This window comes from Phoxinus phoxinus, assembly GCF_949152265.1.
Source record: "Phoxinus phoxinus genome assembly, chromosome: 6".
Taxonomy (NCBI): Eukaryota; Metazoa; Chordata; class Actinopteri; order Cypriniformes; family Leuciscidae; genus Phoxinus; species Phoxinus phoxinus.
The window spans coordinates 22122775-22194863 of NC_136881.1; the positions used below are offsets into that span (position 1 = coordinate 22122775).

Consider the following 72089-nt stretch of genomic DNA (forward strand, 5'->3'; position numbering starts at 1 on the left):
TTCCGCCTATATACTCATTTTTTTTTAAGTAGCATTGTTTGGCTTCAATATTAAGTTTGTCAGTATACGTTTTTTGTTTGTCACGGTCCATACTCTTTCTCGGTGCCGGTGGAGATCGGCCGGCTACGCTATTACCTTATTCCAAACTGGCCTTTGCGTTACCTCTAAAATGGCCGCGCTACCCACAATGCACCGTTCCATAACATCTACGCCCAAGCTCTATAAAAAAACACGATCACCCGTTTCTAAATTTTTATTGTAATGTTAGCTGTCCCTCTAGTGGACAGAACGTGTAACAACAACCAAATGCTATAGTGGCATTGACGATCCATAAGCCTGTGTAATGTCGCAAATATTAATAATAGGATGAATTTGAGCATTTAATATTCGAATATTATTCAAATATTAAATAAAATAAGGAATGGAATTCGAATAGTATTATAGAGGAAGATTGACAGCCCTAGTGTAGGCGCAGGTCCACCATCTGATCTTGATACGGCCCGGATCCTGCTGACTACAGTAAATCTCGGAATAAACAGAAAGACTGACATCAGCATCTCATTATTCTTATGATGTATGGAGTACAGACCTGACTGCCCTGCCGGAACGTTCGCAGCTGGCTACACGATGGACGCGTGGGAGAGGTTGTGGGTTGTGTGTCTGGCGGCTCTTTCCGTGGAGGACATTGAAGATATCTATCTATTCGGAACCATGATAACAGGTCTTTTGCTGACTGGATTAGGCATTGCCCTGGTTTATCAAGAAATTAAGAAGACGGTGACAGCTGTCCAAAGCCCCACAATGCTGCCCGGCATGATTGAAGCAGTGGGCAGAGCGGTCAGCACTCAGGCTGGGACTATTAACCGCATTATGGATAACAACAGGGAGGTGACCCGAAATATGGATAACATCATGGAGAAGCTCACGGCTTTGCAAAAGCTGATGGACCAGAATGGACTAAGAGAGTAGTCGTGCAAAGGAATGCGGCTACTCGCCCCAAGACCAAATAATCCCAATCTTATCTGCTTTCGGCCCCCCTCAACCAGCACTGGCCTCGGCCAAGGCCGCTGTTGGAACAACAACTCCCCCGGAAGAGCACTGCAGTGAGCCGCTCTTGCTCCTTCCCCCATTTCTCACAGACACCTGCTGATTGTTGACTCTGTTTGGGACCTAATCAAGGTTGTCTCCATGGCAACTTGCTGTGTTAACGCTATAACATCCTGCGGACAGAGGCACCGAGATTTGGATGCCAGGCGGAGCGAATCTCCAGGCCTACACATACACAAACTCTTACATATATATACAGATATGCAATCACCCCCCCACCCCACATCCCTCGCCTTCGCCGCTTTGTACCCCCCAGCCTGGCGGGCGGGTCTGTGACCAGCGCCGAATATGGCTGCAGGACCGGATGGCTGCTTGCCTGTGCTGGGTGACCTCCATCCCCCACTCCCCTCCCCTGTTGCAAGTCTTGTGGATTCATGTCGTACTGATTATGTGCTAATGTTGCTGAGGTGTTTTTTTTTCCTGTTCCCAGACTGTACTCCTCACAGGAGCATAGTCTGGGAGTTGCCTTTTTTTTTTTCCTCACCTATCCTCATGTCATGCTGTATTATTTTCCTCAATCCTCTGTCTTCCTGTCTTGTCTACCCCATTGTCATATTGTATGTATGTTTTGTATGGACAGGTTGATGGCTAATTTCGCTGGTACTTGTGACTAAGTGACAATAAAGGCTACTACTACTACTACTACATCTAGTGGGTAAGAGAGAGTCATGAAATATCATGTTATATATCGAATTTTCCACAAGAGGTCGGCAAAGACACCCAATGTGAGATAATTTTAGATGTTTATGCAGATTTATTCATGTAATGAAAGTTATTTTGTAATTAAGTGAAAGAATGTGAAGAATGTACGTATTTATATTAAACTTATAGATAAAAATCAAATTTAGAGAAGAAGAGAGAATGGAAGTGATGGAAGGGGGGGGGGGGGGGATAAATTGAAGAGAACACATTGTCAATATGTACTTTAAAAGTAAAAATATCGAGGGAGAAACACAGCATTAGCAACTTAGAGTAATACATTTTATAGAAGTAATCCAACTTCCAACAGATATCCAAAACTTTATAAATATTTTTTTTTTTTTACTAATTTTTTTCGCTTTAATACCTATGCTCTGCACCTCTAGAATATGGAAATATTTTTTTTACTATATCACACCGCAAAAAAAAAAAGTGATAATCTTCCTCTGTAGGCTATTTTTGTCTTGTTTTCAAGTGCAAATGTCTAAAGATTCTTAAATCAAGATACATTTACTTGAGACAAAATTACATACAATATGAAGTCTTGTTTTCTGATAAATTTATTTAAATGAACTGAGTTTGTTCATAAAGATCTGCCTTTGGGCTAAAAATAAAAGTTAATTTAACTAAAATTTGTTCTTGGTCACTTCTCACTTAATTTTAATTTGAAATCACTTTTTTTTGGTTTCAAGACTTAATTTTACATTTGTATCTCAAGCAGGCTATAGGCTAAATATATCTATTTGTATTGTAAAATATCTATGTAAGATTTTCTGCTCTGATTTAAGACCCTTTTAATGCCTTAATTTGTGCAAAAAGGTAACTTTTTAAGACCCGCAGAAACCCTGTCACGTTTAGAGATCCAAAACACTACAATATATTTAAGAGCCTTTATGTTGAGCCGAGGTGGGGACTTTTAATATGGTGTCAGACTATACTAGTACATTGATCGATTTCTCCTCAAATCGAGCCAAGCACGGTTAATTGATGCAGAAAAATGGAGCTGCCGTGGCTGCTCATACCGTCTTTCATTCTTTTGCTGAATGGAGTTGAATTTTGCCTTTCTGATAACGGTGAGAACGTGCAGAATTTTGTTTTGATGCTGACAGTTATCTGTCTTTTGTGCGGTCGTTTTTTGAATTTGTGAATTTTCATACTGTATCGTTACTAAATTGCATTTCTGTAGCTGAGATATCTTAGCATTAGCGCCTCTGTAAGGTTAACGTTAGACCCAGCAAATATGTTTGTTTTCTGATATTCTCTTTTTGAAAATGCAGCATTTATTGTTATAGATTTCAACGGGCTCTGTCTGTAGGCTCAATATTTAATGAACAGAGTGTGTAACTTGTTATGAGCCAAGTTTTAAATCTCAAAACATTTCTTTCTTTCTTTCTTTCTTTCTTTCTTTCTTTCTTTCTTTCTTTCTTTCTTTCTTTCTTTCTTTCTTTCTTTCTTTCTTTCTTTCTTTCTTTCTTTCTTTCTTTCAGAAAAACGTTGGCAGTCATTCATCAGGTGGATCACAGAAGCCACAAATAATTACCAGCTATGCAGTCAGGAGAACTGCAGCTGTCATTTGAGGTAAGCAAATATAAAGAGTAGCCTATCTTAATAGAATACACATGCAGCTCTACATGTTTAAAGACTGTATAATGTATACTTTCCTCCATCACTCTTTTGATTGCAGTGTCATGAAAGATGACCTTAGGCCATTTAAAAATGGCATATCTGAGGGTCTCATGGCAGATACAGTCCAAAGAGGTGTTGGTACGCACTACCAGATAATAGGTAACAAGCTGTACAGAGAACAAAGTTGTATGTTTCCAGCAAGGTTGGTGAAGTGTAATTTGTTTTTAGTAAAATCTTGATCCTGTCATGTGCAAATAGGTGTTGAAGAATATTAGACAATCATCCTTTCTTTGCAGATGCGGCGGTGTTGAGCACTTCATCCTAAAAGTGATCGACAGGTTGCCTGATTTGGAGTTGGTGATTAATGTGCGTGACTATCCACAGGTTCCTGGATGGGTTCAGACAGTCTTGCCTGTACTTTCCTTCAGTAAGGTGTGTACCATGTACTCCAATAAAGTGCCTAAGAACAATCTACTTAAATTGATTTTATGGTATCAGTAGCTTGACTATATTAAGGCAATTTACATTACTTTCATTACTTGTGACTCCGCCTTTAGATTATTGACACTGATCCACTGGCACATCCCTGTTAAAACAGATGATTAATAACTGCATTAATATGCATACCCCTGAACTAATACTTAGTTGAAGCGCCCTTTGAATTTATTACAACAGTCTGGCATCAGTTGGTACATTCATTGACTTAGGAATATTGTCCCTCTCTTCTTTGGTCCAGATCTATTAAATTGCAAAGGCATCTCATGTGCACAGTTCTCTTCAGGTCCCCCATAAGATTCAGGTCTGGGTTTTGGCTGGGCCATTCCAAAACATGATTCTTTCTTTGCTGAAGCCATTATTTTGTTGAATTACAGTAGATGTGTGTTTTTGATCATTGTCATGCTGAAAGGTGAAAGTTATCTTAGCTTTCTAGCAGATGGCAAAAGGTTCCGTGCCAAAATCAACTGCTACTTGGAGCTAGGCTATTCGTAATTCCCTCCTCCTCTAAACCCCCAGTACCAGCTGAAGAAAAGCAGCCCCAAAGCATGATGCTGCCACCACCATGCTTCACTTTGGGTATGATGTTCTTTTGCTGATGTGCTGTGTTGTTTTTGTGACAAACCTACCTTTTACAATTCTGGACAAAAAGTTAAATCTTGGTCTCATCAGATCATAACACATTTTTTTCCACTTGGATTTGAGAGACTTTAAGAGATATGTTTAGCCGGCAATAGATATTTTTTAGTCAGAAAAGGCTTGCATCTTGCCACCCTGCTCCATAGCCCAGACAGATGGAGAATACGAGAGATAGTTCTCATCTGTAGGAAGCAACCGGTACTTGCCAGAAACAGCTGCAAGCCTGCAACTCTTTTAATATTGAAGTCACTTGACCGCTTCCCTTACCAGTTTTCTCTTTGCCTTTTAGAAGGATGCTCTGTTCTTGGTTGTTTCTGTTTTTGAATTTTTTAGTTGTGCCATAGTTTTATAGTTTATCTACTTGTTGATTACTATCTTCACTCTGTTCCATGGTATATCTAATGCCTTGAAAATACCATTCAGCAGTGAGAGCACATTGATGCTATGTAAGCTCTTTGTGGCCCATGGCTCTTGTAGTAGTATGCAACCAAGATGATGTCAGAAAAATATTACATGAACAGCTAAGATTTACTTGGAACAAATCAGTCATATCAGGTGAAGCCAGGTGTGTACTATTTTAATTTCTTTTTATTTTGAATTAGGTGCAAAAGTTCTGACGTAACTTATTTTTGTTTTATTTTTTTCATCAGAAAAAACAGCTGTTTTAACTGTGTGTGTCAATACTAAATCTATACAATAGGTGACAAATAACCAGCCTCAAAAGATAACTGAGTTGAAAGCAAATCTATTAAGAACACTGCATGAAACTGCTGTAACAGATGTGTTGCCTGCTTCATTTACAGCATTTATTAATCTTGGTTTAGATTAAAGAATAAACAAATGTTTTAATTAATGTTTGAGTTAATATTAGTTTAATGGATCAAGTAATGTTAACATGCTAAATATGCATTATTTATAAATATAATATTTTTAGGTCAGGTTACCTAATATTGACGAAGGTTGCTTTATTGTAAAGTTTTATTATAACATTCGTATGAATAATATTCACATTACTTTTACTAAATTAATTTTAATATCTTTATTCATTCAAGCAAATTCAGTTAAAAACGCAAGTGCAAATATTATGAGACCTAAACATCATTGGTTCTAGCGTGTGCAGAGGCAACACATTATTTTTAGCAAAGTTTATGACTTGTGCGTGAAGGTCTGTTCGTTCACTTTTTTCATCCCTTTTGTAGGCAAAGTAATGCTAAATTTATCTTATACTGCCCTCTTTATTAATTCTATTACACTTGGGGTGTGTAGAGCAGGATTGGGTAGGGGTGTCCAAACGTCTGCCTTGCCCACCCAATGAGAATTTAGGCACAAAATAATCTGTGTTAATCTGTTTTTTACAATCTGAAGGGGGCTGTAAAATGCCCAAACCAATCCAAAAAATAAATAAACGTTTGCAGTATTTTTCTTTTATTAGCTGAAAATAACACCGTGGTGCATCATGCACTCAAGAGACGGCTTCATGATTATGTATCTTCATATTTACTTGACTGATTGATATTTATCTTCATATTTAGAGACTGATTTTAAAATGTTATTTGGGAGTCTCTAAAATGGGTCAAACCATTGCAATTACCTGAACAGTTGAAATACACTAGAAAACATCACTTGAATGTGCATAGATAAAGCAAGAAAAATGTACCGGTAACTGTTGGCAAAAAAATGCATATGCATGGTTCAGTTGAAACACTACCCTGGCTTGGCTGTTAAACTGAATGTAAGAATGTGCTGTTTATGTGAAAGTGGCGAAGATAAAGATCTTTATCATTACTTCCTTCATAATAAAAAAAAATAAGAACGATACACAATATACAAATTAAATAAACAGTGCTTTATTTTTTCAGATACAGTAGGTGTATTTAGCAGTAGCATTGAAGAAAGTAATTAAATAAACAAATATTAAATTAAAATAATACGTAGACTTCATCATAAAAAATTATACATTGATTCTTATTGAAGCTACAATTAAAGTTCTACAATTAAAGTTCTCAGTCAGTGAGTGATTTTATCTTTGTTATTTTGAAGAATGTGGTTAACCATTTTACTGTGGGTAACAGTTTCTGGTCCCCAGTGTATAGTTTTGTCTCTATGGTGGAAGTCAATGGGGACCAGCAACTGTATGGTTACCCACATTCTTCAAAATATCTTATTCTGTGTTCAGCACAAGAAATAAATTAATACAGGTTTGGAACAACATTAGAGTGAGTAAATAATGACAGAATTTTCTTTTTTTTTGGCGAACTATTCCTTTAAGGACAAGCGGCAGCATGTTTACTATGGCTGTGTTTACACTTGGCATTAACATGTGACCTGTATCCGGATGTTGTCCACATACACATTGAAAAGACAAGTGTAAATGCGTTTCTGATCGGAATGTGATATCCGATCAGCGTGTCCTGGTTCAGAGGTAGTCGAGGACGCATTGTGATCGGATCTCAGTGTAATGTAAACGCCATCCATCCATCGTGTCTGCATTCACAGGTGGACATCATATAAATCCCCGCCCAGTCTCCCCACGCGGCTGTCAGAAAATAATGGCCAGTTTAGACAATAAATTAAACTTATTTGAACCTTACAATAAACGTCAATATTTAAAACAGTTTATTTAGACTTGCATGATACTGTGTGTGTCATTTTTCATTTTAATTGTGCAACATTATCTGAACGAAGCGATAGCCTGTACAATCACAGCTGTGATCAGTCATAAGATCATAATGAAGAGCGTGCGCTGCTTTGCCAGATGAATAATGGGAATACACTTTTTATTTTATGTTTTAAATGTTGATTATTTTTGTTTCAGTATTTTTAGTATCCTCCCATTTCTGTTAATATTGTCATTGCACGCTATAGCCAACCCCGATGATGTGACTTGTTTAACATGATCAACCCAGTTATTTTTGTATGATCGACTCTGGAAATATTCCTTCATTCAAAAAACGTAATTTGATCTAAGACTGGAGAGTACATAGGAAAGTAAATTGAGTGAGTGAAAGCAATTGGGACATTGCTTAATTTGTATCATCTTTACTCTTAGACTTGGTGTCGTGCTATAGACCTAATCTAAATAATTTCAGGAAACTGAAATCCGATCGGTTATCCAGGTACAGAGGCTTCTTAATATGAACAAATGTAAACGCACGGTGTCCTGATTGGCTAATGATCCGATCTGCTTGATCGGATCATGGTGTTCGCATGTTAATGCCAAGTGTAAACGTAGCCTATTAGGCTACTGTCGCTTTAATGCTGCGTTCACACGGAACGCGAATTGAGTGTCAAATTCGTTTCTATCGCGTCTAGTTGGACGCTTGAACATTTTGAATCCACTCGTGCGTATAAAGTATTGAACATTTGGAATCCAAAGCGGCTTGGACGCACGTATAAAGCAAACGTTTGAAGCGAAATAGACGCGTGTTTGAGGTGAAATTCGCTTCTTGTGGGAGGGGCAAGTGCTAGGCGGTTGTCTGTTTGCTAGATGGCTGATGTTGATTGAGCATTCATCGAGAGAGTCACCGCTCTGTATTTGCTCTGGAGATATATAGCTCCGTGTGACTGCCTACTGCCAATATCAGTCACTCATTTATGTTGAATGAGTGACTTTTTTTATTTTATTCTATGCCACAAGAACAAGAGGTATTACATTTTCACATTAACATTAGCTCCCAGGAAAAAAATAGTTTTACATATAATCCAGTGCTTTCAATGTTTTCATTGCTTTTTTTGTATTTAGTTTGTTCCTAAAGATGTACATAATGTAAAGACATTTATAAAATGTGGACAATTTGGTTTACCTTGAGCCCACTTCTTTTTATGTATATGGTATTTTCCAAATAAAACAAATAACTGTATAATTTGTTCTTTACATTCCCAATTGTCAGTCTGACTCCGGGCGGGCCTTCACCCGTTTATCACTTCACCACAGCAGCAAGCAGGCTCCTGATTGGTTAATGCGGCGTGATCAGACACGAAAGTTCAGATTTTTCAACTCGGGCGTCAGACGCGAATTCGCTTCAAACGAGTGAATGCACCAGAAGCACCAAATAAAATCACTCGCGCAAGACGAACGGGGCGATATTGCGTCCATCGCACTGCGCTAAATGCGTCTATCGCGCCGCACCAGATGGGCATAAAAGCGTCTTTAGATTGACTTAACATGGAAATCACTCGCTCCAGATGCTCAATTCGCGTTCGGTGTGAACGTAGCACACGACACATCATATATACGCGCATATAACACACGCAACAAATTTTCTCTCATATGTTTGCTTTCACTTTAGACATAACCAACTCTGTTAATGTAAACCTTCGGGTGTACAAACTCAGAAAAGCGCACGTTAGAAAAGGGCATCAGCACGCAAATGAAATGTTTAACCGCCAAGGCAAAATGTTAACTATCAAATATATCCTCGTGCAAGTCGCATACTTTCATATTCAGATAGCCCCTCGTCACAGGTCATTCTTGACATTCGCTTTCGAGGGTCATGCTTATCAATACACCGTTCGGTCTGTCATTGGCGCCCCATACATTCACGGAATGTATGGACGCAGCGCTTTCTACCCTGAGACATCAGGGAGTGCGCTTTCTAAATTATCTTTTTTACGATTGGCTCGTGCTAGCACAGTCGAGAACCAAGCTTCTAGCGTTCAGGGATTTGATTCTCGGCCATTTACAATGCCTGGGTCTCACAATCAATATTGCCAAGAGCAAACTGATCCCCAGTCAGAGCGTTGTCTTTCTGGGCACAGTTTTGGACTCTGTGACGATGACAGCGCGGCGCTCCGTGCGGACGCTGGTAGCCTCGTTCAGAGCGTGCACCCCTCAGGAAATTTCAGAAACTTCTTAGTCTCATGGCAGCAGCATCAGCAGTACTCCGTATGGGACTACTGCACATGCGCCCGCTGCAGCACTGGCTGAAACGCCGTGTGCCAAACCATGCATGGCAGTCAGGCAGCCTGTGCATCATGGTGAATCACGGTTGTTTAAGAACACTGATTCCCTGGCGGGCTCAGAACTGGTACATCGAGGGTGTGACAATGGCAGTGGTTTCCAGGAGGAAAGTGGTGTTCACAGACGCCTCCAACCTAGGTTGGGGAACGCTGCACGAGGGCAAGCCTGCCTCTGGCCTCTGGTCGAGCACGGAGCAGAGCTTACATATCAACTGTCTATAGATGAAAGCAGTTGGTTTAACCCTGAAAACTTTTCTGGCAAACCTACAGGGTTACCACGTCTTAGTCCGCACAGACAACATGGCGGTGGTGGCCTACATAAACCGCCAGGGGGGCATCAGGTCAGGCAGCCTGTATGCCATGGCGAGAGACCTCCTCGTATGGGCACAGACCAATCTGAGCTCTCTGAGGGCAACGTATATTCCGGGCATTCAGAATATGGGTGCGGATATGCTCTCACGGGGCAACGCGAGTGGCGAGTGGTCCCTGGACCCACAGACGGTCAGTCTGATATGGAGTGTGTTCGGAGAGGCTGAAGTCGACCTTTTTGCCTCAGGAAACAACACTCATTGCACGGTGGTCTTCTCGAAAAGCAGTGAGGCGTTGGCCCACCCCTGGCCCAACCGCCCTCTTTATGCTTTTCCCAAAGTGTTCGATTATTCCACAAGTCATCAAACGGGTCAGGGAGAGCGGGTGCCCAGTCCTTCTGGTGGCCCCTCTCTGGAAATCCAGACCGTGGTATCCGGAGCTGGTTCAGCTGTCAGACTCAGTCCTGTGGCCTGTTCCAATGTGGAGAAACCTCCTCTCTCAGGCGAACAGGACAATATGGCATCCCCGACCCGACTTATGGGCCCTCCATGTATGGCCCCTAAACGGGTACCCAGGGACCTTCCTGAGAAGGTCTTAAGCACTATCTCCTCGGCGCCTGTATGCTTTAAAATGGTCGGGTTTTTCCAGCTGGTGCTTAAAGTCGTTTTGACCCAGAGTCATGTGAGGTACCTGTGGTGCTCTCCTTCCTACAGGAGCTGTTGGACGCGGGCAGTTTCCCGTCCACGCTCAAAGTGTATGTGGCACGCCATTGCAGCGCATCACGCTCTGGTAGCTGGCCAGTCACTAGGAAGAAATGAACTGGTGGTTCGGTTTCTGAAACACGCTAGGAGGATTAACCCCTCCAGACCTCCTTCGGTGCCTCCCTGGGACCTATCCACGGTCCTGGCGGCTCTAAGGGGTCTGCCATTTGAACCGCTCCAATCGGTTGAACTTAAACCTCTCTCACTAAAGACTGCTCTCCTGTTGGCATTGGCATCTATCAAGCGAGTGGGGGATCTGCAGGCGCTCTCCATGAGCCCCTCCTGTTTGGAGTTTGGAATAGGTGACTCCAAAGTCACCCTCAAGCCCAGGCATGGTTATGTACCCAAAGTGCTCTCAACGCCGTTCAGAGCTCAGGTTATTACATTATTGGCCCTTCTGCTGAGGATGGGGAGGTCAATCTTCTCTGTCCTGTCAGAGCACTGAGAATCTATTTGGAGCGTTCTGCGTCTTTCAGACACTCAGAACAGCTTTTTGTCTGCTTTGGCGGCCGATCCAAAGGGGGATCAGGTTACTAAGCAAAGACTGTATAGATGGATAGTGGATGCCATTTCTATGGCTTATACCTCAGTGGGTCAGGTCTGCCCCATAGGTATTAAGGCCCATTTGACCAGAGGCATGGCTTCGTCATGGGCTTGGTTGTCGGGTTTTCCCATTCAAGATATTTGTGATGCGGCCGGCTGGTCCTCGCCTTCCACATTTATAAAGTGCCTTCTCTTCAGGCAAAGGTGTTTTCGGTATAACTAAGGCCTGATGGTGTCTGGTCTTGTCTAATACTACTGTGCACAATCACATTCACACACACACACAGACACACACGCATATATATAAAACCCGCTCTGGCTGGTTATAAATCCCCATACTATATCCCGACGGTGTCAAGGTTTTTGGGTATATTACGTCAGTAGTATTACTGACATATATATATTATTCTAGACCCTACGGTGTCTGGTCGGATATATATATATATATATATATATATATATATATATATTTATTTACATATATGTGACCGATCACGGAAAGTAGGGACACAAGTCGGTTCTGGGGCATTTTGAGTTATTCACAGATTCTGAAAGTGTAGTCCCCAAGTTTTCCAACAATGTGTAAGACATGGAAATCTGATAATATTTGGAGAAGTTGTGGCCATTTGAATGTAGGCACTCAAAAAAGTTCAAAGTGGAGAAAACAGCCTCTAAAGATTGTGCAGTTCTCACCTCTCTCTGCTGCTGGGAGTGACAATAGGGCTCATTTACATCTCATTTAGATAAGCCACACCCGCTGTAAAGCTGTAAAGCACAGGGGGGAGCAAAAAGGTCAGGAAAATGTGCCATCAAAGAAAAAGAAAAAGTTTGCAAACAGGTAATATTTAAATAAATGTCTCTTAGCATCTACCGATAAAACTGTATAGGCAACTCTATTGATATCAGATAGAGCCGACTAGAGTGCTGCATAATAAATAGCCATGCTGTAGGGCTGGGCGATATGGACCAAAAGTCATATCCCGATATATTTATATCCCGATATTTTTTAAGTAAGAGCAAATGTTCAAAGTCAAAGCCAAATATGGACTTCACTGTATAAATTATACATTGATTCTTATTAAAGTTATTATTAAAGTTCTCAGTCAAGAGCAGTGTGTGATGTCCTCTGTATTTTGTTGTTTTATTAACATTAAATGGATAGTTCTCCCCAAATTTTTAATTGTCATCATTTACTCTCTCAAGTTGTTTTAAACCTGAATAAGTTTTTTTTCTTCTGTTTAAGTTATTTGGAAGAATGTGGGTAACCAAACAGTTGATGTACCCCAGTGACTTCTATATGTATTTCCTATGGAAGTCAATGAGGACCAGCAACTGTCTGGTTACCCACATTCTTCAAAATATCTTATTTTGTGTTTAGCACAAGAAATAAATTAATACAGGTTTGGAACAACATTAGAGTGAGTGAAGAATGACAAAATGTTTATTTTTGGGTGAACAATCCCTTTAACCCTCTGAGGTCGGCAAACGCGCGGGCGCGTTTTGCTCGTTTTGCTCTTTTTTTTTTTTTTTTACATAGCAGCCAAAATAGACCTAAAATACTCCGTCAGTTTTGGTCATACAGACTTAAGAATTAAATGTCACTTTTTTATGTGTCCACTTACAATCGAAATAAAACATTGTGCTTTTGTAAAATAAAGAAAATATACAGGGTGTGCTTTCTGCCTCTCCGTCTCCGTGAACTTTTTTTCTGAAGCACGTCTCTAAACTTAAACAAAACTCAGCGAATACTATTCACTCAGACATGAGCTATATATCTCTATAATCATTTAAGTGTGTAGTTTTAAATTATCTAATTCAAAACTAAAACAAATATTCTCTGTTTATGTAATCTATATAAAGAGAGAGAGAGATCAGCCGTTCTCATTATCGTTCTGGCACCTCATTACTCTGCTAATGTGACACGCCCATGGAGAGCGCGCGCTATTCAAACGCAGATTATCTGAAGCAACACTTGCAAACCAGTCAACGCCCACAACAGCTGGATAACACACTCGCTGTGAGGAATAATAATATCGTGATAATCCTGGAAATTTTTCCTCAAACGTGCTGGAGTAGCCTAACAACGGATCCTGCAGATCAGTAAGTGCTTTGTTCTAATCGCGATATGAAATGGTGTCTGTAAACCGCAAAAGACTCTTTAAATTTGAATCGCGTTTCTGTGTTTGAATGAATGAACGGCACATGCGTTTGTTTACTACAGCTCGCGCGTGTCTGTGTTTGAATGAATTTAGCTTTTAGCAAACTATCTATATTGCCAACTGAGATGAGTAAAAATCGACTGAATACGTTGAAATAAAATGTCTTTGTATAAGCAACATATTAAACTGCAAATTAACATTTATGCCCAAGGCTAATATATATTAGCCTATAAAAGACGATATGTTACAGACGAAATATGAAAGACAACATTTCGTTTTGGATAGATTATAAAGTTTTTACTGCCACATCAAAACCTAATTTACAAGGTGCAAACAAAATCTTAAAAGATCAATATAAGCCTTCTCTTTAAATTATTTTTGTGTTTTATTAGTGACAAATTGGGGGAGAGGATAGCCTACACCCAAAACTTTCTGAAAATACGAATGAGAATTAACTGCACAATTACTAGAAATGTTTACCTTGGATATTATACAATTTGCAACCATACACAGTTTGTGGAAAAATACACTTTTTTCAAGATGTTTCCAACTCTGAACCAATTCTGTAGTTGTATGTATGTATGTATGTATGTATGTGTGTATGTATGTATGTGTGTGTGTATATATATATATATATGCGTGTATGTATGTATGTATATATATATGTGTGTGTGTGTGTGTGTGTATATTAGGGGTGTGCAAAGCAGCCACTATTTGTGTCTGTATTTGTTGAGGGGGGGAAAGTATTTGTATTTGTATTCGAGTAAAATTCAAAATAGGCGTAAAAATCGTAATCGTAAAAAAAGAAATTTGCGTTACACTTCTAATTTACGTTATGTGTAAGTATTCTTTAATTATATCCATTATAATAATTATGGATATGCAATATTGGTTGATGTTTTTCCATAAATCCAGCAATGAAACAAGGAATGCCATTGAAAATAAAATAACATAACAGCCATTACCTCATGCATGGTTAAACCAACAACTAATAAAATACCATTGTGAACATTATGAAGCCTACTGTAGCCTACATCTTGCTGTCTGCAACATACAGAGTAACTTACGTACCATATAACTCCCACACGTGCATACAATTCGACAAAACTACACAAGCATTTTTAACCTTTTTAACCGAACGGTAACGTCACTCTGTCAACAGCCTATTGTCTAAATTACCGCGCTAAGCAGCTACGTAAACAGCTGACGTTACGTAAACAGAGCGAACATGAGAGCACCGACTGCAGACGTCAATAATACCGCGTAATGGAATAATCTCCCGATCGCTTCTCGAAAGTTATAAACTGCCTCAGGAACCCAGTTAAGGTACAAACATCTATTCAACAAAAGTAGTGATGGAGTTAAGTGTTTTTTCGCTGAGCCGAGCCCTCTCTGTTGCTGTGTGGAGCAGCCTGTGTCCGTCACTCACTCACTCATCCGGGCATGCACTGCGGTCTCATGAGGAAACGCCGCTTTTTGAAATAAAGTTTTTTTTGTTCCCGAATACAAATATTTTTAAAGTATTTGTTCGAAATAAGTATTTGTAAAAAACACGTTATTTGTGCCTTTCCGAATACCGTATTCGGGTTCGGCTCCACCCCTAGTGTATATGTGTGTGTGTGTTGTCTTTGCATTCTTTCTTGTGGCTCAGTGACACCTATGAAATGCTCATTAGTATGCAGCATTAGCAGGACTTGGTCTTCTCAGGTGTGAATGAGGACATTATTCATGACCTTGTTGGATCATTCATGCCCACCTGCATATTGCCTTTCCAAACAAAAAGTGTCTTACAAAATTTAAATCAATCTATTGTTTAATGTGAACGATTAGCCCGGATGATTTTCAGATCATTTTGAAGTAAAAACTCTAGCCGACAACTTCCATTAGTCAAAAGTATTGTGGGAATATGTGAAGTTGGTCGTTTGTGGTCTTATATCAGAACATTTAAGTTTGAGTTTTTTGAATAACCACGCATAAATAATATTCTCTCAAAAATGCAAACATGTACATACATGTTGCTCACATATTATGATAGCCATGTTCGTGCTTAATAGAGTGTAATTACACCTTTGCCATTAATATGTTTATAAGCTACTGAAAAAAATACAAATATCAGGGCATGTCAAAACATCTCAAGGACCCCAAAAACACCTTAGACCCCAGAGGGTTATGTAATTTTTTTGTGAAGAATCAACAACAAGTGGGACACAATCATGGAGTGGAACGAAATTTATTGGATATTTAAAACTTTTTTAACAAATAAAAAAACGAAATTATTCGGCCCCCTTAAGTTAATACTTTGTAGTGCCACCTTTTGCTGCGATTACAGCTGTAAGTGGCTTGGGGTATGTCTCTATCAGTTTTGCACATCGAGAGACTGACATTTTTCCCCATTCCTCCTTGCAAAACAGCTCGAGGTCAGTGAGGTTGGATGGAGAGCGTTTTTGAACAGCAGTTTTCAGTTCTTTCCACAGATTCTCGATTGGATTCAGGTCTGGACTTTGACTTGGCCATTCTAACACCTGGATATGTTTATTTGTGAACCATTCCATTGTAGATTTTGCTTTATGTTTTGGATCATTGTCTTGTTGGAAGACACATATCCGTCCCAGTCTCAGGTCTTTTGCAGACTCCTTCAGGTTTTCTTCCTGAATGGTCCTGTAATTGGCTCCATCCATCTTCCCATAAATTTTAACCATCTTCCTTGTCCCTGCTGAAGAAAAGCAGGCCCAAACCATGATGCTGCCACCACCATGTTTGACAGTGGGGATGGTGTGTTCAGGGTGATAACCTGTGTTGCTTTTACGCCAAACATTACGTTTTGCATTGTTGTCAAAAAGTTCCATTTTGGTTTCATCTGACCAGAGCACCTTCTTCCACATGTTTGGTGTGTCTCCCAGGTGGCTTGTGGCAAACTTTAAACGACACTTTTTATGGATATCTTTAAGAAATGGCTTTCTTCTTGCCACTCTTCCATAAAGGCCAAATTTATGCAGTAAACGACTGATTGTTGTCCTATGGACAGAGTCTCCCACCTCAGCTGTAAATCTCTGCAGTTCATCCAGAGTGATCATGGGCCTCTTGGCTGCATCTCTGATCAGTCTTCTCCTTGTATGAGCTGAAAGTTTAGAGGGACGGCCGGGTCTTAGTAGATTTGCAGTGGTCTGATACTCCTTCCATTTCAATATTATCGCTTGCACAGTGCTCCTTGGGATGTTTAAAGCTTGGGAAATCTTTCTGTATCCAAATCCAGCTTTAAACTTCTCCACAACAGTATCTCGGACCTGCCTGGTGTGTTCCTTGTTCTTCATGATGCTCTCTGTGCTTTAAACGGACCTCTGAGACTATCACAGAGCAGGTGCATTTATACGGAGACTTGATTACACACAAGTGGATTCTATTTATCATCATTAGTCATTTTGGTCAACATTGGATCATTCAGAGATCCTCACTGAACTTCTGGAAAGAGTTTGCTGCACTGAAAGTAAAGAGGCTGAATAATTTTGCATGCCCAATTTTTCATTTTTTTATTTGTTAAAAAAGTTTGAAATATCCAATAAATTTCGTTCCACTTCATGATTGTGTCCCACTTGTTGTTGATTCTTCACAAAAAATTACAGTTTTATATCTTTATGTTTGAAGCCTGAAATGTGGCAAAAGGTCAAAGTTCAAGGGGGCCGAATACTTTCGCAAGGCACTGTATGCATATGACAAGCAGATTTCTCTCAATTTTCTCAGTTTGCTTTCCGTTTAGACATAACCAACTTTCTTTATGTAAACCTTGAGTGTATTTGACAGTTTTAGCTCAAAAAGACTCGAAAGATAACTTAGTCCAGTATCCAGGCGCTGTTAGACAGGCTTTAGTGCATGTGTGCGTCGGGTGTTTGCGCTCAGATAAGCGCATGTTAGAATCGAGCATCAGCAGCGAATGACGTTTAACCGGCAAGGCTTTAAAGCACATGCAAATAATGAACTTTTGAGAACTGCAGTGTCCTGTTCCTCTGTGTAAACATTTAATGTGAGTATTTGTCGCGTTGTACACTGGGCTGTTGAGACGCAGACTGCTTCAAAAGCACTCAGCTGCTTGCTTGTAGCAAGGATCACAGTGCAAATTTGAACTATATCAATATATGCGATATGGTCTAATTCCATATCCCATTAAAAAATATATAAATATTTTTTTTATATCGATATATCGCCCAGCCCTACCACGCTGTTCCCTTGGAGGGTGGGGGCAATCACAAAAGAAACAAAAGCCGGCTTATCCAGTATGGAAATACACACAGACAATGACACGCCCCTACAGCGAGCTAGAATCTCTGAAAAACAAGCCGATTTCAACCTCCAATTGTACGCTTTTAAATATACCAATACTGCCATCTCAAACATGGAGAGGCTTCTTCGTGATCTCAACTAACAGTTTCTGCAAAAAAGCGTAAATCACAAATTTTGAAAAAAAAAAGCTTTTCTCATTTTGCTCGAAAGTTGTGCTGCCGACTTGTGTCCCTACTTTCTGTGATTGGTCACATATTGGGTTTTTCTGGCTTGTTCTGTGTGCTCAGGGGTCCTGAGTCATGGTGGCAACCAGTTATCTATGGTGCAGCGTTTTACAGGGCGTCCCCACTGCGTATAGCTACGCAATACGAAGTGACCGTTCGAAAGGGAACTACTCGGTTACTATCGTAACCTCAGTTTCCTGAGATAGGGAACGAGTATTGCGTAGCTGGCCGCACCATGATAACCTGGAGAGTTGTCGCTTCAGTCGTTAAACCTGCTATAATGGCGAATTTGCGGGGCTATTATAGGCTAAGGCCACGCCCCGTCAGGGTCTCTGACATGACGTGGGGCTCGCTCATTTGTCACACATCAGAGGCGCCCACGCCATTGGATGTGCAGTTGCGGCAGCACAGCCTATGAGCAGGTCAGATGCTCAATGTGCTAGCTGTGCAGCTGCAAATGCGTTTTACATATAAGCTTCTGTAAATCGAGGAAAGGGAGTTCCCCCCACTACATATAGCTACGCAATACTCGCTTCCTATCTCAGGGTACTGAGGTTACGATAGTAACTGAGTAGTTTTCTGTCAGTGTCGGCTGCAAAGATGAAGTTGACGATGCTGACTCGCGATCTTCGCAGTAGTGAACGCGCCAGAGAGAAATGCACATTTCTTACAGATTAGGCTACATAAGCAGAGAGCAGTCTGTTATCTTTCGTTTTGAAGTGTTCTGTTTAAAAGTAGACATTTCAATATAGATATATTTTTCAGGTCTGTCAAGTCATTTTCATGTATATAGCGCTTTTAACAATGTAGATTGTTTCAAAGCGGCTTTACAGTGATAAACTGATAATTTAAGGTAACAGATTGTTTTGGCTTAATAGCGGTTCTTGAATAAAGATATTTTCCAGCTAAAGTTAGTTTTGATTGATTCACTTCCGTCGCAACAATTATTAGTTATTAAATTAGAGCTGATGGCGCTCACGTGCGGATTAAGAATTAATTCTGTAGTTATGTGCATTTGAATATATGTGATTTGAAAGATTTGAAATTCCCTACAAACCAAGCCTTAAACTACTTGTCTGGCCTTAAAATTTTGATACAGAATTGTATCACTTCGGGGTGGATACGCGAAACCAAAATTGTCCCGACACCGCTTTATCTGTAGAGTGGTAAAGGGATCCTTCACTGGGGAGAGACTAGTTGGCACGTCAGGACTGCGTTGTCCTCGGGTCCAGGCGAGGTCCTTCGTCAGATCTGGATCCGGCAGGCTGCGGGAAAACCTTGGGATAAACAAAGACACTAAAATTAGTGTAGATGATGTAACAAGTACATCAGGATTTATGGAAGGTGTTCCCAGTTCTGGCAGACCTAATCTATGCAGCCTAAAATTGAATTATAGAAGTCTTATCATGTATTATGTGAATGCTAGGTCAAAGAGATGTGTCTTTAATCTAGCTTTGAACTGACAGAGTGTGTCTGCTTCCCGGACAACAGTAGGAAGACTGTTCCAAAGTATTGGTGCTAAATAGGAAAAGGATCTACCACCAGCAGTCGATTTTGATATTCTAGGTATTATTAACTGGCCGGAATTTTGAGATTGCAATAGACGTGAAGGACTATAATGCGTTAAGAGCTCGCTCAAGTACTGCGGAGCTGAACCATTTATTGCTTTGTAAGTAATCAGCAATATTTTAAATTGTATACGATGTTTAATAGGGAGCCAATGCAGTGTTGACAGAACGGGGCTAATATGGTCGTACTTCCTGGTTCTGGTAAGAACTCGAGCTGCTACGTTTTGAACTAGCTGTAGTTTGTTTATTAAGCGTGCAGGGCAACCACCCAGTAGAGCATTACAATAATCTAGCCTTGAGGTCATGAACACATTAACTAATTGTTCTGCATTTGTCAATGAGAGCATATGGCGTAATTTATATATATATTTTTAAGATGGAAAAATGCGGTTTTACAGATACTAGACACGTGACTTTTAAATGAATGATTGGTTTCAAAGAGTACACCCAGGTCCCTAACTCACTACGAAGACTTAACAGAGCAGCCATCAAGTGTTAGACAGTATTTTAGGTTATTACGTGTGGAAGTTTTTTGTCCAACAATTAAAATCTCTGTTTTTTCAGAATTTAGTAGTAGGAAATTACTAGTCATCCAATTTTTTATATCAGCTATGCATTCCGTTAATTTTCATATGATAAAGCCAGATGCAAAATTCTTTTTTCATTTTGATTACACACAAGATGAAAAAAGATGTTCAGAGGGATTTCAGGATATATGCTTTCATTTCCTAGGAAATCAAATATACTGTCCATAGCCTTAAAAAAAGCGATTTTCGCCATATTTTTTTACATTAAAATGTCACATAAATCAGGCCAGGAATGATTTATTAACAAATCCCTCTGAACATATCTTCAGAATACAGCTAAGTGTATAACTGGAAAGTGTGGTGTACATAGGTGTTTCATAGGCTGATATGTTTATACTGGAGAATGACAAACTCATTTTGAGAAAAAGGCATTTAAAGATTTGTAATGTAAAAATTCATACTTTTTTAGTGGAAACAACTATTTACAGACACAATATCTCATCAAATAATTAGCAACAACAATGGAAATGCGCCATAGGTGAGCCGTACCGAACCGAGCCGTACCGTACCATGCAGTGGAAAAGCGCCAAAGCGTGCCGTGCTGTACCGAACCGTACCGTACCATAGAGTGGAAAAGCGCCATTAATGTCAGAGCACGTCACGTGATGCATCTGAATCAATCACGTTGTCAGAAATTGACATCAGCCAATGAGATTTTGCTTTTAGAGTTAAATGCCCATTGTACTTTCACGATTGGTTGCTGATAAAAAGGAAATGACCATATTTGTATCCGACAGCATTGTACAGCAGAGAGAGAGCTTTCCAACGGTGTGTGTGATTAAAGGGAGCAGACAGAGATTGCGGAGCAGTGTGTTGATTTAGAACGCCAACTTTTGTTGAATTTCGGAGAAATCTACAGACTCAAATAGACAAAGTGTAGTAAAATGTGTAAATACACTAAATGTGTATTTTGGACTTTTTTTCACCACACGTCTGAAAGACATGTTATTGAAGACAAATAGCCCAAAATCTCAAAATTGACCAGTAAAAACAAACAAACAAACAATGTTTTTGCCTGCCCTGTCTTGCCTTAACGAGTTTTCAAAATTCTTCCTCTCCTATAGCAATAAATTAATCTAATTTTTTTTCAGGGAGACTACAATGAACAACCATGCTAGTGCAATTCCACTAATGCCAACATAATGTTCGAGTCTATTTAAAAGGATGTTGTGGTCAATGGTGTCAAATGCAGCACTAAGATCAAGTAATACTAATAGAGAGATACAACCACGATCGGATGATACGAGCAAATCATTTGTGACTCTAACGAGAGCTGTCTCGGTACTATGGTACGGTCTAAATCCGGACTGAAAATCCTCGCAGATATCATTTCTTTCAAGAAAAGAACACAGTTGTGAGGATACTGCTTTTTCTAATATCTTTGACAAAAATGGCAGATTAGAGATCAGCCTGTAATTGACTAGTTTTGAAGGATCAAGTTGCTGTTTTTTAACAAGCGGTTTAATCATAGCTAGCTTAAAGGTTTTTGGTACGTATCCTAGAGACAAAGATGAATTAATGATATTAAGAAGAGGATCTATGACATCTGGAAGCATCTCTTTCAGCAGCTTAGTCGGTATAGGGTCTAACATACACGTTGTCGATTTAGATGATTTGACGAGTTTGCAAAATTCTTCCTCCTATAGCAACGAATGAATCAAATTTTCCCTCAGGGAGACTACAATGCACTTCCTGATGCGATACTGTATTAGACGGTTGCATAGTTATAATTTTGTCCCTAATATTATCAATCTTATATAGTTATAATTTTGTCCCTAATATTATCAATCTTATAAGTGAAGTAGTTCATAAAGTCATTACTGCTGTGTTGCCTGGAAACTTCTGGGTTTGAAGCTTTCTTTTTCGTTAGTTTAGCCACTGTTTCAAATAAATAACTAGGATTATGTTTATTTTCTTCTAATAGGGTTGAAAAATAAGCAGATCTATCAGATTTTAAAGCCTCTCTGTATACAATCGAGCTCTCCTTCCATGAAACGCAAAATACCTCTAGTTTTGTTTTCTTCCAGTTGCACTCCATTTTTCTGGCTGCTCTCTTAAGAGCCTGAGTGTGCCTGAGTCATTCTCTTCCAATGCTATTCTCATTCTCTTTAGAGCCTGAGTCATTCTCTTCCAATGCTATTGAAGTTAGAAACGTGTATTCAAATATATTATTTAACTTTAGAGACGGCTCCTAAATGTGCGAATGTCCAATGTCAAACCAACTTTATAACCAGTATGTCACTGGGAAACGTGTAAAACTTTGCGTGTTAAATTCATATTCTGAGTCTGCTTGCCTGTAGCCATATAGTACAGCCTGCTCAATAAGGTGTGAGTTTGGTCTTTTATATCACTGTATTAGTCCATTAAATTAAGCGTTTTATATGTCCAGCAAGCCTGAATTATTGAGGGAAACCCGCGCAGCACATCATCACGATATAAAGTTAAGGCAACTAAACAACCAAGAGAAATATATGTCTACCTCAAATGTAACATTAGTTCTGTACATCAGCATCGGGGGAATAACATTATGAGACAGATGCATGTAGGCTACACAGGGACCGTGAAGACACTGAATTAAACGTAAAAACAGCCCTCATAATAATCACAAAAAACACTTATATTTCTATAAATCAGTTTTTATGAATGAATGGCTTGCTCTAACTGTTGCTCTGGTCTTCGTCAACAACACTTGTTGTTGAGCAGGTTGATTAACAGCAGATGGAGATTATGCTCGGTAATCTACTGCTTTTGTAGATTGGATGTCAATGTTGAATTTACTGTCGACTTTGAACCACTGAATTTGTGGAAGCGAATTTGTAAAGCGAAATAAAGTGGACCGAAATTTTTAATATTATAGGTTGTATTACAGTTTGAATATTTTGGAAGTGAAATATGAAAGGTGAAAATGGATTATTGAATTTTAATGAATGAAAATGTTTTTTTTAAATGTTTTGAATTGAAATATTCACAGCTTAAATATAAACCATGTTGAATTTCAGCCCATAAAATACGCACAATGGAAACATGTCAATTTCACAAAAACTCTCGTTTATCGCAAAAAAAGTGTTTTTTCAGGCAATTCGAAAAAGGAATATTTTGCAAAACTGCAATGGATAGAGTTTTTGCACATTTACAGTCACCTGACTTAAAGGAGAACTCCGGTCAATTTTAACATTGAGCTCATTTTTTTGTAAATTTGGAGTGCTATCAATACAGAGAACAACGACAAAAATCGGTGTTGCCTACACAGTGTTATCCTCTTTTTAAAATTTGCACCCTGTTGACTTCAATGGGGCACGTTTTAAATCTGCTTTTAGCCTCTTAACATCCTTGATGTGTCATTACAAGTGCACAGCCAATGTGAGTGATTCCTTCAGAGTGAACACGGTGAATCTGACTGCATTAGATGTGAAAGATATGAATAAAAATTATGTTATTTCAGCCATGCAGCGCAAATACCTGTATTTACATCCTGTTTTCGGTCGAAGTCCAAAGTAGTCGATTGTCGAGTTCACGCGCATAGGTTTAGTTACCTATGATCACGCGTGTGAACTCGACAATCGACTACTTTGGACTTTGGCACTTGTAATGACACATCAAGGATGATAAGAGAAATACAAGCAGGTTTAAAACGTGCCCCATTGAAGTCAACAGGGTGCAAATTTTAAAAAGAGGATAACACGGTGTAGGCAACACCGATTTTTGTCGTTGTTCTCTGTATTGATAGCACTCCAAATTTACAAAAAAAATGAGCTCAATGTTAAAATTGACCGGAGTTCTCCTTTAAAAGACGCGGTGTGTTTGGGGTCCGTGTACGCAAATAATAATTATCATCATTATTATAACATTTATTAGGCGACATATTTAGAAGACTCTTTTATCCAAAAAAGGAACAAAGCAATTCGTCAAATGTCATTCATAATACGGGTTAGACAATAATAATACAGGGCTAAGATTATCACAAATAAACACAAGATCTTGACGCATATCCAAGGGTTTGTGGGGAGTGTGGAGCGTGCACTGCATGGCACGGAGGCAGGCGCGCGAACACTTAAAATACTCTAGAATTTCTGGTCATACAGAAAATAATACATTATTCGCGACTACTTTTATTTATTTATTTATTTAACTCACAATAACAAGAAAACGTTGTGCTTTTGTAAAATAAAATAAAACAATCAGGCACGCTTTCATGATCTCCGTGAATTTGAGCGTGTGAGAACTGAAACAAAATATATCCTATGTAGGCTAAAGCTTGAAATGTCCACTTTAAAACGAACAAATTCGAATCGAAAGCTAATACCTTCTGATTATGTAATCCGTATGAAAGCTGCATTTCCCTCTAAAGGCGCATCCGCTTAACAGCGGAGATGGAGATATGTTTTTAGCTGACACTGATTTAGAAAACAATAGTTTATTAATAAACAATTAAAATACCTCGTTATTTTTTCAGACACATTTATTATCATTAGCCTATAACTCACCTATAAATCACCTTTCTGTTGGCTGTGGTTCCAGAGACATATATGTCTCTTCTCATACAGCACTGCGGGGAAAATATAATTTCCAGGTTCTAATTTTGTCTTAGAAAAATTGTAAAATCAACAACAAAAAAATCCATATTAATTTGTGAATATTTTAAATGTTTACTAAAGGGGCGAAAAGTCCTAAACAAAAATGTGTCTATTTATTTTTTTGCGCAGCATTTGGTGTAGCCTACAGTTCAAATAAAAATTTTGGTGTTCAACTTTGCGTTTTAAAAATACAACAGCCGGTTTCGTTTTGCAATTACGGGTTAAAAATATTGTTGTTCTCTCTGTTTTGTCATTTAGTAAACTTTATAGATTTCAACCATATTATTCTTTCTTGAGTCTCTTTAACAAGAACTTAGATTAATGTATGAATTGAATAGTGATTGTGTGACCTATGATGAGGGAACAACCAGTGATACCCTTGGTAGTACCATCAAATGATAGCCTATAGCGATGTCATCAGGAGACACATACACCGGTAGGCAGTGGCCCACCTTACCGGGTGACCACGTCGTGGTCCACCAGAATTTATAGTTTACCCACCTCTTTTTTTACCACTACACCTCTGCTAGTGACCGACAACATAGAAACGAAGAGACAGCTAGCTGCCCTGCTGGAGTTTCTATTGCAACTTGTAACAAAGAATTTCCCATTGTTGCTCAATAAAGTAATTCTGAGTCTAATTCTGATATTTAAACAGACCGTGTTTCTAATGCTAAAGGTTTTTTCAGTTTAGTTTTTTATCTTTTTTTTGTTAATCTTATACATCCATGCACCACTTTTATTATGCAATAAGAAGCTACTTTTTTATGTCTTCATCTTAATACATGGTTTTATTTTAAAAAAGGAGCTTTACACACAACCTTATCAGAGCTAATGATAATGACCTGTATTGTTGTACATTTATGTAGTCTTGATTTGGGTGTGTACAATGGTTTTACATTTAAAAGGGTTGTAAATCTAGTTCAAGTAAAATTTAGCACGCCATAGTCATCTTTTTATCAGGTAATCACAACAACAAAAATGTGGCTAGTAAAAATGCTGTGTGGCTAGTAACTTTGGAAAACCACTAGAGCAAAAAAAGTTAATGTCAAGCCCTGGAAAGAGAGATTCAAAACCGAAAGATATACGAGGCTTACAGACGCAAACCAACTTAGCAGCTCAGCAACTCAGCAGTATCAGCAGGTTAGACAGGAGCAATCAATCCAACCCTTCTTCATCCGGTGGGTAGTATTACATTTGGTTTGCGCAGTGTAATTCTTAGAATTACAAAAAAATATTTTGCCACCTAAAAGTTAAAGATGTTTTTTTTGTCACATACACGCATGTGTAGCCTATTTCCCTCATATTAAATATAAAACGCATGTGTAGACTGGTGTTTTTCAAATTTCTGGACTTCTTTATTAAAGGGCACCTATTATGACATTTAAAATGTTCCTAATGTTGTTTAGGGAGTCCCCAACAACAGTTTTACATGCATGCAATGACAAAAAACACTTTTGTTGTCGTATAATATGCATTTATTTTTACCTGATTTGCTCACCGACTCCCAAATGATTCGTTCAACGACTCATTTTTCAAACCCCTCCTTTGCGCGACGCTAATCTGCGTTGATTGGTCAGATGACCCAGCAGTGTTTACATAGATAATACTTATTGTTTAACACGGAGTACAATGCTGCTTTTATCAATTAAATTGTGTTATAATAATTATTATAGTCCACTGCTTTGTAGTTTGTAGTAAAAAACTAAAAATAAGATAAAGAATTTAATGTTATGTTAGCGAGCATAGCCCAGAGTTCATATTGTAAAAGCACAATCAGTCTTTGTTTGCGTTAGCCCGATGCATAAACATAACGTTTTTACAAAAAAAAAAAATATGTAGTTACGTTACTACGAGGTATTACTCTATTCTTTAAGACAACTCCGAAAACAACGACAAACACTTCACATAGGCTATCTCAATACAATTGTCATTGAAGACCTAGAAGCTAAACGGTGCTTACACAACAAACAAAATAATTATTAAGCATGCTACATAAAATATAAAAGCAAAAAATTATTAATAACACTTACAGGTTGTGATACGGAGGAGGAAGCTGATGCAAATACACTTGGAACTGAACCTTCCTTCAATATCAGCCGGCTCGCGAATCCAAGTTTGATTGCATTTAAGTTGGTAAAGCAATCGTCTTGAAAATGGCGCGAGCAAAGCACAAGGCTCGGTATACTTCTGTGGTATAGTTGTATATATGAATTGTAGCCACTTAGTCTTCAAATGCTCCTCCTTGGGCAGATGAAAAAAGTTTGCTTTTGAGTCGCACTTCAGAACACAGCGTCTCGTCGCCATGATATTTTCCCTGGCCTTGCAGCGCAATAAGTGGGCGTATCTTATTCAAATAACTTGACAAGTTGACGTCATCTAGTCAGAGAAAAAGCTTCGGTCTTCTAACGATTCATAAAAATGACTCAGAGTCGACTCTTACTTTTGAAAGACAATAACTTTATATACGGTGCACTTTCATAATTCAAACTTTGCAGGATGTTTTCGTTCACTTAGATCTATGTTACACACTACATGAAAGGTAAATTTCAAAATTCCATAATAGGTGCCCTTTAAAGGGGTGGTTGATTGCGATTTCACTTTTTTCATTTTAAATAGTGTGTAATGTTGCTGTTGGTGCATGAACAGTATCTGCTAAGTGTGCTGAAAGTTCAACGTAAGCAGAGATATCGTCTTTTAAAAATCAGGAAGTTTAATGCCTACAAAAACGACTCAAATGGGACTGCAACGAGATACTTCCCGGGTTTTATACGTAACTAACCCATACATTTACATCAACCCTCCCTCCGGAATATGCAAAAAAACGGGGCATGGCCATATTTCTGCTGCTTTGTCGAAGAGGAAGAGTTATAGTGGAGAGCTGTAGCCATGCCGTCTAAAGTGTGTTATTTTCACCCAGCTGTCAGGTCTTCTGTGTTCGGGCTTCCTGTAGTTCGTCAACAATGGCTAAAATTTCTGTTTGATTATGTTCCTGAAAATTACAATCGTAATTTAGCTCTCGTGCTGCGCATTTTACGGAAGACAGCTTCCAGAATCTCCACGAATTCAATGCTGGATTAAACAAGAAACTGTTACTAAACCATGAAGCAGTTCCATCTTTAAAACCAGAGGCAGCAGTTGTTGGGCCACAACCTGTAAGTAAGACTTAATAATTTTAAATTCATTTGCATGTATAATTTCAGACATCAAGGACGTAAACAAATGCCAGTGCTGGCGTTAGTAGCCACTTAGTTACCGGTATGCTATTTCGTGTGTATAAGACAAACGCGTACAAACATTTTGGACCTGAATTTGTAATTATGTACTAATTTTGTAAATGTATTTTCCATGTATACTTTATGACGTAATTTTTCGATTTGATCAAGAACGTAAACCAATGCCAACGCTATTTAGTTTATAGTAGCCACTAGCCAGTTAGTTCGATGCTATTTTGTGTGTATAAGACGCGTGTATAAAGTAAAATAATATGTAATCGCAACAGCAAACTTCAGCTGCGGTATTACTCAGTCATTTATTCAGTTATATTAAATGTTTAATCAAGAGAAAACCGTATCTCAAAAGCTAACAAGCAGCAGTGGCATTTTCAAGTAACAGCGTATCGAAATTATTATATAATAGAATAGAATAATAATTTTAAAACAAAATACCATTCAGAAACGTTTTGTAACAGCCGTGTTTGGGGAGGTTCTGCTTGACTCTCTTCATTGCCGCTTTCTGGGTCTGATTCTGGCTCAAACTGACACAGCAGTATTGACACCATTATTTACATTTGACCGGAGCACATGCAACTTTCGCCCGTGAAGGTAATGTGCGTGATGGGCCAATTACAACACACAACGGCCCAACTAACCAATCTGAGCCCATTGCCTGTTTCTGAGGGAGTGGTTTCATAGAATCAGGAAGTCAACCGGTCGTTCAAATGACAGAGGAGAAAGCGGCTTACAATAAAGGTGAAATTTATGAAAAATAAGCCAAAAACAAACAAACAGAAGACATGTTATATTGCACCCCATAAACACAATCATGCAAAGAAAAAAAGCAGTAAACCACCCCTTTAAGGGAGTATGGATATATAAACAGATGTTTCCATATATTGGTATTAAATGCATTTTCTGTGAATTTATATTGCACATTTTGTACTGCAAATGTCACGTCCATAACGCTGGAATTGCCCAATTTTAAAGAATGTATCCCCAACTAGTTGTGGTGTAGGTCTACGTATTTTATAATGTTAACTTCAAATAATACTAATAGTAATTTAAAGATGTGGTAGCATTGGATCTGGACGGGAAGGAGTTGGAAGAGGTGTGTTGCGATTCTGCCTTCTCACACTGTCAACGCGACACAGGTTCGTGGATCTGAGTGTCGCGATTTCGGTTTCATGTCGCATATCGTTACAGCCCTAATTTTTACTAAGGAAAATTACAAAAATGGTAACACACAGTGACTTGGATAAGTAACTTTAATCTTAAAAAGTGGGGAAACACCTTTTCTGTGTGAATACTGAAGCCCTATGAAAACTTGCAGATGAGAATTTGCCTCCTAAAGGCGTATAATCGCACAAAATAGAGGCGGGCTCCTATACTACTCCTGTACTATAAGGTGGCGCTGAACGCCATTCCCTTCGTTCTCCTTCAGACAGATACACTGTCTTCAAAAAGCCATCTACAGCTCGCCGTTGAGGTATGCTTACCAGAGGACGGTGCCTGCATTGCCGCTCCCCTGTAGTGTTCCAGTGAGTATGAGATTTTTCTTTCGGATGACATTCGGACTACTGTTTTCTGCTTGGGCGTCGCCCTCTCAGAAACATTGCTGCATGAGTCCGTCTGCTCTCGCTCAGTGGTGGACCTTAACTCTCTGGGGTCTGAGGGGTTTTTGGGGCCCTTGAGATGTTTTGACATGCCCTGACATTTGTGCTTATTTCAGCTACTTACAACATCCCTTTGGCCAACTCATAATTATGCTGTATTCAGCACAAACTCTGCTACGATAATATGTGAGCAAAATGGAAGTTACATGTTTGCATTTTATAGAAAAAAAATATTATGCGTGGTTAGTAAGTTTTGGGAAAAAAAATGTCACTGCAATGAGCCCATATAACTCATACTGAATAGTTTGGCACAAGACTTTTGAGTTACCATTCTTGTTGGCTAGAATGTTTACTACAAAATAATGTGAAAATCATTCTGACCACTCTTTCACAAACAACAATATAATGATTTAAACTTTGTAAGTCAGTTCTTGTGCCAGCACTGCTGTATGCGTAGGAGTGTTGATGGCCATGAATATGAATGAGGGGAGACAATAGACACTCCCCCATCAATGGCTAATGCCTCATCAAGGTGCTGTGAGGCAAAGAGGAGAATCTGAGAATGAGGAGATTCAAAGGTTTTGTTTTTCAATCTGTTTTTATTTTAATTCCTCTATGTGGAGGAACTAAATGTTGTGCCTCACAAGACCACAGTGCTACCGTACATATATAAACATATAGTACCATTAAAACGTTTGGACACATTACCATTTTTAATATTTTTGGAAAAAGGCTGCATTTATTTGATAAAAAATACAGAAACAACAGTAATATTGTGAAATATTATTACAATTGAAAATAATGATTTTCTTATTTTAATATACTTTAAAATATAATTAATTTCTTTGATCAAAGCTGAATTTTCAGCATCCTTACTCCAGTCTTCAGTGTCACATGATCCTTCAGAAATTATTCTAATATCATGATTTGATAATCCAGTATTATCAATGTTGCCGTTGTGCTGCTTAATATTTTTTTAGAACCTGTGATACATTTTTTTCCAGGATTCACTGATTAAAAAGAACAGCATTTATTCAAAATAGGAATCTTTCCTAAAAATATAACTTAACACATCCTTTCAAAAAAAGAAAGAAAGGTATTGTATACTGTTACAAAAGATTTTAAATAAATGCTGTTCTTTAATATTTTTTTATTCATCAAAGAATCCTGAAAAAACTATCACAGGTTATAAAAAATACTAAGCAACAACTGTTTCCAACACTGATTTAAAAAAAAAAATCATCATATGAGAATGATTTTTGAAGGATCATGTGACACTGAAGTAATGATGAATCACATAAATTAATAACATTTTAAACTATACAGTTAGGCTATTTTAAATTGTAATACTATTTCGCAATATTACTGTTTTTTTCTGTATTTTCTTATCAAATAAACGCAGAGTTGATGAGCATAAGAGACTTCTTCTAAAAACATAAAAAAATGTTTGCAAACTTTTGACGGATACCTATATAAAATTCTACATATACCCATATAACCTATATAGACATATATAACTGTATAAGCTGATATAACCTGATTTGCCGCCAGTAGTCCCTGATGGAGCTGACCTTCACCATGGCCATGTAAAACAGCAGCCCAATATAGCGGTACATCTCACTGATGCTGACATCTGTCCATTTATATTTGCAGCCCTTTGCAGTTGCCTTGGCAGCCTGAGCATTGGTGTTGTGGCACAGAGTTGACACAGCACTTTCTGAAAAAAAATAGTTTGAAAAGACTCATGGGCGGATGTGAGTCAACAGAGCTCAGTTGCGGTCCAGTTTCCCGTGCGGGCAGGAATCGCGCAGTCTGTGGAACCATGTCAACATCAGTCTTGGTTTTCCATGACAGGGTGGACTTGGACCTGTTGCTTGCCTGCTTGTTTGCCTTGGCTCTCTTCGGGACAGATGCTTGGACATGTTCATTGTCACATCTGTTGATAACACAAAGAAACTATTATTATCATTATCAATCACTAATGGCCATGGATTAAAAAAAAGACAACAGTTTTTGTAATTTCACACAAGAATAGGTAGGCCCTACTTATATATTATGACGACGTAAACATAATTACATTTCATCAGTAAAATATTACGTCTGTGCACTTACTATCATTCTCGATTGTACTGAGAACTGAACGACACCTGCGTGCCCCTCTGCTGTGCTGGAGAAGGAGAGCGTGATGCAGACACATTCCTAAAAAAATAAAAACAACTGTTAGCATACATTATCCAAAGATGGGCAATTAATGGGTATGGACGCACAATACATGTATATAGCTGTTGATGGGCCATAGGACCGATAAATATCTATTTATGGGCCATAGATCGCGTCACCGCGAGCTGTTGATGGCCATATAGACCGCACGCATTTAGAGCATTTCAAACATTTACACCTGTATTCACAATCATCTGTGCATGAGGCAATATTTTAGCAAGATAAGTGTCATAGGCTAACCAAAACCCAACATTTATATATACAAATATAATGTCTACTGTCTAGTATTTAGACAGTATCACATTTTACCGGAGGCTGAAATATATTTGCACTAAATCTTATTTACACCTAAGCAGATATTCGCAAATAAGCTACTTTACGCAAAAGTCCGTATTTTTTGCATGATAATCAGTGTCATAAGCTAATCAAAATGGAAATATAAAATGAAAAATGATAAAAAAAGAAGAAATATAATACAAATATGTTTAGAGAGTAATATCACATTGAAACAGTTTACACGACCATATACACGAATGTTAGGGATATTGTAAGGCAATCTTTCCTGTAAGATGTCAGAAGCTAACCAAAACTAAGCAAAATATAGTCTGAAAATTCATATGAGTTCTATATAATCAGAAAAAGAATTATATAACACTAAACAACTTACTCGAACTTGCATCCTCGGCGGGATCAATTCGCTCTTGAAAATGCAGCTGTTCGTCGTCTGATTTGCAATCGTCTTTCTCTGAGGAAAAGGTGAATTCTTCCTCGCTGTCCAGAATCATCTGAAGGGCGACTTTAAGAAGAGTGCCATCCTCAAAACGCGATGAACTATCAGTGAATCTGACGAGAAACTGCAGAACTCGCATCATGTTTATTTTTCTTTATTTGGCGAAAGACACAACACTTTGTTTTTATTGTGAGTATACACAAAAAAAATAGAAACTTAACTGGATCGAATGATGTAAAACACTTAAATGTAAGATCAAAACCAACAGAGTATTTTGAATCTCTTTTACACTGATAAGAAAAAAAGTGAGCAGATCACACACCGACGTGATTGCAGACCCCAGAGGGTTAAGGACTAAGGACTCCGGTGGTGAGTTCATGCCAACTAAGTGCCTGCGTTCCTCTCACCCAACCAAACAACAAATTGCTCCAGCTCCTCACTCATTCACACACAAGCACCGGCTGTGCCGCTGTTTTTCAAATAGGTACAGTGCTATGCATAAGTTTAGACACCCATGCTAAAGTTGACTAAAAAGAGGAATAAAAAATCATCTTTTGGAAATTGAACTTAATGCCTTAATTTAAAAAAATAGGAAAAATCCAACCTTTAAGGACACCAATTTTCTTTGTGAATGAATAATGTATCGTAAATAAATAAATGTTCTTCCTTAAAATACAGGGTGCATAAGTTTGGACACCCCTATGTTAAATTCCCATAGAGGCAGGCAGATTTTTATTTTTAAAGGCCAGTTACTTCATGGATCCAGGATACTCTGCATCCTGATAAAGTTCCCTTGGCCTCTGGAATTAAAATATCCCCACATCATCACACACCCTTCACCATACCTGGAGATTGGTATGGTTTTATTTTAGTTAGCCTAACAGCTGGTTTGATTTGCATTGAGAGATGATCTTATGGAAAGTACTCCATGCCAATCTCCAGGTATGGTGAAGGGTGTGTGATGATGTGGGGATATTTTAATTCCAAAGGCCAAGGGAACTTTATCAGGATGCAGAGTATCCTGGATCCATGAAGTAACTGGCCTTTAAAAATACAAATCTGCCTGCCTCTATGGGAATTTAACATAGGGGTGTCCAAACTTATGCACCCTGTATTTTAAGGAAGAACATTTATTTATTTACGATACATTATTCATTCACAAAGAAAATTGGTGTCCTTAAAGGTTGGATTTTTCCTATTTTTTTAAATTAAGGCATTAAGTTCAATTTCCAAAAGATGATTTTTTATTCCTCTTTTTAGTCAACTTTAGCATGGGTGTCTAAACTTATGCATAGCACTGTATGTAGTTTTGCTTACACTAGCCACTGTATACACTGGCGCTGCCACCGGTCATATAACAGGGCTCCGGACTAACTTTTTTTACTAGGAGCGCTGTAAAGATGACAAGTATGTAAAGATGAGCGCCCCCTGACTGAAAATTGTAGGAGCAATTTCTGCACAAGCAGAACATTTAGGGGCACACCTTTAATCAGCTTGCAATGCAATTATTCAAATTTCCCCCAAAATAACTAATACTGACAAATTATTTAATAATAAATAGTCTTAACGTACAGATATTACAATGTGCAGTTTTATTTTAAGTTCACATGGCTCCAGACTAACATTTGAGGGCAGCAGCACCGGAGTCACTGAGTTCTACAAAAAATATCTGGTAGCACTGGGGCTGACAATAAAGCACTAGGCTTAATTTAGGGTGTAGATGAAATTAACTTGAATTATTATCATTCATAATGTCTTAATATTCATTAAAAAGCTAAACGAGTGAAAAAAAATTGATATTAGGGAGTGAAAATAGCCAATAAGCATCCTACTGTTTACAATGGTAATTAAAAAAAATTTTTTTATTTTTTAATAAGCGTTTAAATAAGAGTTTTCCTACATCTTAATTTTTTTTTTTTAGGGCAATCTTTAAAGGATAAACAAAAAATGTGTTGGTCATCACATTAAAGATAACATTTATATATGATATTATAGTTTTGAAGTGCTGGAAAAAGATGTTTAGTACTTAAGTAAGCATTTGACTATTTCTGTCACAATACCATAGTTATGGTTTGTGTTATTACATTAGCCTAAATCCATGGTGAATGTTGCTGATTTGTGGACTGAAACCCTTCTATAAGTGTTTCTCCTGGTTTCCACGTATATTTCTCACTGGATCTCGCTGCGATGATCTTATTAATTCTGAGGCGAATTCAATGGATTTCTTCACTGGATCTTCAGAGTCTGGATCTCCTAGTAACAGTGTCGCGTGATCGAGATCGGCCCACGACTGGCAAGTTCAGGGCGCTTGCCCTGTTTATGATTTGTCCGAACTAATAAATGGTCCGTGAAGCATAAATGTGTAGCGCATTTTCGTTCCACTTTCATTTTGTATGTATTCGCTGCTCGGCAATGTTGTGGTCGCGCCAGCGCGACTTAAATAATTATTACCGGTAGTCTGGAGTAATTGACTAATAAAATAGTCTGGAGCCCTATATAATGATGTTTTCAGCGCTCTTCCTCTGTGCGACTTGTCTAGCCCTGCCTCAACGCCTTGCATAGAGCCTGAGCTAGCTATGAAGAGAACTCGTGGCTGAAACGCCATCTGTCCCCGACACAAGGAAAGTGCCTAGCATTGTAGATCTGTCGACAAAAAGTCTAACCGCTCTCTTTTTCCCATCACGGTTTTCCTGCCTATTGCAGGCGTTGAGATCATTGTTGTTTTTGTGCTATGAAAGTTCCGCTGTGTGGTGTGACAAAGCTAAAAGACAGAATACAGAAGGTGCTTTATCAGAACTCTTTTCTCTTCTGCGATAAGCCCCTGTGGCAAGTATCATATAAAAAGCATAAAGTGCTGCAGTCTTTTTCAGAATATAGGGAGGCGTGACATGATCTGTTGGGGATCTGCTGGGATGAGCTGCTCTCTTTTGTGAAAAAAACAGAGCCACTTGCACTTTGGCCGAAGGACTATTTATCTCTGCGCATCTGGAGAATGCCTGCTTCTATATTCAGATCATCATGAGTGTTTCTGATGTTGCTTTATGGGCACAGTGTCCCACTTCACAGTAACTTTAATGGACAAACTCTTTGTACATTTAATGTTTGAACGCGGCTCTCTCCCCTCTAAAATTAATAGTTCACGTGTTAAATGATCTGGATGATTGACTGATCATGGTTCATTCAGAGAGTGTTTAACCAGCACATACTTGTGCTTCTCTCAACCACCCAGAATCCCCTGCTTAGGGAGTTGAGCTGGGTTTTATTTCCATGCCACCTTTCACAGTGGCTCTCCCAGTCTGTTATGTACACTCCCACTGAGTTCGAGCCGAGAAGCCTTGAAGAGTTCTCAGGAAATACTCTGGCAGATCACACATTTGTCACAATTGACTGTTTTGCATCAGTTTGGGTAACACAATGTTGCATAGCTGTGAACTTTGAAGTAACAAAATGACCAAAATCATGATATTGAACCACTTGAAATATAATATATACCAATGTTTTTCAAGTACCTGTATGCTGGATTACCCTACTGACGTGTATTAGTATAGTTATACTTTTGTTCACTGTTTAGACGCCAGACTACCAGGACATCATGTACCCTGCATGGACATTCTGGGAGGGAGGTCCTGCTGTATGGCCCATCTACCCCACCGGACTAGGCCGATGGGACCTCATGAGGGATGACCTGAAAAAGTTGGTAACAAATTAGAAAATTTAAAGTCTCGTTTCTTTTTAAAGTCTGATCTCATGCCAACATCTCAGTATACTATACAAATCCAGATTTAAGAATGCTTGAGAGTATACAAAATGTAGTAATTTTAAGGTCATTAGATGTATTCTAATTTTTAGTTTACACTCTTCAGATCAGCTGCACAATGGCCCTGGAAGAAGAAAAGCCCAAAAGGATTCTTTAGAGGCTCTAGGTCTGTTGTGTCTCCAGCATACAGTTCAATGCAGAGTTGTTTTCAACAAAGCTGATCAGTTTTTTCCTATGTTTGAAGGACCAGTTCAGAGAGGGACCCTCTGATCCTTCTCTCAAGAGAAGCCCCTGACCTTGTGGATGCAGAGTACACCAAGAACCAGGCCTGGAAGTCAGAGAAGGTTTGTTTTCTCTTTTAATATACAAGGCAGGTAGAAATAATCTAGATTATGTAGAATTACGTTAAATTTCTGATGAAATTAAAGTAGCAAGAGACCTTGTGACCTATTTATCGGTTGTTGGTTGGATTTTGAGATGTGGACATTTTTACTCCAAAGTGGAGGCAGATGAATGTGAATTTGCTGGGACTGGTTTAAGAGAACAAAATAATTAGGCAAGGCAAGTTTATTTATATAGCACATTTCATACACAATGGTAATTCAAAGTGCTTTACATAGAAGAAATTAAAATAATCAAAATAAATAAGAATAATTAAAACAGTTTAGAATAAAAAATAAAATAAAATACAGTGCAAACAGTCGGACGCACAGTGGCACAGTGCTCATTCAGTAAATGCAAAGCTAAACAGATGTGTTTTGAGTCTGGATTTGAATGTGACAACTGTAGGAGCACACCTGATCTCTTCTGGAAGCTGGTTCCAGCTGCGGCTGGCATAATAGCTAAAAGCGGACTCCCCTTGCTTTGAGTGAACCCTTGGTATTTCTAGTTGATGTGATCCTAATGATCTGAGTGATCTGTTGGGTTTATATTCAGTGAGCATATCTGCAATGTATTGAGGACCTAGGCCATTAAATTATTTATATACCAGTAATAATACTTTAAAATCAATCCTGAATGTGACTGGGAGCCAGTGTAAAGACCTGAGGACTGGTGTGATGTGTTCATATTTTCTGGTTCTGCTCAGAATCCTGGCAGCAGCATTCTGTACGAGCTGCAATTGTCTTATGGTCTTTTTGGGAAGGCCAGTGAGGAGTCCATTACAGTAATCCACCCTGCTGGTGATGAAAGCATGCACAAGTTTTTCTAAGTCCTGACTGGAAACAAAGCATCTAATTCTTGCAATATTTTTCAGATGATAGTATGCTGATTTAGTTATTGATTTGACATGACTACTGAAGCTAAGGTCTGACTCTAGAGACACACCAAGATTCCTGACTTGATTTTTAGTTGTTTGACCTCTAGAGTGAAGGTATGCGTTCACCTTGAGAACTTCATCTTTGTTTCCAAACGCAATGACTTCAGTTTTGTCTTTGTTTAACTGAAGAAAGTTTTGGCACATCCAACTGTTTACTTCATCAATGCATTGGAACAGGGAGTCAATGGGGCTGTAATCGTTTGGCGATAGGGCTAAGTAGATCTGTGTGTCGTCTGCATAGCTGTGGTAAGCAATTTGGTTCTTTCTCATTATTTGGCTCATTGGGAGCATGTACAGGTTGAATAGGAGTGGCGCAAGAATTGAGCCTTGAGGGACTCCGCATGTCATGGATGTCCACTCAGACTTATGGTCTCCTATACTCACATAATAACCTCTCGCTTCTAAGTATGACCTGAACCATTTTAGGACTATCCCAGAAAGCCCCACCCAGTTTTCCAGCCTGTCAGGAAGTATGTTGTGATCGACAGTGTCAAAAGCAGCACTGAGGTCGAGTAGTACCAGCACTGATAATTTGCCTGTATCAGTGTTTAAGCGAATATCGTTAATTATCTTTATGAGCGCTGTTTCTGTGCTGTGATGCGATCGGAAACCAGATTGAAAATTGTCAAAGTATCCGTTTGAGCTTAAGAATTTGTTCAGCTGATTGAAAACAACTTTTTCAATGATCTTGCCAATGAAAGGAAGATTTTTTCAGGAGGGGTTTGACAACTGCAGTTTTCAGGGAGTTTGGAAAACTCCCAGAGAGAAGTGAGGCATTTACCACTTCTAGGAGATCTGCTTCTAAGCTGTTTAACACACTTTTGAAGAAAGATGTGGGAAGAGCGTCAAGGGCGCAGGTTGATGTTTTAAGGTGCTGTACGGTTTCTTCCAAAATTTTGCCATCAATTTCTTTGAAATCAGACATAGTAACTACTTTCTCAGGTTGTGGTCTGATCTGTCTGACCCCAGTGCAACTCAGGGATGTGCTGATCACCTTTCTGATATTATTGATTTTCTCAGAGAAGAAAGAAGCAAACTCACTGCACTTGCTGTCTGAGAGCATTTCACTGGGAATCTGGCTCGGGGGGGTTGTTAATCTCTCAACAGTAGCAAAAAGAGTGCGTGTGTTGTTTAAATTGCTGTTAATAATATTTGAGAAGAAAGTCTGTCTAGCTTTGCCTAATTCCATATTGAAAGCATGGATGGTGTCTTTGTAGATGTTATAATGGACTACAAGTTTTGTCTTCCGCCACATGCGCTCTGCTTTTCTGCATTGTCTTTTCCTATTTTGCACTGCTGTTGAGTTTCTCCAGGGTGCTTTTTGTCTACCACTCTTCCTGACCTTCACAGGAGCAATATCATCAATTACACTTTCGACTTTTGAGTTAAAAGAATCAAGGAGAAAATCAACAGAGTCAGCAGAAATGCTTGGTGTTGAAGATATAGCCTTCATAAATAGTACACTAGTGTTCTCATTTAAGCATCTCTTCTTGACAGACACAGATCTAGCTTCAATGGCAGGAGAGATCAATATATCAAAGAAAATACAGAAATGATCAGACAGTGCTACATCCTTAATAACAATCGATGAAATGTTTAGACCCTTACTGATAAGTAAATCTAGAGTGTGTCCACGACATAGACTGTAAAAAAATATGGACGTAGTGTCCGTGACGTCACCCGTAGGTTTCTGAAGAGCATTTTTGAAGCCTAAAGTGGGCGGAGCCGGCCGTCGCCATCTTGGCCTCGCGTCACCGCTCGTCACTCCCGGATAACAGAATATGGGCAAAGAGGCGGAGCTGAGGAGCCTGGCTATCTGAAACCACGCCCACCTAGCGCGACGTTATGGAGTTAGCAGGCTTGGGGGCTAATGCTATATGCTACTCACAGTACCAAGTCTGCGACTGCACAGGGGCTCGCGCTAAAGTGACACTGACAGTTGATGATTAAAATCTGAATGGCAATTAAAAGGTCCTGTTTTTTGCCCTTCGAAATATTGTAATAGTTAAAAAGACATAGCTACAAGTGAGACTGTGTATCGCGATTCTGTGCAGCTAAGTTATTCTGCTTGTTGAAAATGTATTATGCAGTAACTTTACAATATTAGGCTACTCTGAGAGTGTGTGTGACCGTGATTATGTGCATACATGTCAGTCACTCTTTATTAAGTTACAGTCTCTGGTCCGTCAGCGCGGCATCGCTCGTCAAGTTCGTAGAGAGCTTTATTATTCAGTCCATTTTAAATTCTGATTTTGGCCGCATCTCAATTCTCAAATGGGTCAAAACATAGATATATACTATGAAGTTCAAGTAAATGCGCTAGAAATACGCGCTCATTCAAGGATGTGCATTTATTGCATGGACGGAGAGACACCGACACCTGCAGGATCTCATCTGACGGCACATAAGCATGTTATAATCTGTCCCAGAGCAACGGCACCGCAGAACGAGTGTAGCCTTTATATCTATAGACGTTTTTAAATCTGAAAACTCCAAAAAGCAACGAAATTGTCAGACATCACATCCATTAGTGCATGTTCACAGAGGAGAACGACTGGAATACAGCGCTGGCTGTTCTCTCGAACGACACTCGACGAAAAACGGCGGAATCCAAAGCCGTGGGCGAGGTAATGGGTGTATTAAATTATATTAAATAATCCCGAATAAAAGCACAAACACGGCAGAGATGGCAAGTTCAGCGGCTGGAATTTGCTGAAGTGAAGTGACTGCTAACCGGCTAGCATTTACATCAGCGGGAATCCGCCTGTCACTCAAAAGTGGACACACCCTTAATTTTGCAGAACTTTAAATATTAATCAACTACACGGGCGAGTTATAAAAAAATGCACCCCCCTCACAGTTGTTATGAAGGGCAAAGTTAGCTTTATAGACCAAAGCCACAGAGAGAACCAGGCTGTAAACATGTTTTGTTCTGCTGTAAACTTGGGCATTTTAACATGGGGGAGATACAGATTTGACTCCCTTCTGCAGCCAGCCTCAAGCGGCCAGTCGATGAATTGCCGTTTAATTCACTTCCGTGTTGGTTTCAAGAGAGAGACAGGGAGGTTGCCGCTTGGTCCACGATTGTGTGTCGGTCCATGTACATGCTGAGTCAGATCAAAAGTTTTTAAAACAGTTTTGATTTCTTTTGCCATATTGTTTTCTGCATTATCTATGTGAATGTTGAAATCTCCGGCAATAGCAAAACAGTCAAACTCTGAGGAAATGGTTGATAACAGTTCTGTAAAGTCCTCAGCAAAGGCTGAAGAGTATTTTGGAGGCCTATAAACAATGATAAGTAAAATGCGTGGAGCACCTTTTAACACAATACCCAGATATTCGAAAGACGGGTAATTACCAAATGATATTTGCTTACATTGATAGACATCTTTAAAAAGAGCAGCTACTCCCCCACCTCTCCTACCCGCTCTGCAGACACTCATAAAAGTAAAGTTAGGAGGGGATGTTTCATTGAGGACAGTTGCACTGCAGTTTTCTTCTAGCCAAGTTTCATTTAGGATAGGGATGCTCCGATCCACCTTTTTTGTTTCCGATACCGATTCCGATACCTGCAATTCAATATCGGCCGATACCGAGTACCGATCCGATACCAGGGCATTTTTTTTTTTTTTATCAAGTAGAATTTCTATAACTATGTGTGTTGAACTGATAACCACTCTTTTGTGTGTTAAACACAATCTACTCAATACAGACAACTTCATTATACAAAGAAAAACAACAAATCAAAAAAAAATATGACCATAATCTATGACAAAAAATGCTATTATAAACTAGAATAGTGGATAATTAAGCAGTAAAATTTAGTCTAGGAAAATCACAAGTGCTCAATAATTGTATTAAATCTGAACATGAAAAAACATTTAGCGGGGAACAAATATGAGAATAAGTGTAACACTAAATCTGGTAAAACGTTACACAATGCTCTTTGTATTGTTGTAAAATACATTCATGAAAAACAAGATAACAAAAATCAAAAAGATTAATTATTTTATAGCCTACTATAAAATTGAGACATGTTTTAAATGTATAGCACAGCGGTTTAATGAGGCAGCAACATGATATGAAAAGCGGCACACAGCGCTTATGCGCATCCCGAGCGCAGAATGATGCGCTTGAAGCAACACGAGTCACAGCGCGCAGCGCGTCGAGTCCACATTGAAGATTTCAAAGCACGAAGGAAAGACATATTGATGCGTAGAGTATTATACAGTATCTATCTAATCAATAGTTTATTTATTATTTTCTTTTAACAGTTTTAAATGTCATTTACTGTGCGCGTGAAAAACAGTTAGCTGCTATAGTGCTCTGACTCCAGTGTTGTGAGAGACAGACACCCGGTAGAAAGTAGTTAAGGTACAGCAATAAAGTCCAGCAAGATAAAGTTGTTTAATGCAAAACCATAGACCTTTATCTACAGATCAAGTATAATTATAGTAACATTGAATCATCTTGGAGAAAGTTTTTCATCGTGTTGACTGTCGTAACCGAACGCGACGCGCTGTTTGATGCTGAATGGAGAATGACTGACAGCCGCAGCGGAGGGAAAAGTGTACGTGATCTTGAATTTAATGACTTAAATATTAATTTATATCTCACATTATACTATATAATGGCTTCAGAACACTTATAGTGCACGACAACTTTATGGTGCTTTATAATGTTTTTGTGCCTTTTGTGGGGCTTAACAATAGCACAGAATAGTATACGCACAATATCGGATTTGGATCGGCCTGGTCTGACCGATACCCGATCCAGCAAAAATGTCAGTATCGGAGCCGATACCGATACTGAATATCGGATCGGTGCATCCCTAATTTAGGAACATAAAATCCAGGTTGTATGTGGTTAAGTCATTGACTAGAAGTGATTTATTTTTAAGTGAGCAGATGTTTAAGAGTGCTAACTTAACAGTCTTACTTTTTGTCCCCACAGCAGTCTTAGTTTGCCGTGTAATAGGCACCAGATTAGATGGGTGTGCTGTACGGCTTTTGAAGGCCTTAGACTTTCTATCATGTAATCGAACAGCAATAGAGAAAGATGCAGGCACACTGGGTTCCCGCTTGTTCTGTAAACATTTGAGAAAGTTACTGTTATCATAGCGGGGACCCGACACATATCACTGAGAGCTGGTATCAGTTGTTTTCAGTTCACCTCGAGCAGAAGGAGGAGGGTGTGAGACCTGTCGTTGTGGCAGAGCCCGAAGAACTCTTGCAGGAGGAGGGGGAGGGCGAGCAGGGCCAGCAGGCTTTGGTGGATGTGGGGCCTGCCGTTTTTTGGTTGATATCTGGGGGCTTGCAAAAGAGTGTGATAGTTTGGTTCCAGCATACACCAGTTTTTCCATTCTCTCTGAGAAGCACAGAGAGCACACATTTACATCAGAAGTTGCTGCTTGTGGAACGCATCACGTAGTTGTATCCCTGCTACTAATGTTTCTTAAATAATGGAGTCACCCACTATCAGAGTCGTGTGCTTGGCTGCGCTCTGAGCTGAGTGCCGCTGTCCGCTTGACCTTGAGCGCAAGTTAGCTGGCTTATCACATTCATCACGTTTGGAGATTCCTCATTTACATTCATTAATACTTCAAATCTGTTCTCAAGATGTATAGGCGGTGGTAGGAGACCAGTGTTTGCAATCCTTGTCAGAGCCGTATCTGGGGTAGAGGATGCTATTGCGGCAATATGTGATACTCGTGACAATCTGATGTCTCGAGTGCCTTTGGGTCTCGCTCCCTGATTGTGCCATCGATTTGTAAGTCGATCAGCTTGTTTCTCTACACTCAGTATGGCCTGTTGAGGAGCAGTAGATTAATGGGGCTCACCTGCTGTATGCTGAGGGCGTCCATGACGGAGCTCTGTTGTGTGGTTTGGGTTAGGTTTGGTTTGGTAGTCCCGCAAATAACTTTGTTTCAAGAACTGCAATCCTTTGTAAAAGTCTGTGGCAGTTACTGCAGCAAGTAGATTCCAGAAGAGGCATTTTCTCTTATCCTTATGCAGTTGTGTTTTCTCTTTCCCGGAATGTAAGCTTTCAGTGGGAGGCTGGTCGAATAAAATAATTCAGCTTTTTTGTAGTAATCCAAGCGTTTGAGCACTGTGCTGATTTGCTGAGGTTAAAATTAGTTGATAAAAGAAGATAAAATATAAAAATATAAAAGCGATAGAGCAAAGCGCGGAGCAGTAAGCAAGAGCGTCTGAACAGTAGCTGAGCAGGAAGTAGCTCCTGCTTCTAATTAGAAAAGTCCTGCATATGTCACCAGACAGTATTATGACATTTTGATTATACATTATGAGGTCAAAAGATGTGTAAAAATTAAAACATATGCATGGATAAATTGTTCACAAGACAATAAGATAAAAAAAATGCATTTAGATAATAGATTTTTCATGTCATGCCAACCAATAAAATGTAGTAAAAATTTGTATTAAGCAGTGTACAGGGGCCTACAAGGACAGGCTTGGCAAACTCTTATCTAGACTAAGCTTGAAAAGCTTAGTTTTTTTCAGCGTATTCAACGTATATTTTTGAATTTCTTTTTTTCTTTTTTTTTAGGACACTCTGGGTAGACCCCCAGCGAAGGAAATTCCTCTAGTTGAACACTGTGAATACAAGTATGATCAGCCTAATTTTCTGCTTTTACAAGAGCTGTGGCACTGAATCAGATGTCCTGTCAGTGAACCTGCATTTAAGATATTATGTTTAAAATTGTCTGTTCTCTCAATCTCTCTCAGATACCTCTTTAACTTCAGAGGTGTTGCTGCTAGTTTCCGATTGAAGCATCTGTTCCTGTGTGGCTCACTGGTTTTTCACGTTGGGGAAGAGTGGCTTGAGTTCTTCTACTCTCAGCTCAAACCCTGGGTTCACTACATCCCTGTCAAACAGGACTTGTCTGACCTCAGGTAACTTAAACATTTTACTCAGGGTAGCTGATATCCAACCTTTTCCTTAACCCTCTGGGGTCGGCAAACGCGCGGGCGCGTTTTGCTGTTTTTTTTTTACATAGCAGCAACAGACTTAAAATACTCTGTCATTTATGGTCATACAGACTTAAGAAATATGAAAAAAGAATCTGTGAGATGTCTACTTTTGTATGTGTCCACTTACAATCAAAACAAAACGTGCTTTTGTAAAATAAAGAAATTAAACAGGGTGTGCTTTGTGCCTCTCCGTCTCGTGAACTTTTTTTTCTTGAGCACATCTCTAAACATAAAAAAAACTCAGCGAATACTTGTCACACATTTATGAGCTATATATCTTTATAAAGATTTAAGTGTGTAGTTTTAAATTCTCTGATTCAAAACGAAAACAAATATTCTTTGTTTAAGTAATTTGTATAAAACCAACAAGATATCCAGTTTCTCAAACCCTTGCTCATTAATTTTAATGTGACCACACCCACACGCGCAAAATATATTGACATGCAAATATTCCACGCGAACGCGATCATTACCTCAAAACAATGCACCTAACTTCATCAATCCTCTGCTGTCGTCGAGTTTGGAAGACACGCTGTGAGCATATTGGATTTACATCAGAAGAAGAACGTGATTTGAAGACAAGATTTTAAGGTAAGAAATAATTCTGAATTATATTAGTTAGTATTGTTGCATAAACTTCACATTGCAGTCGAACTGTTGCTCGATACTTCAGTGAATGTTGCTCGATACTTCAGTGAAAACCGCTTATGTAGGTAGCCAATGTGCCTGATGCTTTCACTTGATGCAAACTAGGGGTGTCCATGGTTAACCGATTAACCGTTAAAAATTGCGTAACCGAGTGAAACATTTTGCTCGGTTAAGTGGCGTCAATGGCGTGCATTGAATTTAGTTGTAATACCTTTTTGCACCACCAGAGACCACCCGAGCGCTCCCAGACATTTGTAATGTCCACAAGAAGTCATGACCAGGGGTCTCATTTATAAAACTGTGCACTTACTCATTTATAAAAGTGTACGTGCGCCCGAAAGCCAAAAATGGCGTACGCAAAAAAATATTCAGACTTATAAAACCGTGCGTACGCCAGAACCTGCGCAGGATTCACTTTATAAATCCCACTCAGCGGAAGATTGTGCGCACATGCGTCTCCTCCCCGAAATAACCACATATGGAGCTTACAACGCCTCGTTTTACTATGCATATCCTCATCTGCATATCATTTGCATGTGATTATTCATCCACGTCATAACATGTTTAACCGTACAAGACATTAGGAAAATATGAAATACGGATGTGCCATCACATTAGATTAATACAAATATTTTAGTAGCCTATCCTTGCCTTGTTTTTGAATAAATAACTCAAATAGTGTAAAATACATTTCAGAGAAAGTTTTTCTCAATCTTTTCCACTGACCAAATAGTATTTTTAATTGATTTATATTTTTAATGGAAACATAGATAGACATTGTTGTGCATTATATTTGCACAATCTGCTCTTATCATGATAAACAATTATCTCTGTAGCTAAAACATTAAAACACAGCATGCCAAAGGAAAAGAGTTCAAAAGCATTGCATCCACAACAAATATTTATAGGCTATTTATATATATATATATATATATATATTTATTTTAACTTTTCAGTAAATTTCATGTAGGCCTAGTTTAAGTGTTTAACTCCATTAATGGCATATTTAATCTAAATGATAATAACAGAAGTAAAACATAGTTTAAATCATTATTTTATTTAAACTGTTATTGTGAACATCACTGTAGCCTATTTATGATAAGGACTCATAATGAAGATTTACAGTTTTACTTCATCTGCCGTTAGATATGCACATGCGTCAGTTTCACTAAACGGCCCAACGCGCTCGCTGGCGCGGACATTTAAGGTGTGGATATTTGCTTCAAGTGATAGGCTTGGTGAGTGAAATTATATTTGAATTATCTTTCTGTATAATTTTATTTCGATTTTCTGTCTAAAAGTGACCAAAAAGACATTTAACTCCAGCTCACCATCGGTGTCGCCAATTCCCTTTGTCTCCAGAATGTGCGTACGCACGGCTCAAAGTTTGCTTAAAGGTGCGCACATTCTCCCGTCAAGTTTGTTTTTTTATAGATCACAACCTTTGCGTGGGAACTGGCGCACGTACATTTCTAGCCCCGTTTTGTGCGTACGCACGCTTTATAAATGAGACCCCAGTTTTCTAATATGAAGCGGGCAAAGAAAAGCACAGCGTGGGAGCACTTTAAAATCGAGAATGACGGGGCAAAATGCAAGTATTGGAATGCGGTGCTTAGATATACTTCATGTACAACCTCATTGTTGTACCATCTCAACAGCCAACACCCGCGAACGCAAAAGTCAGTGACCTACTTTAACTGCTCTGTCCTTACCACTGCGTTTTATTTCTATAAATTAATTTCGTTTCAAATGTGGTCCAACCAGTTATTAAAGGTGTTAAAAATGAACTACCCCTTTCTCGTGTGTCTGTATCTCGGGGTTGCGGCGCGCACACTATGGTGCTGCAACCCGATCACACTAAATGCGTCTCTATAGCACGCAGTGAGTTTGTGTAATGTATACGCGAAAATTAGTTTTTACGTGCATAGGATACGGATGGGTTGGTTAGGGTAGGTTTAGTAGTGGTGTGGGGTGCGTGTGTATTATACGTTTGGGTAGAATTAGTGGTGTGGGGTGCGTGTATTACACGCAATGAAGTGCGTATCAAATGCATGCGAAAACTGCGTATCATATGCACGTAAAAACTAATTTTCGCGTATAAATTGCACGATAAACACACTGCGTGCGCTATAGAGACGCATTTACGGGTTAACCGAGTATTAACCGCTAAGGGCCTCGGTTAACGGTTAATGAAAAACTTGAAAACGTGCAGCCCTAATGCAAACGTTCATTTTTGTGATTAAAATACATGTAAAATATTACCATAACATCTGTCTTCCTGTGTGCGGAAATTTGTTTATGTAGCCGTGACAACGAAACACGTGCGCCTGTGTTAAGAGCCTTGTTGCTCTGCGCGCTGATGCGCTCATCTGTTGAAATCTCCGAATGCTTTTCACACAAACAAACGTACATGTGTCATTAGTATGAGAAAAAAATGGGATTTTAACTGTCGGTCTCGGACATAAATATCTTTATGCCTATCGGACACGGGCTGGGCTCGGACAGAAAAATTTGTCCCGATCCGCAAAACGCACCAAACATAGGCTTCATGTTTTTACTCCAATCTCATTTCATAACGTCATATCGATGTAAACATTTGAAGTAACATATGATAATAAATATATTTTTCTCTAGTGTAGTGTTACTGAAGTGTTCCTTTTTAACGATGCCTGCTATACTATTGTTATTATTATTTTATGCAGCCCTGCACGTATATGCCTACAAGGCACAACAAACCTGGTGTTCATTATATATATATATATGTGTGTGTGTGTATTTTGTACATTTTAAAAAGCTATTTTAACCAGAACAAATCTAAAATGTTTTCCAAAAATCGTGCAGACCTAGTTTCTCTTGATATTAGCATGTTCACAGGTTTTTTCTCTTTTTTTTTTTAGGTACAACTCCTGCTGACTTCAACATTGTCAGCAGCCATATCACCCTGTAACCCAAGACTGGTTTCTCACTGAAGCTAAGCGGGGCTGAGCCTGGTTAGTACTTGGATGGGAGACCTCCTGAGAAAACCAGGTTGCTGCTGGAAGAGGTGTTAGTGTGGCCAGCAGGGGGCGCTCACCCTGTGGTCTGTGCGGGTCCTAACGCCCCAGTGTAGTGACGGGGACACTATACTGACAATGAGTGCCGTCCTTCGGATGAGACGTTAAACCGAGGTCCTGACTCTCTGTGGTCACTAAAAATCCCAGGATGTCTTTCGAAAGAGTAGGGGTGTAACCCCGGCATCCTGGCCAAATTTGCCCAGTGGCCTTTGTCCATCACGGCCTCCTAATCATCCCCATATACTAATTGGCTTCATCACTGTCTCCTCTCCACCAGTAAGCTGGTGTGTGGTGGGCGTTCTGGCGCAATATGGCTGCCGTCGCATCATCCAGGTGGATGCTGCACATTGGTGGTGGTTGAGGAGATTCCCCCCTTCTATGTAAAGCGCTTTGAGTGTCCAGAAAGGCGCTATATAAAATGTAATGAATTATTATTATTATTATTATTAACATGAGCAGAACATGGTAAAATGAAAAATCAAACACCTTGGAAATGACAGGTATGCACTGTTTCAGGAGTGGCACAAATGTGTGTCACTGGTTAAGTCTCTGTCTTTAGTTCAGTGTGTTAAATAATGTGCTTTTTTGCCATTTGTTGTGTATCCTTGGATTATGTTGTGTTAATAAATCTAAACAATCAAAAAGCCTTTTTTTTTTTAAATCTCATTCTTTGTTCAAATTTCCTCATAATGATAGGACCTGAGAGCTCCTAATAGGGCCATTATGGGAGGGTCTTTGTCTTTCCCAGGTGTGAAACACTTTCTCAGGTGTGAAACACACAATATTCATGGGGTGGTTTACACCTACTCGCATAAAGCTTTCTTACACAAGACATGTCTTACAAATTTTAAATCAATATATTGTCTTATCTGAATGAGTAGTCAAGGTGATTTTCACATAGTTTTGGAGCAAGTATTCTAGGCTACGTGATACAATTTTCAAAAGTCTTGTGAAGAAATAATCAGTTTAGGTTTCATAACCTTATTTCAGTGATTTTTTTTTTTTTTTTTTTTTGTCATTTTCACAAACAACGCATAAATGTTATTACCTCAAAACTACAAACTTTTACATACATGCTGCTGACATTTTATTGTAGCAGAGTTTGTGCTGAATACAGTGTAATAAGACTTTAGCCATGAAAATGTCACAAGTAACAGAAATAAGCGCAAATGGACCAGGACCCAGAAAACACCTCAGACCCCAGAGGGTTAATATACATTCCCTTTGTGCCTACTGTGATAATTATGTTCAGTGTGTTTTACATTCGCATGGCTTTAATTATATTGGCTGATTGAAGAGAAGTTTGTTGTTTTTGCAGAATAAACTTAAAAGACACAAAATGCTAATTTTTCAACAATAAATGTGATGTAATGTAATTTCACTAATTATATATTATTGTAGAGTATGGACTAGTGGTTCATTTAGGATGGGAGCACTACAGAAAGATTCCGGCCAGAGAATCCTTTATCAGCTTTATTTTCAAGATCAGGATGCCAATATACAAGTTTGTATAAGTGAGTGTATGTGGTCTAAACAGAGAGAAAGAAAAATAATGCAATGGTAATAATAACTGATTAATAAACAAATAAAAGGAATACTATATTATAGTATGCTCATTATCACCATTCACAACAGTATAGTACAGAAAATAATAATTGACGTTAATTCAGTGCAACCAATATGTCACTATATGCCCTTTAATATCTGTACTGCTGCACCATTAAGTGGATATGCAGCATAACACTGTATCACTATAACACTCGATGCAGGTAGCACCAAATAAACAGTAAATGCACTGCACTTGAACGCAGAAGCATATCTCTAAATAACTAACCCAAATAAGGTCTAAATCGACATATAGAGGGCTAATTATTGCACACAGGAAACATGTCGCATATTACAGCACGCTCTGGCATCATGACTACACTAATTGGTCACGCAGTTCAACGAATAAAACTAGTTCCCATGAACATACATAAATTTCAAAACATTCATCACAACGCAGTACAAACATGCAACAGTAGCAGTGGCGATTCTAGGGGGTGGCCTGGGGTGGCCAAGGCCACCCCTGAAAGCTCATTGGCCACCCCTGTGGCCACCCCAGATCTGATAGGTAGTTGCATGTTCGTCAACACAACAAGAGATGCTGTCAATGATGACAGCTGATCAACTGATTTAGGGCCAGTACAATGTTCAAAAGTTACTTTTTAAAGCAGCACTAGGTTACTTTTCTTTTTTTTGCTCTCGGGGTCCCCCTACAGTTGGGAAACAGTATTGTCCTCTACTACTGTCGTAAACTCTGTCATACATGCACGTCCATTTGTTGACAACCATGATAGCCCTGAACACTGTAGGAGTTCACATGCAGGTGTTCTGCTTGCGTCGCGTGTGAAATGTCTTCATCCAGGTACAGTGGCATATATTTCAGCATGTCATATGAATATAATTTCATGGGTTTTATTTTTTTTCAAACGACAAATGATCGTGATGCTTACGTTTACAAGCCAGCGTCATTATAGTAGCCTAGTCTATTGGTTACCGTTTTACTGAATCTATATGATACTTCAATGCAATGTTTGAGTGGTAGATATAATAACCATATATCGTCAATATTATAATATCAAGCTACCATAGATGAATCTGCAAATTTTACAAATCGATTTATTATAGCTTGAGGCAAGACAAATAAACAAATATCACAGACATGTTAGGTATCCTAAAATATTATTTTGTGCATCTTATATATTTACTTGAAAGAATGTAGCCCCTACCAAACTTGTACACGCCCTTTATAGGCTTTCATTTGATATTTGAAAGTCCGCATCGGTCGAGCATAGGGTTGCCACCTTTGAAGTGTGAAAAACCGGGACACAGATTATTATTATTTTTTTGTGGTCTGAGTCTGAGTTGTAGGTTGTAAATAGTATTTTCTTTGACACTGGTGGCTCATCCGACTTTGTTGTGTTATCCTCATAGACAGTGGTTATCCTCCTCGTCCGTCTCTCTCCCCATTTCACACAATAGATGTAAATAGACATATTTTAAAAAGCTATCTAGCAACTAAACTCACACTGTATCATCTTGGATGTGTGTTGATGCGCGCGCGCGACCGACCGACCGACAGCACAGGCAGTTGCTAGGCGATAAGTTGAGCTTCCAATCAAATAAAAGTAAACGCCTGGCATTTGCCAATCCACTGTTTTACCCGTTTTTACCATGTTTTTTACCCGTTTACGGACACAGGATTGGATGTACTGTACACAAAAATGAAGAAAACACAGTAACAGTAGACGGAAACGGTTTAATTTGAAACCAGGAAATTCTACTTTAGAAGTACATTTTCACAAAAAAACGGGACAATTCGTGTCCCGGGAAAGAATATAAATTTTCTGGGACTGTCGCTCAAAAAAGAGAATAATCCCTGGAAAACCGGGACGGGTGGCATCGGGCACCCCTCCTCCTCCTTCAGCTCACGCCAGCGAGGAAACGCTGGCCCAATGTTGATCCTCGTTCTGCCTTTAATACGATCACTTTCTCGTTTCCTCTTTTTGCTTTCCTCCGACAAAACCTTTGCTTTCTTGCTTTTCTGTCTGCTTCGGCCATGACTATAACATTTGGCAAACAAACGCTAGTTTGGCTCGCACGTCCGATTTTAAGGAAGTGGGGGTGGTGGTGGAAGTGACGTATATGCCGTAAAGCAGTCGAATTTTGTAGTTCTCTTTGTTCGCCGGTTACTACCCGAAACCCGAAGTTTAAAAGTACGATTAAAAACGCTACAGACCCCGTCAGGCTATGGCAGACGTGTCATTCAACCTAGTGTAAGTCGATGTACCATCACAAGAGACTTGGAAATATATTATTAAGGTTGAAAAGTTACCTGGTGCTGCTTTAAAGAAGCACCTTAATCCTTAAAATATTTTTGGTCTGTTGGCATAGGGGTGGAACGGTACATGTATTCGTATTGAACCGAAACGGTTCGGTGCATGAATTTACACGGAGAATACATGGTATAAAAAATAAATAAAACTCGCGTGCAAATTAATGAATGTAATGCTGCGGAACTACTGCTAGATACGCGGGTTATTTGTGGAAACCTAATCTGTAGCCCCGCCTTAAGCTAGGTTTGTTTATACTTTCGCCTGCGTCCGCAGCGCGAGCCTCCGATGACTGCGCGCGCGCCTCCCCAAATGGACGAGGCATTTACTTCGCGCTCGCCGGTGTACTGAAACGACAGGGTGCGACTCGGTGTTCTCTAAACCACCAGGAATCAGCGGCGAGAAGTAGTAAGGTACATTCGTGAATGTTTATTTAAGTACAACACTTTAGTAGACCAAAACCACACTACAAAAGAGTTGTGTAAAGCAGTAAACCAGATTATTCCGTGACATTAGAGAGAAAAAATGGATATGAGAACGTAACCTACAACTAAATTAACGTTACATATTTTCTAAACATTTTTATTTAGTTTTGTGAACCTTTTTATAATACATGGCCATTTATTTTTATTTAAAGGGCTTATGTCTGCTATTGTAGGCTCATTTTGTTAATGTAAGCAACTAATTTAGACGCAAGGTTAGGATTAGGCAATCAGCACATAAATAAGAGATGCTGTATTTTCAGTTTTATGGCTGATTGTCTTATTTTGTTTACAAGTTAATGTTAACTAACTTAATGTTAACAAGATAATGTGGGGTACTTATTGTTTATTGTTTACTGTTCACATATTACTTTGCACACTTCAGGCTGTTGCAGCTGCTCATGGGACTATGACACTAGTGGTACAGACTGAGACATCACAATAAAATAAAAATGCCTTCTGCATTTTTGTTTTGCTTTTCCCTCCATTGTACCGAATTCATACCAAACCGTGACTTCTGTGTACCATTCCACCAGTTGGCATCATTGGACTTTAAGTCTTGTCTTGTGGTCTTATGGCCTATGTGAAAGCATTTTGTAGCAGGAGAATGAGCAAAAAGCAAGAACTAGCTACCTCTATTGCACTTTGTTACTATTATTAGAATCCTCTATTGTTCATGCGAGTTTCAAGGTTTACATAACATTACTTTATAGTAGATATGGCCACCCCATACTAGCTTTGTGTCCCATCTTGGCCACCCCAGTAAAAATGTCCTGGATACGCCACTGAACAGTAGTAAAACTTACTTGCTTTTCATAAAACGCACACAAAAGTAAAGAAAAGGGTCTCTGAGCACGAACAACTGAGCAGCGCGCTGTATTTCCTGTCAAGGCGCAGTTCACGTTATGGAGCATTCAAACGCACTTAGGAAACCTCAGCGCTTAACAAATAGTCTTTCAGACAATTTCAAATGAACAAAAACAACTAATTCATCCATTTGGAACTGAAAATAAAGTATTACACACAAATGCAAAGTTCCATTTCAGCACTGGGCTTTACGTAGTTAGTTCTGCAAAGTCCTTTGATAAAACAACCATAAGGTTTTACTTTATAAAAAAACAAATCTGTCTTAAAGTGAAATATGTGACATGAGCAGACCTAGCCCAAAGGGTTCAAATCTAAATTAATGCTCAAACTACTTTGCATTTCACAAAGTATGTTATACAGTAGTCAAAGTGCCTATTTTGAAAAATGTTGAAAGTCTATGGTTAGGGTGATATATGTAATCTGTGTATAGCATCTTAAGCTGAAAATGTTGTCATTGTTTATTCACTCGTATCCACTCTTATTCAGTGTCATTGTTTATTCACTCTTATCCACTCTTATTCCACTCTTATTCACTCTTCCAGACCTGTTGAAGAAATGTAATTATCATCAGACAAACAAGGGAATTGAGTGAAATATTATTCATAAATGTCAATGAGAACACCAGCAGAGAACTGCCTCTTTTCTTTACTCATGTTACAGTAAGTCATGGACAATTGCATTTATTTATTGATTGTTTGTTTTTTAGAGAGCTGCTTCAGTTTGTGAAAGAAAATGATGAAGTGGCAGAAGAAATTGCTATGAGGTATTTAAAAAAAATATATATGTTTTTAATGATATTATTCTGTCAATAGTTTGTCAGGCATATACAGATTTAAAGGGATAGTTCACCAAAATCATTTACGCACACCTTATTGTTGTTCCAACCCTATATTATTTTTCTTCTGTGGAACATAAAAGAAGATATTCGTTTGGTTACCAACATTCTTCAAAATATCTTCTTTTGTTTTCTGCAGAAGAAAAAAGTGTGTACAGATTTGGAAGGATGTGAGGATGAGTAAATGATGACAGAATTTTCATTTTTGTCTGACCTATCCTTTTAAAACATTGTCTGTGCAAATACTTCTAATGATATTTATGGCTCTGTATTTCTTTAGGGGCCAGCACTTTATTCTGGAACATCTCCGTATGGAGGATGTGTCTTGTTACTGGGAGAGATTGCTCACTGACTTCAGCAAGCTGCTCAAATACAAACCTAAGAGAAAATCAAACTACAATCAGATCTTTCACAGAGCCAGCCGATCTGAACTCTGACTTGAAGAAATGAATCCTGCCAAATGTCTCTAAGACTATCGATATTGCTCTAAAGGTTAATACTCAAAGATGGTTTTAAAATCAATTGAACCTGCTTTAAGCTACCATATAGCAATCTACATATTTAAAAGAGAAAAAAATACCCTTATCCTCTGGATGTCAGCAATACTGCACATCTGAAATATGCTTGGTGTCTTCATAGCATTAAGCAGTCTCAACACAACTTCTTAAGGTCATACATAGTTAGTTTGAGGTATGTAGAAGTCTGTTACAGCTGCAATACACTATACAAATCATTGATTGTAAAACAGTATAACATACAACAACCTGCCAAAAAAGTTTCTTAAAAAAATAACCGTTTCATCATGGCCTTGGTGTAAGTTGTTGGGGTTGTTACAGTACTGTACACTTCTCTTTGCTCATAATCAAAGTGACTCAACATGATCAACAAGTGAGATATTGTTTTAGCGCAGCTTTTTTTTTTTTCCTGTCAGATTTTTGTTAGTTTGTAGATATTTTTCAATTGCAGATTAATGTGGTTACTATAGTTAGAGGTAACATAGTGGTAACAATCGTCTACCATCATTTTGAGAGGTAGCATAAGCCCCTTTCACACAGAGATTCCGGAAAATACACGGATAAAGTGACCCGGGATTTGACCCGGGTTCGTTTGAAAATGGTTCATTCACACTGCCAGTGATTTGCCGGAATCAGAGAGCGCGTTCACACACAACCCGGGTATGTCCCGGATAGACGCGTGACGTTATGATGTGACGTATAGCCTAAGGTACGCACGCTCGATCATTTTTTTTCGGATTCGGTCGTACACTAACGCATCACGTACCGTTCCACAAAGCTGGCGAACGATCTCAGCTTCGGCGCGGATTGCAAGGAGCTCTCGGGTCTCTGCTTCAGTCCAGTTTGCAGACATCTTTTCGTTCTTTCTTGTATCGATGACGAACACAAACTTTCTTCTAACAGAGTAACAGAGTCGCACGATAACTGTCATTGCGAAGGCTCGTGCATCATCACTACGACACACCCCTTACGGCATTTGTCCTGGCTTTTGTTCACACAGCGCGCGTTCCGGGTCTGAACACGGCAATGTTACTAGGTCCCCAACCCGGCATCGATCCCGGCATTAAACCCGGGTCGTGTTTGCGTTCACACAGAAGGCGTTCCGGCAATTTGCCGGCAATTTGCCGGGTTCAAAGTGCTGTGTGAATGGGGCTATAAAGGACCAGATATTTAAAGAGTAAAAACTGGACCCAGTTCAAAACATCCTGTAAAATAAGACAACTTTCAATAAATTTGTTACATGAAACAATGTCAATAGATTACTTTGAACCAGTGCAGAATCTCTTGTTTGTTGTGAAAAGGAAACTGGGTTTTTTTTGGATGAACTGATACCAAGTTTTCTAATTTTGTTTTATAGGAATGTAACATGTCTTTTATGTCACTATCAATGCAACAATACCAGCAAAATCTCAGTACAACAGTATTAGGTGTATTTGTGTATTTGTATTTATTCAACACTTAAGTGCCACTAAAGGAACATTTGAATGTAAACGGTTTTACAAAACCGAGCCAAATTGATAATGAGGTGTTGAATATGCTGGAGTATTGCTGTAGATAATTGTCTGTAGATTTGAAATAGTTTTCAGTCATTTTTGTATATCACCCAAATCTAGTGTGAAGCAGACCAAAAGTCAAACTAGTCAGTTGTGCCAAAAGATAATCATCACCAATAAAGGTTGTTTTTCTAAATCATATATATTATTCCTTTTTATTTTGAATGTTTTTTTTGTTTTGTTATTCTGACAATATAAATGAAGTTTCTTCGAATTCGATGACACAAGTGGTGCATTTAGAACACCATTTTATATTTAATATTTGGCATTTAAACATTCACACCCCTGAATAAAAAGACATTTGAAAGATCTTTTTCGAGCTAAACTGGGCAAATGTTTTATTTCACTGTGATGACGAACTTATGTGATTGACGTCATCACCATTTCGGTATGTCTTTGTGAGTGTTAAATGTTGCTATATTTAGTCTAAGTACATTGTTTAAGCGCTTTGTTTACATTTTATTTCTTCATCCCGTATAATTAGCTATGGATGTTGTAACTCCACTATTCATACATTAAGTAATATCATTCAAGTTCAATTTATTTGTTTACTGTTAGCCAGAGGTGGACAAAGTACACAACTTCAAGTAAAAATACAAAAGTACAGTAAAACTGGTCAAATATTACTCCGTTATAAGTAAAAGTTGTAAAGACTGATTTTAACTTAAGTAAAAGTACAGAAGTACTCGTTTTTAAAAGTACTTAAGTATAAAAGTAAATGTCAATGCATTGTTTTATTATTGTTGCATGTAATACTTACAGTACCGTATGCCTCTGAATCTATGTCTGCCTACCCTCATGTCAAGTCATCTTCATTTATATAGTGCTTTTAACAATGTAGATTGTTTTGAAGCAGCTTTACAGAGATAATCGTATAATTTAAGGTAACCGAGATTGTTTTGGCTTTATAGCGGTTCTTGAATAATGTTATTTTTGTGATATCAATATCAAATTTATTTCTAGAACAAAGTTCCTGTAGTGGGATTGAATAAGTGCACTCAATAGCGTCCACAATGGTTTCGGACACCCAAATGACTGTTCCTACTTTTTTGGCTTTTAGTATGAATATGTTAGCCTTACTGTTATCTATAAGCTAGTGTGCTCCAAAACAATGACACAATTTGCATTTAGATCAACCTGATTTTAATTTTCAACATTGGTTTTGGTTATGTCAGAATCCAATGTCAGATTGACGTTAATCTGCAACGTTGGACAGACGTTGTATTGTGGTTGAAAATCGGGTTGATGTCAGAAATCAACATCACTCGAGTTCTGACATCAACCAGACTTTAATTTCCAACCAAAATGCAACCCAAATCATCCCTAACATTACTACTTTCTACTCAAGGACCTAGACAGAAATGTAGTGGAGTAAAAAGTACGATATTTGTCTTTCAAATGTAGTGAAGTTAAAGTAAAAAGTTTCCAGAAAGAATTATACTCAAGTACAGATACTCCATAAGTGTACTTTGTTACTGTCCACATTGGCTGAAGAGTAATAATTCACAAGGAGTCTAATGTTTTTTTATAGACTGTTTATTGGTAATTTAAACTATACAGCTTTGTGGTACCATTGCAGATCGATGGTATGGTTGAAAGGTTTAATCAAACACTGAAAGCAATGCTTCACAAGTTCGTGTCTGAAACGGGGAGCGATTGGGGCTATTGGTGACCTTACCTGCTCTTCGCCTACAGGGAGGTTCCACAGTCATCCACAGGCTATTCACCTTTTGAGTTGATTTATGGACGACAGGTACGAGGGCCATTGGATGTCTTGAAGGACCCGGGAAGGAGACAATCCTGTGGAACAAGCAAACATCTTGTCCTATGTCATTAGGATGAGGGAAAAGAATGAGTTCCTGGCGGAGATTGTACGGGTTAACATGTCTGAGGCACAGCAATGACAAAAAACTTTGTATGACCAGTCCTCAAGGAAGAGGACTTTGATCCCCGGCCAGAAAGTGTTGTTGCTTCTCCCAACAGCTGACAAAGGCTTGCTAGCTAAGTGGCAAGGGCCATATGAGGTGCTCCGGAAGATGGGTCCTACCAATTATGAGATTTCTTTAGATTTACATTTATGCATTTGGCAGACACTTTTATCCAAAGCGACTTACATTGCATTCAAGGTACACATTTTACATTTTGTCAGATCTTTATCTGATCGTCGTAACAAGTCACAGATCTTCCACATCAACCTTTTAAGGCCATGGCAGGAGAGAAATGGGCCTTGGTTTGAACAGTTATGGGCAAGAACAGTGGAAGAAGAAGAGGAACTTGATGAACAGTAATTTCCCACTGATCTAAATCCACCTACTTATCCAGCCTTGGACTATCTCACACCCAAGCAACAGAAAGAACTACGAAAACGTATACCAGAAGGGCTTTTCAGGGACAACCTCAGTGTTTGAATCTTTATTTTAGTTTCTTTTCTTCCTTTTCTTTATTTCAAGTATCTTTTTTTTTGGTGTGTGTGGGTAATGTAAAATGTAAATGTATTGAAGGTACTTATTCATGATTGTCATGTGAATTATATTTTAATATAATAATAATGTAATTGACAGAACTGTCTCAGTCCTCTCTGGGAAGAACGAACCTGTTTTTTTTTTTTATTTACTCTGAATACTGATATATCCTGGGGTGAAAGTCCCTAGGTGGCGTAGTTGGCTACTGTTAAGACTGAGTATCTTAATGTGAGTTTTATTTTAGCTTATTTTAGTTATCATTTTGCTCTCCGCCTCACCATCCCGCCACATATGTAATGTATTATGTAATACAGAGATTATGTATTTATTTATGTTAATATCTGCTCAATTAATGTGTATTTAGCCTGCCAATGCCATTTCATATTATACTTCTTTTTTTTTTTGCTGATTCATAAAATTATCCAATCCGTGGCTCAAAAATCGTTAATTATCTGAACCGTTAATTTTTGTGATCCGTTCCACCACTAATGACCATGGATTAAGAACACATACACATGATTAACTAAATCAACATTATTTTTCATATTGCTTGACAGTTATAGGAAAGCTTTCAATCTGTTAATAGTCAACTAATAGATGCATGTTAATTAAATATAGGCCTACAATACACTTGCACAATATACTTGAATACACATTCAACTTCAAGGACTATGACCAGGCTGAGAAATCAAAAGAGGAGATGGTCCTTGGGATCTGTGTGGTCCATCCAGAGGGTGCACAACAACCGCCAAAAGTGTCAATTGAAATTGAGGGAGTAGAGGTACTTTGGGAAATACAGACTGTGCTGTGTGCCATCACTTTGCTTAGGGGCATAATTTATGCTCTGGATTTGAGGTAACCATCCAACCTGCAGAATACTTTCGAGGTCTTTCAAAAAATGTTTATAAATCTGGATGGATAAAGGCTGTCAGACAAAAGCTAAAGCTGAAAATGTTTGAGATCAGTTCTTTTTTTTTTTAGTTTTTTTTTTTACATGATGTGTTTTGTCTGCATGTTCTGCATTAAAATAAATTTTAAATGTGAACTAAGTGATTACCTGACAGAGTAGATTGATCAGTGTTTATTCTGCAGACCAGTTTTTATTTTGTAATAACATGGCTAACAGAGCTCTGCTAGCACTACTGTTTAATAGTGTCGTGTACAATTGTTTTAAAGGATAAGTTAGACAAGTTAAAGGACAAGGCTTTCTATCAAAGCCCAAGGTGTCAGAACACACAGTGAATAGCAGTTTGCTGGTTTGCAGCAGACCGGACAAAGTGCCTATGATGACCCATGTCCACCACCGAAAGTGCCTACAATGGGCATGTGAGTGTCAGAATTGGACCACTCGACCAAGAGACAGCAGCAGATGCACTATGGGAAGAAGGCAGGCCGGTGGAGGGAGTGTGATGCACAGGGCAATGTTGTGCTGGGAAACTTTGGGTCCTGGCATTCACGTGGATGTTACTTTGACACGTATCACCTACCTAAGATTGTTGCAGACCGTGGCAATAGTGTTCCCTGATGGCAGTGGCCTGTTTCAAAAGGATAATGCACCCTGCCACAATGCAAAAAATGTTCAGGAAGGGTTCGAGGGACATGAAAAAGAGTTCTAGGCGCAACGACTAAAATTCAAAAACGCCTTGGCTTCAAAACGTCTCGGTTACTAACGTAACCTCGGTTCTCTGAGATGAGGGAACGAGTGTTGCGTAAGCTGGTTTACGCTTCGGGAAATTCCCTTTTCTCGAGAAGATTGAAGCCAAAAATTATCCTTATAATTTTTCTTTAATTTAAAACGCACTTGCTGCAGCAAGCAGACCTAAGCGAGACAGCTTGCACGCTTATTGGCTGCTCTGCGGCAACTGCTGCAACCTATGGAGAGGCACGGCTGACGTGCGAGCCAATGAGGACGCTTATATAGCTCGGGATATCTGCGCCCAAGTAGCAGTGCTTCGCCTGTGCTTCACCCTAATATAGTCCCAAGTCAATATCTGCCTAGGAAATCGCCCAGTCTTTATCTGTGTTGGGAACTTTTCCTTCTTCTAAGCAAAGACCAAGAGACGTTGGAATCACGTTCAAGCAGAAGTCATTCTTTATTGAGCGTATCTGCAGGTCGTCCAAAACAGACTGATCTAAACAGTATATACCTGGTATCTTATAGGCATTTTAAGAGGAGGGACTTCTGGGGGTGGAGACATTCAAACAAATCATACGGAAGTAGGGAGGAGTTGATTCTATCAAGCAAAAACCAGTTTTGGCAGGTTATCTGGCTTGCTCAAGAGAAACAGAGCCAATCAGCATAACACTCTAATCCAATCAGCATAACGATTCAACGTCTGGGCCAGGGGCTCCGAAAGCCATTTGCAGAACAAAAGGCAAATGGGCTTGGGCTCCGATGGGCTTGGGCAAACGGGCTCCGAATGTAATTTGCCGAAAAAAAGGTGAGAGTCTCAATGATCTGACTCATTTACAGGTCTTGGAGGAATCTCCTGCTGGAAACTCAATAATCATGTATACAACAAATGCTAAAATATTCTTCATCGTGACGTTTATGTAAGGAAGCATATCTGAAATAGATTCTTAAAATTTGTTATTCTTCATCTGCATCACTATTTGTACTCGTTGTGAATACGCAGGACACAAGAAGTAATTAGGTGTTTTTTTTTTTTTTGATCACTTTTACTCAGGACATGCTAGCTGGCAACAAAGGATTCCATTCATTATGCTAAGCTAAGCTAGCGGCGACCCTGCCAAACTAAAACAATGCATGCACTGAGACAAAAATGCATTTGCCCACCTATCTAAATGCAGTGGCGATTCTAGGGGGTGGCCAAGGCCACCCCTGAAAGCTCATTGGCCACCCCTGTGGCCACCCCAGATCTGATAGGTAGTTGCATGTTCGTCAACACAACAAGAGATGCTGTCAATGATGACAGCTGATCAACTGATTTAGGGCCAGTACAATGTTCAAAAGTTACTTTTTAAAGAAGCACCTTAATCCTTAAAATATTTTTGGTCTGTTGGCATAGGGGTGGAACGGTACATGTATTCGTATTGAACCGAAACGGTTCGGTGCATGAATTTACACGGAGAATACATGGTATAAAAAATAAATAAAACTCGCGTGCAAATTAATGAATGTAATGCTGCGGAACTACTGCTAGATACGCGGGTTATTTGTGGAAACCTAATCTGTAGCCCCGCCTTAAGCTAGGTTTGTTTATACTTTCGCCTGCGTCCGCAGCGCGAGCCTCCGATGACTGCGCGCGCGCCTCCCCAAATGGACGAGGCATTTACTTCGCGCTCGCCGGTGTACTGAAACGACAGGGTGCGACTCGGTGTTCTCTAAACCACCAGGAATCAGCGGCGAGAAGTAGTAAGGTACATTCGTGAATGTTTATTTAAGTACAACACTTTAGTAGACCAAAACCACACTACAAAAGAGTTGTGTAAAGCAGTAAACCAGATTATTCCGTGACATTAGAGAGAAAAAATGGATATGAGAACGTAACCTACAACTAAATTAACGTTACATATTTTCTAAACATTTTTATTTAGTTTTGTGAACCTTTTTATAATACATGGCCATTTATTTTTATTTAAAGGGCTTATGTCTGCTATTGTAGGCTCATTTTGTTAATGTAAGCAACTAATTTAGACGCAAGGTTAGGATTAGGCAATCAGCACATAAATAAGAGATGCTGTATTTTCAGTTTTATGGCTGATTGTCTTATTTTGTTTACAAGTTAATGTTAACTAACTTAATGTTAACAAGATAATGTGGGGTACTTATTGTTTATTGTTTACTGTTCACATATTACTTTACACACTTCAGGCTGTTGCAGCTGCTCATGGGACTATGACACTAGTGGTACAGACTGAGACATGCACAATAAAATAAAAATGCCTTCTGCATTTTTGTTTTGCTTTTCCCTCCATTGTACCGAATTCATACCAAACCGTGACTTCTGTGTACCATTCCACCAGTTGGCATCATTGGACTTTAAGTCTTGTCTTGTGGTCTTATGGCCTATGTGAAAGCATTTTGTAGCAGGAGAATGAGCAAAAAGCAAGAACTAGCTACCTCTATTGCACTTTGTTACTATTATTAGAATCCTCTATTGTTCATGCGAGTTTCAAGGTTTACATAACATTACTTTATAGTAGATATGGCCGCCCCACACTAGCTTTGTGTCCCATCTTGGCCACCCCAGTAAAAATGTCCTGGATACGCCACTGTCTAAATGTAGGAAATACAATGAATAAAAATGTAAAAAAGTGGTGGAGTGTTCCTTTAATCAAGGTTTAAAAATTGTGATCTGTGCAACAAGCGAATATAACACCTCCGATGATCCCATCAAGGACCGAATAACCCAGCTAACACAGTTACGTAACCAGACCGGACCATATTCGTCATAGTGACGTACCACATAACGTTCCAGCGACGTAACTTTGTTATTCCCATAATCGTCGTGGTGACGTTATAGTGGTATTTCTAATACTTCTAATACTATCCAGTCATTCTAGATCATTGGCTCCGTGTAAGTGATGTCATCGATAAACAGCAAATACTAATATATATATATATATATATTGTATAATGTATCAGTTGGTTAAATTAATTAGCCAACTTCCTATCACCCATTCAACTGCCAGCAAATCCTTTACAAAACAAACAAAAAATCTCACCTACACATAAAGATGTGATTAAAAGCCTAAACTGTTATAAACAAGAGCTTAGATTAGCCAAACATTACCTCTTCTGAAAACGGTTGAGATGCTAACGGACTTTTTCGAAGACACTAAACTCTTCACAGGTTTCACGTGACGTCACACAGCAGTGTGGCCGCCATTTGTAGGACTGAATCCAAACATGCCGTCTATCTGCTGTGCTGTAAGCTGCGATAACAGCAAATCTCAAAGAAATTAGAAATTAACGTTTTACAATATCCCCAAAAACCCTGACCGTCGCCAGAGATGGATCACTGGACACCTACAGAACACTCCAGACTCTGCAGTGAGCACTTTCTTTTAGGTAAATAATGGCTAGGTTAGCGTTAGCTGTTCTAACATTAGCACTAGTTTCTTAGCAATCAGCCTTTGCAGACAAATTGAATTAGTTAATGTGTAGCTAGCTAACATTTCCAGACAAAATAGGTAATCTGTGTCTCTGCTAACATTAAGTTAACTATATCCACTGTTAGACAGTAGGCTAACTATTTCTGAGTAGGTAACGTTAATTGGTGTCTCATCTTCTACCAGGTAAAAAAAGTGAAAATCCTCTGAACCCCGATTATGTGCCAAGTATTTTTGGCTACCTGTCACCTGAGCAACGACAAAGAAGAATTGCTTCTATGCTATAAATTGCTATAAAAATAAGTGAATATAAGTGAATTGCTATAAAAAATATGAGCAGACACAGGCTGTTAAAAGGAAGAGATGTACCAGTGATGTGTCAGTGTCACCCCATGATAACCTTACTGTGACAAGTGATAAGCATCTGACTGAAAACTGCGGCTACCAGGAAAACGTCACCTGGTGATGTCGTCTTGGGAGATCGAGGGTTTACCACAGGAGATGCTGTGGGCTTGTACAGTGCTCCTCTCAAATTACCTGCCTTCACTAAAGGGAAACAGCAACTGCACCCAAGTGAACTTGAAACTACAAGGGGACCTAGCAGCTGTTCGGAACCATGTGGAACGTGTCATTGCAAAATTGTTTACTTGGTTCTTACAAGACCAAAGCACAATACCCATCTCTCTTTGCCAGACTACAATTCCAGGAGAACTTACATCTTTGGACAAGATGGTCAAAGTCTGCTGTGCTTTGTGTAATATTTGCCCATCTGTTGTGCCCTCAGAATAGAGAGTAACATTGTGTTCCCAGTGTAACACATAATAATATGAATGGTTGTTTGTTTTTATACAATTCTGTTTTATATTTGCAATAAAAAAACAGGTTTCAGTAAACTACATTGCTTTTATTCTATTCATTGTTAATTATTCATAATAATCAAATAATTCATAAAATAAGGTATATTACAACTTCATTAAGTCATGGTAAAAAAAAATATTATTTTAGTTTGTAATGCACAAGTTTCATGGAGATTATGTTGAAAGGACGCTGATGTAAATAAGGGGTGAAACTGATTAATCAAAAAACTTTTGTAAATATATACACGTCAAATAACTACGTTTTCTTCTGCACTCCACACATTTCCATGTCTTCGGTACCCTGCTCAATTTAAGGCAAGACTTGTGAAAGTGCTTCCGCGTACATTGTCCAGATGTGCAGGTGATGTCATCTGTGTCACAAGGTTTACCACAGTAGCATCCCATTTCGGATGGCTGTTCAGTGGTTGTAGTGTGTGTGAGAGTATGGCGTGGAGCTGTATACCATTTTCCCAGCAGCTCTGGTAGTACTCTAGTCTTGATGAATTCAACCACTTTGAGGTAAGCATTGTGGAAGAAAACAGGATCATACTTGATCCGCTGGATGAAAAACTCCTGCGGTGTCCATACAATAAAGTCACAGTAACTCACCATGGAAACATGCATCTGAACTTGCACTTGATACATGAACTTGTGGTCAGTCTTAAGCTCCATTGTCCCATCCTCTCCTATGCATAGACAGAATGATGAATCTCTGCAGCTTTCGTTGAGTGAACGGTCCCTGCTGTTGAATGGGCATTTTATCTCCAGGACGCCATCACCATGGCAAGTGCATGTTACCATGCCGTCGGGTGATGCTCCCTTAACATTAACGTTTAGATGCAACATTTACCTTAAGGTGTTGCACTCTGACCGCAAAACTGTCATAAATGCCTTTATGCTTCTAATTTGCTTGTAAACTGCTTCTCCTCATTTACTTGTATTGAATCGCTAAAGAGGTTACATCATGGTAAGTGTCATGTGTCGATGCTTTAAATGAAATAGGAACCGGGTCGTCTTACAGGGAATGAACTGTTTTATTAACCAACGTGTATTGCTACAGCTAAGCTACTTGAGCATAACACAGTCACATGCCAAACGCGCTGGTCGAGGCCCCCCTGACGTCACCGTTGCGCGACTCCCACAACCTGTAGTTACATATCACAACATCTCCCCCTTTTCAAAGGTTAAAGCTCTAACAGTTAAACAAGATGTACAACACATCAAATAAAGATCAACATGAACATAACAGTCTCTGGGTGGTTGATGAATTACATCAGCATTACTGATTCCTATGGAACATAACTTGGGAACATAATGTAGCTTTATTAACTGTACTTATCACTCAAAACAGAAATACTGAGGAAACAGTGTGAAGATAAGTATCAATAAGTGTTCAAGTGTCTCTATATCTGAGAGGTACTCTGACCTCACGACCTCTGGATGTCACTTGAACAGTTCTCTGAGGGGACGGCTGGTGTGGTGAACACACCACAGGTGAATCTTTCAGTCTCTGGACAGAAGCAGGGTCACCATGACTTGGTCTAGCCACAGAAGGAGGGCTGCTGGGCAGCTGCAGCGGAGATCCCTCAGGCTGCTGCTGCTGGTCTGGAGAGTCAGCAAGCTCCGGGACTGCCTGCAGATGTCTTCTATTGCGTCGCAGCACTGCACCGTTGTCTGTCTTCACAATGTAAGACCGGGGCTCACTGCACTTGCTAATGACTTTAGCAGACGTTTTCCACCCCTTTTCCCCATCTAATTTCACTCTAACGGCCTGCCCAGATTGGAGTTCAGGAAGTGGCAGAGCAGAGTGACGGCGATCGTGGAAGAACCGGTAGGCTGATTTAGTCTGAGCATCCTTCTGCTGGATTAGATGTCTGTCCACAGGAGAAGCTTGTAGTTTTTCTTCCAACATAGGAAGTGTGGTCCTAATGTCTCTTCCAGCCATAAGTAAAGCTGGGCTCACCCCCGTAACAGCACTAGGGGTGGCTCTGTAACACATTACAGCAAGATATGGATCAGGCTGCTTTAGGATGCGCTTAGCAGTCTGCACCGCTCTCTCTACAGCACCATTTGCTTGGGGGTAATGAGGGCTGGTAGTCGTATGCACAAACCCATAGCTTTGGCAGAAGTCTTGAAACTCACCCGAGGTGAATTGTGTGGCATTGTCGCTCACCAGCTCTAGCGGTATCCCCCATCTTGCGAACATGCCTTTGAGCCTGGTAATGACCTGGTGGCTGGATGTTGAGGACAGGTGGGAAATTTCAATGTCCCTGGAATAATAATCAGTCACAATGAGGTAATTCTGTCTTTCTAGCTCGCACAAATCAGCAGCAATGCGCTGCCAGGGTCCCCCAGGTAAAGGTGTGGTGAGGAGCGGTTCACGTCTTTGAGTGCGTCTATTTTCAATGCAGAACTTACATGTTGACACTGTCGTTGTGATCTCTGCACTGATACGAGGCCACCATACTGACATCCTAGCTCGAACACGACACCTTGTCAGACCTTGGTGTCCCTCGTGTAGCTGTTTGAGCACTTCTGACCTAAGTGCAGTTGGGATAACCAGTCTATCTTGATACAACACTAGTCCATCAGTCTCAGAGAGGTGAGCTCTGGCAGAATAATATTCATGCAGGGATGGAAACAGCAATGTCCTTGGTGGCCATCCGTTCCTAATGAACTGCACAATCTTTTGTAGCTCTTCATCCACTAGCGTAGCGGAGCGGATTTTGCCAAGTTTTTGCGATGAAACTGGCGCATTTTCTACCACTGACTCCACATATGCTTGAACGTCCTGGTCAGTGTGTTCATCACCACTGTCAGTCAGTGGGCTCCTAGAGAGAGCATCGGCTATGAAAAGCTGCTTCCCCGGGATGTGCTCAGCCACAACATTGAATCTCAGTAGGCGCATTAGGAGTCTTTGGCACCTTGGAGGGACTTTATCCAGGTCGTATGTATTTATGAGGGGTACCAGTGGTTTGTGGTCTGTTTGTAGAATGAAGCTTTCCATGCCCTGCACATAGCGAGCGAAGCGCTCACATGCCCATACCCCTGCAAGACACTTCTTTTCAATTTGGGAGTATCTCTTCTCTGCATCTGACAATGTGCGGGAGCAGAATGCAACTGGCTTTAACACACCCTCCTGTTCCTGCAATAATGCCGCTCCTAATCCGTAGCTGCTCGCATCGGCGCTGATGACAGTCTTGCGGTTAACATCGTAATATGCAAGTGCTGGTGCTGACACAAGCATAGCTTTCACTTTCTCAAACGCCGCTTCTTGAACCTCACTCCACACCCACTCACTTTCCTTCCTGAGCAGGGCAGTGATGGGATGCAGCTGTGAGGAGAGGCCAGGCAGGAACTTTCCAACATAGTTGACAAGACCCAGAACCTGTTTAAGCTCCGTAACATTGGTTGGGCTTGGCATCCGTGTGATGGCTTTAACTTTGTCGGTGTCAGGTCTCATGCCTTCTGCACTTATGAGGTGGCCAAAGTACTTTATTTCTGTTTTGCCAAAATGACACTTGGCCTTGTTCAACTTTAAACCACTGTCCTTTATGGTCATCAGCACCGCATCAAGACGGGTGTCGTGTTCTTTTCTTGTTGCTCCATAAACAAGTATGTCGTCCATTACTACGACAACTCCATCATGACCCTTTAACAGTGTCGACATCTGTCGTTGGAAGATTTCTGGAGCCGATGTGATACCGAATGGCAGCCGTCGGAAACAGAATCTCCCCATCGGTGTGATGAAGGTTGTCAGCTTTTGGCTCGCAGCATCCAAGGGGATCTGCCAAAATCCGCAGGAGGCGTCAAGGGTAGAGAACACTTTAGCTCCGGCTAACTTGGGAGCAATATCCTCCAATGTTGGCATGATGTATCTCTCTCGCTTGACCGCCTTATTTAAGCGTTTTAGATCGACACACACTCGCACTTGCTCTTTGTTCTTCTTCACTACTGGAACCATCGGGGCACACCAGTCAGAAGGCACTGTAACCTCCTCAATTATGCCCAGGGCCAGCATGCGTTTAAGTTCAGCCTCTACTTTAGCCAGGAGGGGGAACGGGATGCGACGTGGCGTCGTCAGTGAGTAGGGCTCACAGTCAGTTTTAAGTTCGATTTTTACGGGGTCGCACTTGAGCAACCCAATATCCCCAAACACCTGACTTAACATTACAGTGTCCATCCCGTCTACTCTCATGACCAGTCCCATTCTTGTGGCAACACTCCGTCCCAGGAGGTTGTGAGAGTATGGCCCTTTAATTACAGTTATCCAGAATCTGTACTTTTCTCCTTTGTACTCACTTGTTGCCAGGAACTTGCCAATACTCTTAACTTCGCCGCCAGGACTGGTGATGGGTCCTTTCGTTGCAGTGACCAGACGGGAGTGCTGTGGCAGTCTCTTGAATGCAGCCTGTGACATTACACTGATGTCTGCCCCAGTGTCTATTTTGAATTTCACAGTGCTGCCATTAACAGGTAAGTCAACGAGCCACTTATTTTCTGAATCAGGTTGATCCATTATGTCTGACACATGTTCAGTAACTTCTCCAAGGAAAAACATCTCGTCTGTGTTAGTGGTGCTGCTAGGCATTGTAACCACCTCTTTCAGCATCTTCGTCTGACAAGCTGCCTCAAAATGTCCAATTTTATTACACCTTCTGCACTTTTTATTCTTGGCTGGGCAAGGATGTATTTTACCATGTTGTCTGTTACAGCGGGGACAGGTAGGATGCTGTTTTGACTCACTGTGTTCCTGTTTTCTCTGCCATTGTCCATCGTTACTGCTCCTTCTGCCATGGAACTGCTGTCTCCCCTGTCTCATGGCGTCTACTGCACACTCCGAGCGCAGGCTCACATTCTGTTGCTTTATTTGCTCACTCTGGCGCGCTATTTGAATAGCTCGTTCAAGAGAGAGTTCTGGCTCGAGCTGTAACTTCTGTGATACATCGTTGTCAGATATACCAATAACTATTCTGTCCCTGATTTGCTCATCTTTAGTGTGCCCAAACTCACAGTACTGTGCCAGTTCGTATAAACTTCTCACGAAAGCCTCGACTGTCTCACCGGGCTTTTGTGCTCTCTTGTGAAAACATGCTCTTTCGTGGATCACGTTTCTCTTGGGCACAAAATGATCGGAGAATTTGGCTATCACCGTGTTATAATCCAACTCTGGTCTACTTCTTTCCTCTTCCTCGTCAACCTCTCCGCTGTCATCGTACACAAAATAATCATAAATCGCTTCCGCCTCTCTCCCCATGGCGTAGAGAAGCGTGTTTACCTGCACTTCACCGCTATCTTTGTCCAACTTTGACGCCACCCGAAAGCGGTCGAAACGTCGGCGCCACATCGGCCATTCCGCCGGCCGCGTGAAGTCAAAAGATTCCGGAGGTCCGAGCTTCGCCATGTCTTATTTTCAGAACGTGAAGTCGGCCAATTCTGACACCATGTCATGTGTCGATTCTTTAAATGAAAGAGGAACCGGGTCGTCTTACAGGGAATGAACTGTTTTATTAACCAACGTGTATTGCTACAGCTAAGCTACTTGAGCATAACACAGTCACATGCCAAACGCGCTGGTCGAGGCCCCCCTGACGTCACCGTTGCGCGACTCCCACAACCTGTAGTTACATATCACAACAGTAAGTAACCATGTTTAATTGTGCTTTATTCTATTTACCTTGTTGCCTCAGTGGAAAACTGAGAAGAGCGTGGATAGCAAATTCTTTTGATCAAGGATACCGGTCTGTTTGCTTTGGCGGCCTCGTAGAATACTGACCCTGTGACTCTCCCTGCCCTTTGATCAAACCATACCCTACTTTTACTTTGCTCCCTGGTCTCCTCCTCAACTACCAAACACTGGATAAAGGTTTGTAAGTTATTTAGTCAATTATCTAGATAGTCATGAATTTAAACTGCACAGGTAGAAATATTAGTAGTAATTAGTTGGTAACGTTTTTATACTTACCTGTTGCTGTGTTCGATGTACGTTATCTCAACCAGTAGCGTGGGCAAGTCCATCTCCAGCCAGGTGCTTGAATATATGTTTGACAAAGGAGTGGGCAAGTCCAGCTGCATCACCTTTGGCGTGTACCTGCAAGGGTGGAAGATGTATTCAGATATTTGACTTGAATAAGTGATAGTCATCATTTACTCACCCTCAAGTTGTTCCAACCTTTTATACATTTCTTTCCTCTGCTGAACACAAAAGATGATATTTTAAATAATGCTGGTAACCAGATGGTTGACGGTAGCTACTGACTTCCATAGTATTTTTTTTCCCTACTATAAAAAGTCAATGAGTGCCATCATCTGTTTGATTACAAACATTATTTAAAATACCTTTTTGTGTGCATATGCAAGATGTTGTAAGCATGATATTGTATATCAATTTATACAGGTTTGAAACAACTTGAGGGTGAATAAATGATAACAGAATTTTCATATTTGAGTGAACTATCCCTTTAAAAAATACCATAATAAAATATGTTGTGTCAGGTAAAACTGACACAAAACTCAGGTATATACTTCATTAAAATATCATATGCATTATGTTATTGGATGCACCTGTGGGAGTGGCCCTCGATGACAGAAAGGATCGCACTTTTCTTTGGCTTTGACTCTTGCATTTCACTGTGATGAAGTATCTAAAAAAACACCCTGCACTCTTCATATGATGGTGTAATATCAGGAAAACCAGGGCCTTGAACATGACGGGGCTCTTGTTTATGACAGCAACTGATGTTACGGATCTCTGCATATTGGACACCTCAGACAGACTCCATACTTGGCTGGGCCCATGCACATGGCTTCTGGGTGCAAGCCTGTCCGGTTGAGTTGCCCAGTTAGGGTAAACAACTGGACGCTAGCTAAATTAGCACAGAAACGCGATCGTGACTTAGTATAATACATCCTGCAGGATCATACAGCCTATTTCTTTGCTAGACTATATGTATTGTACCCTTATTTATACAGCCTGTGGTTTTACCTTCAGATTCTAAATTTAATACTGTTTACTCTTTACATATTACGAAATGAACCATTAGTCTTACTCATTATTTCTGCAATAGCCATCATAGCTGAGGCTTATTGACTAACACTAGGTTATGCATTGAATAGCTACAACTACAGCTGTCTAGATGGGTATAAACATTACATTTTCTGTTCAATAATCTGACAAACATAAGATAATGAGACTAATTTAATTGATGGTTGGATATTTGTGGCTTTATTTAGCACAGTAAACTTACTCTTATCAGTCACACTTCAACATTTTCTGTCTCTTGTTATGTCATTTCATGGTTGTGTGTTATCCGATTTGTCATACATAGTACACAGAGTATTTATTAGCATGTGCAATTTTTTTCTTAACAAATTAAAATAAATCACAATGTGCCTGTATGTTGGGAGAACAGTTTATCAATATGACAATTGTGCATTTATTATGGATAGATGTAGCTACCTGATGCACTGATTATTCAAGACACAGTTTGTGA

General features: G+C 39.4%; 1 protein-coding gene across 3 annotated transcripts; it reads left to right on the forward strand.

Moving 5' to 3' along the window:
* The first annotated feature begins 2714 nt into the window (after positions 1 to 2714).
* Positions 2715 to 56340, forward strand: poglut1 (protein O-glucosyltransferase 1). 3 transcript variants are annotated; one of them, XR_013797916.1, is made up of 12 exons: positions 2715 to 2879; positions 3294 to 3384; positions 3491 to 3634; positions 3729 to 3864; positions 35878 to 35999; positions 36170 to 36229; positions 36308 to 36407; positions 43949 to 44007; positions 44128 to 44295; positions 54005 to 54061; positions 54414 to 55173; positions 55809 to 56340. XR_013797916.1 is itself a non-coding variant. In XM_079614690.1 (11 exons), exons 1-11 carry the CDS (start codon positions 2804 to 2806, stop codon positions 54568 to 54570), a joined length of 1170 nt encoding a protein of 389 aa, XP_079470816.1. In that variant the 5' UTR covers positions 2763 to 2803; the 3' UTR covers positions 54571 to 56340. The 3 variants fall into 3 exon arrangements, 1 of the variants encoding a protein (XP_079470816.1); XR_013797917.1 differs by having other exon boundaries at positions 2719 to 2879; positions 54414 to 55164; positions 56112 to 56340; XM_079614690.1 differs by having other exon boundaries at positions 2763 to 2879; positions 54414 to 56340.
* Positions 56341 to 72089: the final 15749 nt, after the last annotated feature.

Excerpts from the sequence above, each read along its gene's own strand:
- poglut1 (XM_079614690.1), top strand. The coding sequence starts at position 2,804 with ATGGAGCTGCCGTGGCTGCTCATACCGTCTTTCATTCTTTTGCTGAAT. Across the intron at positions 2,880-3,293 it reads ATTTTGCCTTTCTGATAACG|AAAAACGTTGGCAGTCATTC; the intron begins GTGAGAACGTGC and ends TCTTTCTTTCAG. Across the intron at positions 54,062-54,413 it reads GCAGAAGAAATTGCTATGAG|GGGCCAGCACTTTATTCTGG; the intron begins GTATTTAAAAAA and ends GTATTTCTTTAG.